This window comes from Coturnix japonica, chromosome 10, assembly GCF_001577835.2.
Source record: "Coturnix japonica isolate 7356 chromosome 10, Coturnix japonica 2.1, whole genome shotgun sequence".
Taxonomy (NCBI): domain Eukaryota; kingdom Metazoa; phylum Chordata; class Aves; order Galliformes; family Phasianidae; genus Coturnix; species Coturnix japonica.
The window spans coordinates 13,827,450-13,899,538 of NC_029525.1; the positions used below are offsets into that span (position 1 = coordinate 13,827,450).

At 39.1% G+C, this 72,089-nt stretch overlaps 2 long non-coding RNA genes across 2 annotated transcripts; both read right to left on the minus strand.

Moving 5' to 3' along the window:
* Positions 1-13,009: 13,009 nt before the first annotated feature.
* On the minus strand, positions 13,010-54,727 carry LOC107318832. The gene is made up of 7 exons (XR_001557516.2): positions 54,422-54,727; positions 51,443-51,503; positions 44,252-44,389; positions 38,075-38,114; positions 36,847-36,901; positions 33,706-33,875; positions 13,010-14,912 (listed from the first exon to the last, which is right to left on the minus strand). It is a non-coding gene; the product is annotated as an uncharacterized LOC107318832 (long non-coding RNA).
* On the minus strand, positions 46,122-50,780 carry LOC107318833. The gene is made up of 3 exons (XR_001557517.2): positions 50,658-50,780; positions 48,862-49,214; positions 46,122-48,718 (listed from the first exon to the last, which is right to left on the minus strand). It is a non-coding gene; the product is annotated as an uncharacterized LOC107318833 (long non-coding RNA).
* Positions 54,728-72,089: the final 17,362 nt, after the last annotated feature.

The window sequence follows — 72,089 nt, forward strand, 5'->3', positions numbered from 1 at the left end:
ACGCAACAAGAACCTCTCACTATAATTACTTTTTTTTTTTTTGCCATAAATAGATATCCAAAAAACAAAACGGCAAATAATTTGCATTTTCATGATGGTTAATGTAGCTTCTGAGATCTCAGATGAGTTTGGTGGCACAAAGTGAAGAAGGGGAAGAGAGGGAGGTTACATCCTAATTCACTGCACAGTGTCACACCTACAGATGTAACAGTGACTTTGCATCAAGTCTTATATTTTCCTTACAAAATGTTTGGAGACACATCATGAGTTGTTTTGGTTTTTAATATAATACCCATCAATTTGGTTCAAACTGTGAAGTTTAGATTCAATATAAACCTTGCACAGATTTTGAGGGATATAAGTTGTATTTTTTAGGTTAGATAAAAAGTGGAGCCCCTCTTCTAAAAACAGAGAGAAGCTTAGGAATCTGCAGCTGAACCTACTCAGCACATTAAGGTGCTTTTGAAATTATGATTTAGCTTCACACATGGGCCTTGAAAACATCAGGCTTTATCATGGGCTGGTTTTTGTGGCGGGATAAATTACAGCATCTGGCTCATAGATCAGAACTTCTGTGGCCCAGCTGTAGCTGTCTACATGCAAGGAATTTAGTTTGGAACAACCAGGACGACCAGATAACTCGTTCAATCATGCCAGTAGAGAAAGACAGGCCCCTTCTAGTACAAAATCTCTGCTTGGCATATAAGCCAGAGGTTTAACACAGATAGTTCAGATGACTAGCATGTACGTAGCATCATTTAGACAAGATGAAGTTCCTGTCACCTAATTTATGCTCAATCAAAAACTTAGGTATTACTCTGTAGGAAATCTGAGGTTCATTTTAGTCAGAGACCTGTTTATTCCCTGAATGAAACCATGACCCATCTTCCACCATGCCAGCAGACCTTGTTGCAGTAATTGAAAACCTTAATTTTGCCTGCAGAAGTTTTAACTGACACTGAACTTCATGTTCTTAAGGAGAGAAAATACCAAAATTAATGTGCAAACAGTCATGTCAACAGATTTGCTGTCTTCAGCAAGTTATCCAATGATGGTCCTCTCTTAAATCTCACTGTATTTAGGAGAAGCTGTTCTTCACTCAAACCCTGAATCTGAGTTCAGGTGGTCGTCTTATACAGAAAAGACAAAATAGATTTGGAGTCCTTACAGAAAAGGACTATTTTCTTTTTTCCTTTTTTTTCCCTTATATTTTATAAGCATCCAGGAAGCTTTGAACCACAACAGAACAAACAAAACCTGCTGTTCCCAGACAAATGGCCAACTTGCTGTGCCCTGTGGAATTTGGATCCAGTTTAAAACTCCAATGGCAAAGATGAAACTAAACTGAAAAGGTACACCTGGGCTTGGAAGAATATCTTCCAAAGCAATTAGACTTCTGAGTAAGACTATAATAACTGATGTGAAAATGAGAGTCTTTTTTCTTCCTATTTTAATTGTTCCTAAGTGATATTCATAAAAATATATTAGCTTATAAGGAAACTGCTGGAGAATATAGTAGGGATTAAACTGTTAACTTTCATAGGATTTTAAAGTACACTTCTGTAAGTGCACCTGAACAACGTCAGGGAATGAATGTTTTTCCTAGAGATCTGGTTTAAGTAACTTGCAGAATTCTCCACCTTGGATAAAATCATGTACACTACTTTGTAGAGTTGAAATTTACCTACTGAAATGGTATTTTCTCCCCCTGGAACCTACAGGAATCTTAAACGACTCAGAAAACACCCTAAAGGCTGAAATCTACTGTTTTATTGTTCAACTAATGTTCATGAATTACAAAACTTTCAGGTCTTATTATCTAATATTATTGTTGTTATTAGTATTGTATTTTATCTAATACCATAAAAATTCACTGACATCAATCAAATTCAGATTAGGCACTTGTAGGTGTTGAACGAACACACTTACAAAGGCTTTATAATGCAAAACCTGATTACTACTGGATGGGGAAAAAAAAAAATCACAGTGCTGTGATTTATTCACTTAAATGCTTAAACTTAAAAATAAGATAAGATACCCCAACCACATGCAGGTAGCCCACGTAGCCCTCTTGTTAAAATGCCTTTCCATTTAAACACAGATTTTAACCTTTTCACCTTCGCTGCTTACATTTTTCTTTCGTTTTGTTCAAAGCATTTAGGTAAATTAGGATGAGGTCCCTCCATAAAAATGCAAGGGGATCAGTGAAACTTTCATCTCTAATTTATTCATGAAGGAGAGAGGTCTTTCCTGGTCATGCTGTGCATCATCCTGTCAGAATGACTTTCCTTCTTCTCAAGAAGGGATAAAGGGAGATAGAAAAATCAGGGGTTTGGGCTTTCCTACTAATATTCACTGGAAGAAAGGAAACTGTGCTGTTTTATTCAGTGGTTATTATACTGCAGCTGAATTTAATATTACATATTACAAGGCCAAGTTTCAATATTAAAGGGACTGAAGTTACTAATGAGTGAAAGCATAAATTATTGATGTAAGGTAACTAGTAGTCTTTTTATACAAAGTTCATGCATAACTTTACAAATATCAGTTGGAAGACTCTCCCACCAATCATAACAGGTACAACAGACAACCTTCTGTCTGAAAAACAGCAGAGGCATGTAGGTGTTTGGGGGAGGATGCTGCAAGCACAGACAGCCCACACTACTCATCTCTAGCACAGATCCTGCTTACCCCAAGCCCAGAGACATTCGCCTTTGATTTCAGCTTCAGAAATTCACTACAACTGAAAAGTTTTGAAATCAATTATAATAAAAAATAGATTTAATATGAACAATAAACCTGTTTTGTGGCTATTATTCATCGCCCTTTCCAAAATCTTCAGTTTTCTGATTGATTTCTTTCACTTGTTGTTGTCATAATAACATCCCATTTTGCATCCTGATCTTTTGAAGGGGCAAAAAGGCTTCTAATACAAATGGCCTTTATCCCAGCTGATGAATGAACTCCTCTGTGTTGCCCCAGCTTACAAAAATTATCATCTTTTATGCATGCTTTAAAAAGAAAAGGGTGGGGACTGGGAAGCAGAGCAGGATCTGGTATTAGTGCTTTTAGTCGTCAGGAAATTACAAAATGTACACTTGCGGAGTAAGCAATTTTCGCAGTCTGCTGGCACATCCATCTTTTTAATGAGCCTTGCTTATATCCTGACGCCATGTTTCTAGTCACCTACCCTGTTTACATCTTTGGCCCCTTTAATTAAGAGAAGAACCAGTTAAAAGAAAGTAAGAAGAAATATTAATATGATCTGATTAATTCAGCTAGCGGGAGGTTATGGGGTACCAAGGTTATTATAACCTATAAAGGCAACATGAGCAAAGCTGCGTTCATTTGTAATTTTATTAGGCAGAGCAAATTAGTGAGCCCACATGGCAATGACAAAAGACCCCTTCCTATTCTCTCTTACCCCCCACTGAAAGGGCCAGGCGCCTAAAGTTAGGCTCCATATTAGGCAAATGAGAGCTGATAAATCTCAGCCAACAACTAATGAGAATCTCCAGAGTTGGAGCTGTACTAATTTGAAAACATTAGCTAGGATTTCTTTTCCCTTATTTTGGTGTATGTACAAAGTCTGACCAAACCTGCACCACACTTGTTGTGGGATCAGTGGGGTGAGTGCAATAGGGTGGGAGAGGGAGAGGAATCTGTAAGGGGTTAAAGATAAAACATGGCATAAACATATGAGGGGGCGAAGAGGAAACACTGCTAATGCATAGATCATTAAGAAGAGCATATATCATTAATAGTGCAAGGGGGGGGGATATAATTACACATAATTACCTGACACTTACGCAGGAGCTACTCTGAACCCCCCAGATAAGAAAATCCAGGCATTTTCCTTGCAAGGTTCTCTTGCAGAGTTCATGGAAGAACATTAAATTGTGGCAATGTCCAGACATTTTCAGGGCTTTCCAGTGCCACATCCCTCATGATGTGAATTCAACAAACTCAGGTAAACCTCCTGCTAAACATACAGGTGGATCCTAGCTCTGGTGCAGTCCACAGAAACAACTGATGGAAATCACAGCCAAGCTAAAACATCACTGCATCATCCTGAGGGTACTCAGGTACTATAACCATAAAAAATGAATAGCATTACCATCTCCAAATGCACATGTGAGGAAACTGAAGTACTTCCAGATCAGGGAAAAGAATAATGAGTTTTATAATTGTAGCTGAAATGCTAAGTCACGGCCTGAACCAGAGATTGAGCACTTGGTGGGAAGGCAGGGACAGCCCAGGGGAGCTCAGGTGCATGAAGCTTTTGTCCCTTGTTTCTACATTCATGGATGCTGCACTTGGGCTTGTCCTCACTTGCTGCAGCCTGGGACTCTGCTACCCCACTGTCATTGCTGCTTTTTCCATCACATTACAATAACAAACAAAGATTTTTGTTTGTTCAGTTACTTGTCTCCACCAACAGCTTTTTTAGTAGTCCTTCAAACTAAAGGATTAAAAAACCTTGAATTCTCTAGAAAATCTGGCTGAAAGAAAGTCTGAAATCAAACTGCTTCTGAGACTCAGCTATCGAAAGATATCCTGAACTATAATCTTATGCTTTGGACATTTACCACGGTTATTCATCTATTGCTGTATTGTTACTATATGTACCATTAATTCTACTGATAATTCAAGGTGTCACATTTTATCAAAGACACTCAGCTGCAAGCCAACTGAGTGAGCAGATGGGCCACAGACCATAGGAACTTTCTGTTTAGTGTAAAGTATTAAAAGCAGACAAAAAACAAATTTACTGACAGCACCAAGCTAAAATAGCCACATGAGAAAAGGCAAAAAAAAAAGAAAGTAAAAAGATGTTAAGATAATTTAAAAGATAATAAAAAGATATTCTAAATGTTTAAATTCCCAAACTCATAAAACTAAATTGTATGGATTCAAAAGAGAAGCAGAAGGAGGAATGAAATATGTAACAAGTATCAAAGAATTACCCCCCAAAAGGTGGGGACTTCTTTCTGAGGAAAATCAATTTTAAGAACATTTTAGTTCACATTTCATTGTTACTGCAGTTCATATAGCAAGCCTAATAATACTGAAAACTATTTTAATGTGTACCTAAATCATCCAGTCCTCATTATTGTTTCCCATCTAATCCCTAAGTTATTTTTATTAACAAACAAATTATTATAATACAGGTAAGTCAGCAGTTGTGGGGCACTGCCAGACTGAGAAGTCAAAACTGTCAGTAGAATTAAATGAGGAGTGGGAGAAGATAATGGAAAGGAATGGTTGAAAAGTTAATAGCTAGATATTGGAGCAGATGTGTAAAAGCTTGTTTTATTGTCCCAGCTCTAAGTACCATCTATATGTGAAGGACAAATCTAAGGCAGAGATCAGCTTGAGCAACACAGCATTGCCTGGGACAGTCCGCAGGCAGCTGCAAAGAATCTGGGATGGGTCAAGTTTTCCCTCGTTTACTTTATATCACATACAGATGATGCCAGGACCAGAAGAGGAAGCAGATCTCTCTCCCTGTGATTTTTTATGAGGAAAAAAATAACTATAAAAGTGTGTCAGGGAGATAGAGATGTGGCACAGGACATTTTTACCCGAGACTACAAGACATCAACTTTCATAATACTCCAAATGCAACCACAGGAATTTCATGGCCTATAGTCATTTTTTAATGTTTCCTGAGAAAGTCTGAATATTTAATAATATGTGAACTGATAGAATGAGATGCTGAATACACTGGATGCAGTCATTACCTGTTTACCGAATGTATAGCTAAGTTGTTCTCCTCACTCCTTATAGAAATTTCATCAACTCTGTTGGTACTATTCATATTGTAGTGCATTAAGTAAAAAATGTCATTACCAAACCCTGGCTACCAGCAGGGAATTTAAGGCATTTTGTTTTAGCTAGATCTCTTCATTTGTTCTTTCATACGTGACCTTGGATTTCAGAGTTTGTACCTCTGAGTCTTCTCCTAATCCGTGGTCAATGGCTGTAAGGTACTATTAAGGATAGGAAAGCACAGGGTGACTGGCAGGTTCAAATCTCTCCTTCACAGCAGTGCCTATAAAAGCCGAAAGGCTCCAAGAATTCAAAGATAAATTTATTGTTCAATTTATATACTCTTACAGAGTCTTTAGCAAATGTTATTAGGTGCTATGGATTTTCAATCACTTATTTTACTGGTGGGTTGAATTACCCCAGTGACTTCCTAGTGTAGACAAAAGAGCTGATTTGGCTTTTTCAAGACAGTATCAAAACCCTGTTGCCACCAACCAAATCCAGAACCCCTCTGTGGGAAAAGAGGACTATTGTGAATCTATCTATCTCAGCTTTCTGGAGACAGGGTTTGAAAACCATTGTGTTCATTTTTTATTTTGTCTTCTGGTTCTCCACACCATCAAATCTCTGGGTGAGACTAGAAAACATCAACATGCCAAAATGAAAGATATCATTTAAAACAATCTGACACTTCAGTGCTGGGCCCCATGCCATTTTAACACAAGCTGGGACATATACTTGAAAACTCAGGAGAAAATTTGTTCTTGGGATATCTTCAAGCCCAATTTTACACTTGGAAGATGAAAGACAAGACTTTTTAAAGGAGTCTAAACAATTTCAGGCTCCAGATTTTAACAGCTTTCAGTGGACCCAACCTTTCTGATAGGGATGCCAGCTGTCATCCTCAATGCAAAGCAATGCTCTGATAGCATAAACCTCTCATCCACTTACTCTCACTTGCTTCCCTTCTTTTTTCATTACCATAGGGTGGCTAGACAAAAAAAACACCTCCAGGCTGTCCTTTCAGTGCAGACTTGTGGTTGCTTTGTGTCATTATTATCCTATTTCTACCCAGCGTTAAGTCTTCAGGTTTTAGGAGGTCACCTTTTCTTCATGAGACAGTTTGTTTTCCCCAGAAAAGGACTTGGAAAACACGTTCCCCATACCCTGCTTGTCAGGGAGAAGGAGGGTCTCACAGTATTTCAAGGCTAGTCTGAAATTAAGGAATATAAACACAGGAGCAAACTCCAGGAACGCTGCTGAATGCCTCTCAAAAGGAAACCATTCCTTTCTCATTCTTCTCTGCTAAATCCTAGAGTGGGCTGGTAAAAAAATTATCTGAACTGCATGAAAATCCTTGCAACATGCGAACTTTCATATGGAAATAGGCTTGTGGCTATTCATTACCTGTTTATATTTGCAAGGTTAAAAAGTGTAATTGATCGTTCAATAAATTATCACTTTACAGATCAGGTTAGGCTCTTAAACAAACCACGAATCACCATGTTAACACGAGGATATAAATGAGACTTCCACAATAGGATAAACACTGTCCCCCATGTACGGTAGGTGTGGCAATTAGATTATTGATTTTAGGTAAATGTCTTGTTAATTATGCAGGAGGCTTCACTACTCGTGTTAATTAACTTACTGCTCCTTTGAATCAATACACTGGCCACAGGAGAAAAATCTTTCTCCCCCGGTCTTTGGGGCCAAAAAAGAGTTTTGTTCATCTCCTGTCTTTATATCTCAAATAGTTCCACAAATACCTAGTTCCACATATAAAAAAAAGCTGAACCAGAGGGTGATCAAAATGCCAAGTGATGATCAAATACTTCAGCCAACAAAAATGAAATTCAGACCTTGCTTGATGAAACACGAACCTAATTCTCATCCTGAACCAAACTCTAAACAGCGCAGAAATTATCAGCAGAAAAACCCACAGAGGTTTGATTTGTACAAGTCTTTACAACTCTTTTCACATTCTTAAGAGCCCGAGATCCCCCCCCATTTCATTCCTCAAGTTTGGAAGGTCTCTTTCCAGCTCTTTGCTTTTGTATCTCTTTATCAGAATCTTTTCTATCATGATCCTCCTTACCCTATTCTTTTATCTCAAACTCATCTATGGCTTCTATTTTCAATCTGATTGAAAACTTCACTTTCCACTGAGGCTGTGCATCACCCCTTTCTTCTTTTCCCTGCCTCTAGTTTCGCTTTCTAGGCATATGTTAAAACAATCAACACCCTCTTGTACACCAATATCCCTGAAGCTGGCAACATTTTCAAATAAATATGTGCTTAAACCCATTTTCAAGCTCAGACCTGAATATCATTTGTATATCTTAACTACTAATCGCAGCTTTAGATCAAATTTCAGACCACTCTTAAGAAGGTCCAATATTATAGACTTACATGAGCTGCTTTTTCCTTTTTGTTTTTTCAGTAAGCAACTTTGATCCTATGTTACCTAATAGAGAACTCAAGCCAGAAAATCCCATGCAGAACTTCCCCAAAATTTTAATGGTGTTATCGGAATTTCTGAGCTCAGAGGAATGCAGGTTTTCTCCACATTAACTCTCAGGGTCAGAACGGTGCCTATAAGCACGAACTTTCACATGATCACAGCCCAAATCCATATCAAAGCTCCCCGAAAGCAGGTGGATCTGGATGTCTGGTCAAAAGGTCTGTCATTTCCTTTTCAAGTGCAATAAATGAAATAAACCAAAACCAGTTTCCTACTTGGCCCTTGGTTGTTTTCCTATTTTCCCCGCTCTTTTGAATGACTTTGCAGTTCAAATCCTATTCACGGTTGTTTCTTTTTCCCCCTGTATATTCTGTTTGTGATTTCCTTGGTGAAGAGAGATGAATCATTGGTACCATATCCCTGAAGACACTTAAGCACAACTTTATTCATATCAGCAGACTTGATGCAGTCAATGGAGCTTTTACATGAGTAAAGTTACTCACATGTCTTAAGTGCTTGCAGGATCAGGACCTTAATCTCGTGTTTTATGCTATTCGTTGACCTTGGTCATGTACACATTTATTACCCGTATGAAAAAGTACAAGGTAGAGTGAGTGACATTCCTGACACAGGGAGAGGTTTAACAGTGGGAAAGAAATGTGAGCGCTTTTGTAGCTGTTCTAAAAATAACCTTTGAAAAAAAAAAAATCTTTGCAAAAGTTTGAGACTAGCTCGCATTGATGTTTACACGAAGCCTGTTATACATAATTTTCCAAAGCTGTTTTCAATCATGCAAATGATTTTTTCCTTTGCAATATGCTAATGCAATCTGATTTATTTCAGTTGTAAAAGTTAATTACAATGTGTTTGTGAGTCCCTAAAGATGATGTATTAAATGTTTATAACCAGGATTATTAAAATGTCCTGTCTCGATTACAGTGCTTCTCTTTCAAACACTAGAACTAATTGTAGCCTTAAATCACAACAACCTCACCGTTAAAATTAACACAAGGGCAACATTGCATAATTTTAATTAATTTTAATTTGACCAAAGCAAATTAATTTTTGTTTTCTAGAAGGACAGCTAAACTCCTTCCCAGTCTGCTTCTGTTAAACTCTGAGTTCATAAACTACTTTCCTTCCACATTTGTATCCTTTCTAATGATTCCACAGTTGCATATTTACACTTTAAAATGCTCTTTGATTTCACGTGTTCTATTTTCACTGGTACTACTGTATTTGCATCTGAAGTCCCTATTAGTGAGGGCCCCTTAAAAGAAAAGGAAATAACAGTGCAATATGCAGTATATCACTGATTTTACATGCCTGTACACAATTCTGAGTCACAGCATAAGTACATCAGAACCTGTTGGAGCTTCTGCTCTCCTCTCCTGACCATCTCTGAAAGAACTCTCAATATCTGATGACCAAAAAAAAAAAAAAGCAGTATTTTAATATTTTCCCCATATAATTATTATTATTGATTTGCACACCTACATTTGCTATTCCTCCTTGTTTTGGTGTTTGTTTTTTTTCTCTCCGAGAAAAGTGGGATTTTCTGCAATCTCCCTTGTGAATTCCCCACCTAAAGCCTGAAACCTCCATGCCATGTGACGCCACCTCCAGCTGCAGCAGCACCTCAGTGACACTGTACTGCTAATTGCTTTGAGCTGGGTTTAGAATTAAAAACATGAGAAAGGGGTTACTTTCATTTTCTAAACCTTTCCATTGTTACCATTTTTATAAGCATTGCCAAAAGTAGCAAAATTATACCTAGATGTCGTCCTGAAGCAGCTGCTAAAACCTTTTTTTTTTCCTTATGAAATACGAAATCCCTATAATGGTAAGTGTGGGATTTGGCTGTACACAAGTAATTTGTTGCCAGGGAAAGGAAGCAAGGTTTCAATTCAGGGAGTTTCCAGGGCTCTTTTCCAGAGGGAGCTGTGGTTTGCCTCTCCCACCCACAGAAGCAGCTGTGGGAGTGAGGGATGGGTAGGGAAGGGCTTGCCCTTCCTTGTGCGCTGAGAGCTGGAACAAGAACAAGCTCACCGCCTTGCATGAACAGAAAGAAACCACTTGTCCCTGTGTAGCACTTAGTAAAGAGCACATGTGCGTGTTTTTTCAAGACAGACAAGAACAGTATTATTATGGGGATGGCCACACCGAAGCCAGCCTAGAGCAGGATTCTATCTCAACCCATGGCAAGAGCAGCTGCTCAGGCACAAGTATAAAAATAGGTCAAGGAATGTCCACTACACACCATGATTTCTAGGTATTTAGTCAGATTCTTCCATAAATGTGATGTCTCCCTTTCAAGCTTTCTCTGCTGGAAAGAAGTCCCTCAGCTCAGCCACGTGCTGATTACCAAAATTCTGCATGGTTTAGTTTATTTCCTTTTGTGCACAGGTCTTTCGTACCTTCTGTAGTTGCTTCAAGATTTACTATCTTCTATATAGGGAGAAGCTGAGGCAGAGCAAGTCTGAGATCTCCCTCACTTTCTGCATGCAACCCCACCAGCCCAAGACTGTGAGTTAGTTGGTAGTTAGCCTATTAACAGCCCATAGGTCTTTCTAATGGCTGCTTTCCTGTTTCACACCATGCTGGGGAGAAACGGTACCTATGCCAACCCAGTATTTTGCATCCTGTGCTGCTTTAGTTTGGCTCTCTAGATAAAGAAACCAAATCCAAATGCACACAGATCACCAAACTGAAGCTGATGAGGTTATTTCTCACCTCTTTCTTTCCTTAATGACCTGATCAAGTGGCTGCTTAAAAGACAGAGAGGACGTGGTCACAGCAGGGACCTTCCCACCCACATAAACATCACTTACTCCACGCATTTCTGTGTCAAGTGATTCAGTCCTCCTCCCGGCACAAGAGTCAGGGCAGGGCAGCAGCTGCCCTGAGGTTGAGAAGCAACCAGAACCTCTACGTGTTTTAATATACTCCTCTGAGACTTCGTGTCTTTCTCTACCCTTTATGTGAAAAAAAGGGGAAAAAAAAACCAGCAACAGCTTTTTGGTTGCATCGGTCACACCTTGCCTGTTAGAAATGTGTTACTGGTATGGTCCTAATCATCTATTTTCATTTGAAGCCTGCGCCCATTTGCTCCCCTCACTCCTCTAATACTCCATACTTTACTGGAAAGGAAAATCAGCAAGAAGGATGCAGCTGCACTTAATTCAGATTCCCACTGACTGGAGATATAAATCTTACCTTGGCCAAACATGTCCAACAGTGAAACTGCTGTCTTTAAGAGCTGTCGGACTGCAGCCTGCCATCTTCATCCTTCTGGTGGACAAATGGCTGCTGCATAGAGTCTCACAATTCAGAGAGAATACAGGGCAAGGTGATCTATCTTCTCACTGGATCATCTCCTTACTAGAGAGGAGCAGCCGTGTTTGCTTTAGGCTTGATTTACATGCTATTGGCTATCTTTAGCATACTGGTGATTTCCAAGGAGATCCCTCAATATAGCCGTTAATTTCTCAACCAAAGCCAGACAGAATCTGGGCGGGGACTTGAGTTGAAAGGAGAAACATTGAGAAACTGGGCTGTAAGCACACTTCAAAGGAAAAACAGATGAGGTTTTTAAGAGGTCCTGGTCTGTGTGCTCAAATCCTAACTCAAACAGACTCTGTGTGTGAGCCTGAAGGTGATGATTTCCCTGTTATGGGGATTTTCCTACTGACTCAGTAGGACATAGTCTTTCAATTCCTTTCCCCCCACGCCTTCCCTTTCTAACTCACAGATGAAACATGGACAGAACGGCCCAAAGACCCAAAATAAAAAAAAATACAGTTCGCCTTTACTGGATAAAGATTAACCCAAGCAACTCAAGAACAACTTTTCAGAGTTGATGAACAACTACAGGTAGCACCAATGGGTGCTCAGCAGTTCTAAAAACAGTCCTTTGTTGTTTGGACACAGTTTTAGCCTTAGGGTCGTATTTCATAGCATAGCTGACAGATTTTATTTTTTTTTTTGCTGGAAATGCAAGAATTTGAAGGAAGTTGGTGACTAAATTTCCTACATTCATCATTCATAACTGAGGGTACACAGACATATACGTAGTCCTTTGCCTATAGCTCATGCTGTCCAAACATTTTACAGCGCCTGTAAAGTATGGTGAAAGTTTATATGGCTTTACCTAATCAGGCTTGAAACTGAGCTTTCTGGTTCCGGACTGTTCTAATTTATCCTACAAAAGTAGCTCTTCACCTTCTCCTTCAATGAAGACTACTGCAAAAGGCATTGAGACTACAGCAAATGTCACCCGCAGCGCTAATGACTGAAAGCCAGCATCAAAGTAAGAAGCATAAATAGGAATTCTTTAATTATAACGAATGGCACATTACCCTCAGCGTGAATCTGTCATGACTTTTCGAAATGGCACACGTGTGGTGCTGTGCTTCTGCTGATGCCCTAGGCCTTTCAGTTGTTCACTTAGAATCTGTGCCTGCTTTCCTGACCAGAATGGCTCCCATCCAGCTAAACTCAATCATGGTGTAACACGTTTGGGTCCAGCAATACGTAAGAAACTTGCTCATCTGCTGACTGTTGTCTTTCTTGTTCAGGGGATAAATAAACTTGTTAATTCCCAAGGAACAGGATTGGGCATTAATCACTAGTGTTGAATCGACATAAAGAGGCCAGATTCTCTGTAACTCATCAAAGCTCTGCTGAAGCCCATGAAACAATGCCAATCATTACCAGCTGAGACCCTGGCCAAAACACTGTGAGAAATTCACAAATGTGTGGAATAAATATATTGCTTTCCATGAAACAGAAAACACAAATGTTATGGTGGAAATGGTTTCATAAAGTATGTTGCTATTAATGGACCTTCGATACATTAAAAATATGGTTGCTTTTTAAAATACATAGTAAAGCCATCAGTTTATGGGTGAACCCTGACGGTACCTGCTGTGCTGCTTTTTCAGGTGCCAAAGGCAGAGCGATAAACACTGCCATCTGTGAGATCTGCAGACCTGTCCACAGAGTATAGAAGGCTGCATATACTTGAATAGGCTTCTAGGTTCAGGTATTCATTCTGCTCACTGTGACTATGAGGTTAGCACACCATCACAGGTCAGAGCCACGCAAAAAATGGGTTACAGCCAGACTGTGAGAGTTAAGCTAAGGGTCATACAACTTTTCACACCCACACAAAATGCTGACAAAGAGAGGTCAAGAAAGCCCCCATCTTGCCATCTGTGTCTTACTAAGTCCTTAATGCCTTTGGAAAGTCCCATAGTGTTGTTATGAACCTGACATCATAAAGATCAGAATGGCCCAGTTGTCTGTCAGGCCTTGACTATTTTGCCTGTGGTCACACATCAGAAGGAGATGGCAGGGTTCTGTGCTTGGCCTGCACTCACGAAAATTCCTCTCTTCACTCCTGTGAATTGTCTCTATGACTTCTGTATGTAAAACCCCTTCAAAGCACACTGCGGTGGGTCTTTGATTTAACTCAGCCTTCTCAAGAGCAGTTCACTCAGACCAGCATTTACTCTTTTGCTTTGTTGGCTGCTCCTCTGCTATTCTTGTTTACAGCATCATTAACCCATAGGGAAAGGGTGAGCTTACCAGTCATGGGAAATATGGAATATAATAAAAGTCCAAGTGATATAATGGTACTACTCTCCACCTACAGACACAGTTGATTCAGCCAAGTGGACTGCTCGAGCCCAAGACCTTGCAAATTCTGCTATTGTTTATTTTGCTGCATCCCTGTGCCTACATCTGATGCTGCCACATACTCGCAGGCCAATAATGAGCTGGGTGTGTATACCCCCATTTCTTCTCATTCATTCTGAGGTAAGCAAGACCTTAAAAAGTAATTTGTCTCCTTCCTGCTTTTATGTTGACGATTCTGCTCAGTGAGAAGCAGTATAGCTTTATTCAGTGTATCACTGCACCTCATACATCAGATTTATCACCACTATTTTAATGATGGGGAGACCGAGGACAAGTGAGTGAATTGGTTTACATAAAGTTAAGAACGGTTCTAAATTAAGCACAGGTTAGAGAGAACGACTAAATCTCAAGGGAAAAAGAAAAGAAAGAAAAAAGGGGTTAAAACATGCTTGTACTTTTTCCTAAGTCTCTTCTTGTTTTGTTGTTGGTTGTAAATTATTGCATGAATGTGCACTTCCTAATAGCAGCCAGTGACAGTAAGGGGAAATTCCATACAGGCAGGGGAAGAAAATACAATTAATTTCACTATATTTCTAGCACAAATTAATCAAAAGAAAGGCCTGCTGTTTATTCAGATCTCTCGCATCAGGTTTGTAGCTCCTTGTCACATATAGCCGTAGGCCAGAATGGAAAACTCAGCCTATAAAGCAATCCCAAAGCTGTAGATCTGTCTTGTAGAGCCACAAAACTCCAGGCCGACAACACTTATGAGTAAATCCACAGAAGCCTTCACTAAAAGTTTACAGTCCCTATGCGTTCCTGTGAGCCAAACCTCAGAGCTTTTTTTCCCAGCTGCTGTCTCAGTCTGGTGTTACTTCTGGCCAGAAAAGAGATCCAGAAATGTTATGTGTTGAGGTGTCATCAGCAGAGAAATCCCTGTTACCTATAGGGAACTTGAGTTAGCTTGCAGTTCTGGCCACATTTCTTGAGTGTGAAGGATTTCTCAGAAGAGTTTTGATTGCCTCTAAAAATAAAACTAAATTAAGAAGTTAAAAAAGTAGCCTCAAATAGGAATGCCTGAACCATTCTCACACTACCTCCTAGAGCCTTATCCATGTGTTCCAAGTTGGGTTTTACCACGAGTAGAGTTACATTTCATCCAACCTTTCTAATCCCTAGCCCTGATGGTGAACACATTGGCATGAGGTCTGTCTCAGATTTCTGTTGTGATCCTTCTGATCACAAAATACCTTTCTCCATTCAATGGACAATGAACTTTTCAACATTTACCCCCATGGCTGCAACAGCTTCATTTATCTTCATCTTTGAAAGCAACTCTATAATTATATCATGCATTGTTCTCCAGGAGCTGCTCGCCAGTTAAGAAAAATATGTAATCAGCAGCTTTCCTTTCTAGCCAAAGGTACGTGTGACCAGTGAGACCTTTCCAAACTAGGACTGTAAAGAAGTTAGATGTTAGATAAGGACCATTCTCAAAAAGAGATATATGCAAAAAGGAGAAGATAGACATCTTGCCAGAGTGTAGCATTTCTAGATAAACACTTCTGGTTATAGATGATTTCAGATCACATATCTGCTTTCCTGTGTTCCTTTGATTATTGCTGCTTGTCACAGACACTAAAATTGGAATTTGTGGCTGACCCCCATTCCCTATTGGCAAATGACCCTGACAGGGTTATCAAAGCCTAATACCTAGTTCTTTCCTCTTCCCGTGGCTTTAATTGTACTGGTAATCTCACATAGCTTGTGAATTGTGAGAAGAGAAGGAGGGGGGAAAACGCAGAAGAAATTGGGTTGAAAATGATGGAATTATGTCACGAATGCAAAGTTTCTCATAGGAAAATTTCTGTCTCAGCTACGCAGGATGGGGCAGGGAGTGGGAAGGAGAAGGGAATTCTTCCCAAATATCAGAAAGAAATGGACCTTCCCTCTTGTCTCACAGGTTTTGTGGAGTAAATGCTTGGCATTAAAAAAGCAATGGGCTCCCTTGTCAGGATGAATCATCCCCTTGGAATCCACACAGAGCATAGGCTGAAGAGGCGGTGTATTGCCAAATGCCAAATGCATGTGCTGGAATCACAGCCCGCCACTTCCAGCACAGCCCCACACACTCAGCCTTGCTCACTCCTGTTCCCATTTCTGGTTTGTGTCTTGTCACCTCGAACATAAACAAAGGCAAAGAGCTTGCAGAGAGAAAAGAGGGGGTGGAGGAATGGGGTGGAGGGAGGATGAGACGAATTTCCAACGAGACCCAGCTCTTCCTTTCACTGCCCAGAGAACATCCCTCTCACACAGCCTGGTGTGTGGATTTCAGTCACATCTCCTTCTTACAACAGAAACATACTTCTGGAAGACAGCATCCCCAGGATGCTCCTGGGTATTTTTCCCAGCATTGCACATTTGGTTTGTGTTTTATTGCTCTGGCAATATTAGACTCTCTCAGAACAAGATGACGCTGCAACAACACATGGATTAAAGGCAACAGCCTCACAAGGAGCACAGCCATATGGGTAACATTTAGCATAGGAGAACTTATTTCACTGCTACAAAAACATTTAAAGGAGATAAACTTTTCAGAATAATTCTATTTACTTCACATAATTCTTTTGACATAGAAAAGAACAGTAATGACAAGGAATTACAGGGGAAATAAAATAGATGTGAAATACTTTTAAACATTTTAACTCACAACAGTCTGCATGTACCCTTGAGTTCCTTAACATGGTATTTCTCAGCTGACCCAAATGTACCAAAGGTAACACCACAGCAGCATACAGTGGTACTGGAGGAGGCCATTTCCACAGCAGTCCCCACTATTCTAATAAATACAACTACTTTATTCCCACCACCTCCTCTTTCCCACATGCCTCTGACAGTTGGCTATAATAGAGTTGCTGAATTCATATGGAAAGAAGGAAATGAAATATTAAAATAACAAGGCAAAGATAAGATTTGCATTTGTACTTATACCATTGGCTTTTAAAAGAGTTTCCCCTATTAATATTAGATTTTGACAGGAGAAGAGGGAGGCCAAGTTTCTGCTCCTTTCAGAGGCTGACCGTCATCCTGCTGTCATTAGCAGTATGTTTCTGAGCTGGCTGATCATTCAGCAGTAACAACTTAATTCAGATTGGGCAGATACACACAGCCCGATCTCTGTCAGACTAACCAGGATGCACAACATGGAGTTTCTGCCAGATTTACACTGGCTGTGTCTAGACAGACAATATCTGATCTGGCTTAAAGTAAGAGTGGCATGAACAGACAATATCTGCACTGGCAAAAAGCCTGGCAGGACAGAGTTAAGCTGTGACACTTTTTTTTAAACAAACTCAAGTCAGTAGGGAAAAATTTATGTAAGGGCAGCATGTTTTATTATGTAGCCGCAGAGTTGTCTCTAGGTACTAGGGACCTTAGTGTCAGATTCTCTGTAAAAATCAAGTGAAGCTGTAGCTTGGTTTGCATCAGCATTGTGTGCTCTGCATCTTCCTCCTGTTAGGTTCAGCATCAGTGTAGCTCTTAAGCAAGGCTTGCGGCTTGTGGAGCTGTGCACAATGATTTTTTGCTAGTTGATGCTGACCCTAAAGAAGCACCCAAGCAGTTTGAATACCAAAGCATTAAAAATATTGAGCATATTCATCCTGAATTAAATGATCTAACTTGTTCTACCAGTCTTCTTCAAAAACCCCAAAACTTTTAACGCCTTCTCAACTCCAGTTTATAACCCCTTTAAAACTCCATTGGCTTTTTTTGGATTGCAGACAGACCTTTTTTCTTCCAAGGGCTGCCCCTAAGTGACCTAACCATCTCCATTACTCCACCATCTCAAAAGAACCAGTCACAAATCTATTATACGCTTGTGTAAATCTTCTGGCCATCCTGGCAGTACAGCCATATATAAAATAAGTAGTTCTGAAAGTAATGCATCCTATTTATTTCCATAGAAACCACAACAGATACAAAGAGCACAACAGCACTATATGATAGAGCAGATTCTCAGCTACAAAACACAGTCATCACCATTAACTGTGCATTTTTGCCAGTGATGAAGACAAGCCTGAGTGCCACACTCATTAAAACCCACATGGCCACTCAGAATATGGCTGTCATTCACATCACCATGTCTGAAACACATCGCCCACCATCTCACTGAGCTAACATCCATTGTTCAGTCTCTATAGACATTCAGAAAGCACTGATGAATGCCAGTGTACGCCATTTTCTCTGCATGGAGGAATTCAGTGACACAACTTTGCTTCATACACTCTTCCACATTAGATGCCACTTCATTAAACTGCTCTCCTTTGCTGCCAGCTGTTGCACAGAAACAATGTAATGCAATATTGACCGGAAGGTTCAGCCTCTACTGCCATACCAGCATCACCCACCTCTGACATCAGGGGCAAACATCATAAAGTAGGAGGCATTACTTTCAGAGCAACCCTCATAGAACGGTTCTGATTCTCATCTCAGCTGTGTGCAAGACATACACTGAAAGAGTCCAGCCACCGGATGGGAGGACTCAACTAATTGGTTGAATTGGCTCAAACACTTGGCCACCAGCTGGCTGATACAGCAGCCTCCAGCCCCAGGGAATCAAATGTTCCACCCAAAATACAACCTGGGTCTATTTAGCGGCAGAACAGAGCAATAACCTCTGGCACCACATGGCTCAGACCATCTCTTAATAATTAATAATAATTTTTGAAATATAAAAATAGCATGAAACCTTTTTCAAAAATTAATTTGCATTTTAAAAAAAGAAAAAAAGAAAATAATAGAATGAAAGCATATGGTATCAATCATATTTTACAATACTTGTAACTGCAGTTCGGAAACATGTGTTTCCTAACTGCTCATTCAGCAGTATCTGTATAATTTTTTTTTAAGCAAAAAACCTCTCTAAACAAAGCATTTAAACTAACCAGCACTGCATGATATTGTACTTAGCTGAAATGAACCATTTTATTTGGGTGTAAGCTGAATAGACGCAGCAGTTACTGTTGCTCTGTTACTATTCCAAAACCTTCTTTCAATGTTAAATTAGATTCAAGAAGAAAGGAAGAAAAATACTAATCCTTCAAGTATTACTAAAATTGCTACTCCTGTGATGGTAAACACTGAAAGTGCGGTATATCTTGTTCATGCTGTTGCCAAAGCATTTTATTTAACAACAGAGGATCTGCTTTAATGAAGGAAAGCACTGGCTCATCAAAACACTTTCCCTGTCTCGGCAGCATCCTTTAACTGATGCTTCCAAAAAAGCACAGTATCTACCTCATTCATTTATCCGATTGAAGCTGGGAAGGGGAGTACTTCATCTTGATCTTCTGTGATGATTAATTAATATTTGGGTCATCTTTCTTTCGTTTCTCATTAAACATGACTGAAAAAGTGGGATCATTTTCCCATGAGTGCGTTGGGATGCCCAACATATAAACTTCATGAATTCAGCTCATATATTTAATAACCCTTCAGAGATCCATCATACCTCAATGCAGAGGAATAACAAGAAGTGGTTCCAGTCACCTATGCTTCAAACCAAATGCAACACCTTTCCTCCCCCAACCCCCCATCATATCAGATCTGTTTCCAGTTTCTTCATATATATGTGTGCATTCCCACCCTCACCTCTCAGGTCACCACTCTATCAAAACCCATTCTTTTTTTTTTTTTTCCTGAAAGCCTCTGGGTGATTTTTAGCAGATAAATGCACCACCTTCAAAATTCAACTCCAGCACACTTTGTTTGTTTGTATGTCTCTCTGTTACGTTCTGCATACCTCCTTGCAACAGAGTGATAATATAGTTATAGCCAGAAAAAAGAAGGACGGACGTCCCTTATCCTCTCTCTGTCACACTGACATCCATTCATTTTACAATGAAATAACTCCATTGACTTTATTGTACTTGTTCTGACTTGGTATTGGTACAAGCAAGAGAAGAACAAGGTTCTATTTTTATTTTTCATTTCCTATGTGCATCTGAGACCCTGCAGCACACCAACCTCCACTAAAAAACCTGACAAAAAAACCCAACAAAACAGCCTTCTGTCTGAGGATAAAACAAGGTATTATCAGCAAGAAATTAGCACAGCAATCAACATGCAAGAGGATCCTCATTTAATAAGTGCTAACTTTTATTTTCCTAATAGGCATTAAAAACAATAACACCACGTCCATGACACAACTTGATTAAATTGGCTCCGATGGCTTTGGGAGCTGTAATATGATTAAATGTTTAATACAGTGCATGTTCTTGGTGGCGGATCGGCAGAGCATATAGCTTTTATTCTATACACACTGCAGTTCTTGGTGATGATGGCATTAACCATTTCCTATTCAAGCCTGCTGGATAGTGCAAAGCATTCTCCCATCAGGAAGGCCTGGGAGACACCTTGAGGCAACACCAGGGAGTGAAGAGCCAGCAATAATTTCCAAGCATTCTCTTCTCACTTCTCCTTTGTATCTTATATCCAACATCTTGGTCATTATTTGGTGTGTGCATAGAAATGTCTTTTCTTATCATCTCTTCCAAAACACAGCCACCAAAGCAAGGTTCTTAACCCAACCTTCCATGTAACCAGCACCACATCAGGGGTTCCTTGATGAGCACAGCACAAATGGAACTACTCATCCCACATTCCCATACCAAGACCTGGTAATTATTTCCTTCTGCTGATCTGTGGCTAAAATGACTAGTTTACTTTTAACCACTAAACATACATGGCATGTATGATTTCTGAGTGACTTAAATGCAATTCTTTGGTTAAGTGCTAATACATCTACTAACTATAAGATTTTTATTTTTATTTTTAAACTATAAGAAAATTTGAAGAAATCCTGTTGAAATCAGGCAGTTTATAGGAAGTTTACTCTTAGCATTCAGTTTTACAGGTACCTGATGCACCGAAGCCAATGACTTCTGCACAGATGGGGATCCACTGCAGTCCAGCCTGATTTCAAGGGAATTTGGTGAAAATCCAACAGCACTGCTTCCCAATATTACCCAAAATAAATTATCCAAGCCTGCCAGCATTATGACTTTTATGAGGAGAGCACTTCAGAAAGACACATACCTCATCATGTGCCCATCAGATACTATAACAAGTGTTTCTCTCAATGACCCATACTAAAGCCCCACAAAATCAGGACACCAAGAAGTAAAACCGGTTGAGCTCAAGAGGCAAAATATCTGAAAATATTCATGTTGTTTTGTTCCCTAGAAAATTCTGTGTGTTATATAAGCACTAAAAAAGCCCAGGCAGATTTGTCTATGTATTTATACCGGACAGCTTGGAACAAAGTATATCCAGTGATTCAGAACAGAGTATTTCCAGGTGTATAATTCAACAGCATTAGATGCTGCCTGCAATTCAGAGCTCAGCACTAAGACAAGATAAATAAATATTTCAAGTCCTTCTAACAGACCCCACATCTCGCGCTCATCCTCCCTGGCCAAGACAACTATCTAACAGGTAACTGAGACATTTAAGTTTCTTTGAATTTTCAATAATTCACAAAATGCAATAGGAGCACAAAACTTTTAAATTAAAAATGAAAAATTAAAATCTGAATTACCAATGATGATGTAATGATGTATCCTGAGAGAAAACAGTATGTTTTCCCTTCTTCCCTAAATCAATAATTACTAGCACAATGCTAAATAAGAAAAAAAATCTCGTCTCTACTCATGGAGCCTTTAACGTAGTGCACAGCTTTTTTGCTCTAATTCCATATGGATAAAATAGGGTACAAAGGAGTAATCTGTGGATAACAGCTTTCTCATCATGCCCTTCCACAGCCCAACTTCTTGTTCAGTCAGGCTGGCAATATCTGTAGTGACTTATACAGCTTTTTTTTTTTTTTTTTTTTTTTTTTTTCTTTTTTGGGGGAGGTTGTTTTCATGCCTGCAAAGGTTCACACAGCCAGAGGAAGGCTCATTTCTGAAGAGGAATAATGCATTGAGAAGCCTCCTGGACCTTGTTCGTGGTCCTTTCCAGGAGAACTAATTGCCAAAACTAATTAAGACTGAAACTGATGGGGTTCTCTCCCACATAGACTTTACAGGATTAGGAACAATGCTAGTTAGCTGTAAACACAGTGTCTTAAAAAAAACCCTACAGATTCTCTTTGCCAAAGGCTTAGAGTGGGCGGGGATCAGAAGCTTTTTGATATGTAAGTATACCCAGCAGTAATAAAAGTCTTACACCAGGTTAACTACACAATTTGCTAATAACATTTGCTGACACAATCCATGAAAATCACTCTGGCAGCCTGATTTTTGGCAAGTGTACAAACGTTTTATTGAACACATGCTGCCTATGAAACATGGTCTATGAAAACATGGCCCCCCTATTCGCAAACGAGCAGCTGAGTAACATGTGAATAAATACCTGCTTTCCATTCCTTCTGGCTTATAGCGGGCAGGAAACCTCCTAATTCTTTTGCATACATTTTGGAAAGAAAAGCAAGAAAAAGTTTCTCAACCAACTTTGGTGTTGGAGAGTAACAGTTCCATACGGTACGGCCCATAACTTTCCTCACCAATGAGTGTCAGTCAAGGGAGGCATCCCACGTCAAAGGAATCACTGTTTTCACACCGTTTTAAGTCGAAACACGGTCTGCTCGTGTTCTTCCACTCTAAGTGGGGCTTACAGAATTCAGTGATGCATACCATAAGCCAAATTTTTTCAGGGATGCAACTCTGCCTATCCTCAGGGAATTGCATGCAGGAATCACAAGGCAGTGTTCTGCCCTAAGCTTGGCTCCAGCTACACAGGAGAGAGTCCCGAGAAGTGTGTATGACTAGGCATATAAATTATGTATCCAAGCTGACCTACCCATTAATTTATAAAGCAGCATTTCCAAAGCCAGGCAGGGAGGCACTGCTGATGGCTGCCATGATGCTAAAATAGCATGATGCTATTCAGCAAAGACATAGCAAGTGTCAGTAAACCACGTGGACTCATGTTGATGTCCCAAGATGCAACTGATTACTTCAAAACCACTGTCTCTAGAATTCCTGGGACACAGAACAGGAAATACTGTTTTACTGACTGTTCATGGAAGGGGTCTGCAATACGTAAAGGAAGGGATTCTTTGCCCTGTGCCTTAGCAGCACTTCCGGGGCAACAATGAAGATTAATGAACAATGCTATCAATTTCACTTTCTATTCTGGCAAATGTTGTTTTATTACAGAAAAACATGTCAGTAGCATCTAATTATCTGTCATGCCTTCTGCAGTAGACCCCAGAAATATCCAGAAACTGACAAAGTCCTCAGAAAAACAAAACAAACAATAAAAAACCTAGAAAATTGATGTAAGCCTTCATGTTTTATAAAGAAAAAAAAATAGTTTATGGAATTACAGTCCAGAAGTAAATGCTATTGTTTTTTATATTTTAATGCTTATATTTTGATTTTTCTATTCATACCCTCAAACGTAAATAGGCAAATGCACCTATGAAAGAAAAACAGAAAATAACCTGATAGGAAGATAAAGAAGGAGGTATTGGATTCACCACAACATTCCTTAAAATCCCAATAATACAAGTTTCCTAGCATAGCTATTATGGATATATCGTACATGGTCATCACTTTATCAGGTATTGCAATACGTTCTAAGCACACATGCAGTTGAGAGAAGCATTCACAAAATACATTGTGTGAGCCTGCCCTCAAATCTGGGCTGCATTACAAGAGCGCTCTGCGTTATTTATGGCTATGAAGAGAAATTGTGCAAAAACTTGTGGCACTGCCAGAAAGCTGATCAAAACTGAAGCCTCTGCTCCACGAGAGCGTCTTACAGACTGACACAAAGCAAAATGTTCTTATAGGCGCCCTGAGTGCTCACCTCCGACACGCCGGGATTTGCTAAGAGGAAGAAATACTTCTGCATGTCCTTGCACAGCAGTCTACATGTTTGCAGAGGTGATACCAATAGCGCTGGGGTATTCTTATGCAAGGGAGGAGCCTGCTGCTCGGGGACTATTAGCATCGTATTAAATCATCGGCTTTAGAGGAGAGACCTGTCAAGTTTAACAATGAGAACTGCAAACTTCTCCTTCCGAGGAGATGCGCGATGTTCTAGCGGCATTGCCTGCATTGTTTCCCAACTACCCTCGAGCTGCTTCTTTATTTTACTGTGACTCAGACCCACATTCAGCGCTTTAGGAGCGGTTGGCCCTTGCCAATCTGGTAGTCTGAGTTAATGGTTTCATATTGTTACAATTGTCTCAGTGGCCCGAGTCCTCCGCAGCAGCTCGAGGAGGGTGGCTCCCGTTAGGCTGCAGACAATTAACTGCGTGACTATGATATGTGCAAAATGCACACAACGCAGGACGGAGTGTAGGATAGCCCAGTGGCTTCTAGTAATGAAACAGAAAACAAAGCACTGTAAAACTTCTCCAAAACTGCAGAAATAACGCCACAATAAATTAAACTTTCCAGTCATTACATCCACAAGCGTGGAACAGTCTGAAGGATGCCAGATCCTTCCTCTACAAGAAAGGCAGAATTCTGATAACCATAGAGTGATCCCTCATTTCTTCAATGTGCAAAGCTGTGAAACCCCAAGGGTTATTTTTTTGCCTTTCATTTCTCTGCTGACAAGTGGCATGGGAAGTGTAGAAAGAGTTTAAAAATTTAGCTCTGAGAAAACATATTCCCAGTGGGACCTACTTTATACACTGATTTCAATGGAAAACTATTTTCCTAAAGGGTTCTTTTTTTTTTTTATCCCCTTTTCCAGCTTCCTTCGTTAAACCAAATGTTTTACATACTATTGGAAATCAACTCCCACCCCTCGCTTATTCCCTCCATCTCTCTGTCGGTCTCTCTGTGGAATAGGCAAATCAATGGAGAAATGTTCAAGCCTTTGTTAAAATGAAAGAATGGAAAATTAAAGGAGGTTGTTCAGTGGTAACAGTCACATAAAAAATGTACAGCCTGTGGTTCTTGACTCTCTTTGACTGTAGGACTGTTGCTCATTTCTCTCCAGCTGCCTGTGATAAAGGTACATATGCGGTCTGTATATAATTATATGAGGGTATACAGGCAAACCCCTGCACAGCCAGGATGATGTGAGGTTTCTCTATACACTCATTATATTCCTGTACTTTCAGATTTTTGTAGACAAAATAAGATTTCATTAAAATGGGATTTATTTGTGGTTCAACAGCCCGAGGCTGCAGAAAAACAGGGCATTTCACCATTGTGTCATTGAACACTGAACTCTTGCCTTTTAATTATATAGGTTTCTGACACCCAACCAGACTTTCCCCCCCTCTTCCCTTGAAGGAAGATGACGCAATTGTGACATAGCCAGGCCCTGAATAAGACATTCCTAACCCATATGGACACAGTATAAACATTCAGATGCAGACAGCCTTTCTTTAGTATTGCGGCAGGAGCCACTTGATTTGAACCACACTTTGCACAGGGCTTTGCTGGTCCCCAAATGAGAAATGATTGATCCAAATGGAGTAACATAAGGACTCTCTCATGCAAGGAAGAGCCACGTGGAGGCTTCTCCCAAGCAGATGGACCAGCTGAATAGTCAGTGCCTTCCTTGGTGAGAAGTGAAACTAGAACAGGTTTTTCCCTTTTATTTTTTCACTGGTTCCTGTGAATTCTTACCCCCATCATTCATGAAAATGATGTATTTCTTACACTAAAGCGTTCTTAATCATGCGAAGGTAATTTCACCTGATGAACAGGTCAAAGAAAGAAACACAATCCAGATCAAGGAACCATTCAGTCTGATAGTGAGAGGTGTTGAACTGTTCTAAGTCCTATTAAAATTCATTTTGTGTTGCTGTTGTTCAACACCTCTGGAGCTCAGGCCATCTGGGTGCTTCCACATCTGTGATCCTGGCTTCCCAAAGGAAAAAATACCAAAAAAAAAAAAACCAAAACAAAACACAACCACTGATAGTATAAATCTAACACCTACGTCTGGAGGTCATAAAGTCAGATGCAGACCTAAAAATAAAGAAAAAAGAAAAAAAGCACCCACAAAACAAACCCAAAATCACTGATGTTTGCCCAGACCAGAGACTGATGCCTTCAGTCACTCATCTATTTCACATAGCAGTTAAAAAGCAGACTTTACAGTTAAGAAAAGAACTGTAAGATTCCAAAGTGAAAAATGTAGGAAACATAAGTATTTGTGTGTATATATATACATACACACACATATATATATATGTATATATGTCTTCTGTTTTTCTTCTGTGATGCAAGAAATCAATTTGAGAGAAACGCAGAACTAAAATGCCTTTCAAGGTTAATATCCCAGTACAATTCTATGATAAAAAATTCATTTCATTGGCTTTACACCTGCAATGAAGTTTATAAAATTATATGTAGTAGAACACCAACTTTTTTCAGGCACAATTTCATAACAATTTTCTGTTTGAAATAACCTCATGAAAACTATTAACTACTTGACTCTTCTTGCAATCATATCTTTAACATCAAGGATCACATCACTGTTGGAGAAAGAATGAACTGGCTATTTGTTGTTTCACTGTGCATATGTGGTAACTTATAAACATGGTTGTATTTCATGTTGGGTTGAGTTCTCCTTATGATCTACCCAAATACTTCAATAAAAAGACTTAATCTCTATAGGGAATATTTTAATCTAACTGAAAGTCAAGATGGGACACCTCATTCTCAGTTGCCAGGCTTTCATCACATGCTGTTGTCTCACTGACTGGATGAATGAAATTTTTGCAACTGAAAGAATGTCTCAGACCTCCCTTGGACCTGGTTCAATACTTCCCTTTAGATCAGGCAGGCTTTTTTTATAAGGGTTATGCTCCTCCAGAAATAGACCAGCAAACTCAGAATGCAATGAACAACAAAATGATATAGTCTTTATCTAAGTGGCTACAGACAAGACTTTTGGTACTTCCTAAGTGACAAACAAGAGCTTCTGCACTATCAGAAGGTCTCCAAACCATCTAGGTTTAGAGAAAAATAAAAAAGCATTATGCAGATAGGAGACGGACTGAAGGATCTGTATTATCTCCCACATGCAGTACGTTATGCGCTTTCAGAACAGCTTTCCCACCCAAATGGTGCTTGGTGCAGTCATGCATTCCAGTTGTACATTCAGGAACTTGCCACAGAATTTCCTGATGCATCATACACTGATCCTTACATCTCCCTACAAATTATTATCATCTTCCCAACACAACCAGACACAAAGAAGATCCTGCATGAAGCAGGTAGTATTTCAGTGGGGTGAAAGTGAAGTGCACCATGAAAACTCATACCAGCTCTCTGCTGTGCACTGAGTGTCTTGCATAAGTCATAGGGCAAAGAAAAGGTTTTCTGCATTTCAAGGTGACTATGTAGTGCCAAGAAAAGATAAGGAGCAGTAGGAATCTTGAGAAGCTTTACAGGGGGAGATGCTAAGAAACTATGTTGGCCTCAGAGTCCTTACCCTTTGTATTGTCTTCTTTTTTTTTCTAGCATCTTCTCCATAAAATATCATCAGCAGGAATTGAGTTAAAGCTTAGCTGAATTATTCCTTTCATAAGTCTGTGTCTTCATGCTTTTTTTTTTTTTTTAAAGTAAAGGTTTCGTTTATTAATTTTACCCAGCCAGCATTCACTTAGCATTTGCTTTGAAGTATAATTGACAGGTTGAGGTGACACTCGCCAGAATGAGAGACATAAATCAGAAATAATTTCCAAAATCAGCTGAGGGGTTGATATGTTGAATAGGCAAATACAGGTAAAAATCTCTCTATTAGGCCTGAAAGGAGCAGCAAATGTCAAGCAAGTGCTATCTAATGCACCAGCTTAGATTAATTTTGTGGTCCCTTCTTTGGGTGATTTTGTCTTAGGAATACTACTGTGCTCTGAAAACGCTACCAGGCCTATCTCCTGAATGGAAGGAGTTCCTGATTTTTTCTTAATTGAGGAGAACTTGAAATTTCTGTGGAAATTAAGGTGACTTTGGTTGTTTTTTGTTGGTTTTTTTTTTTAAACTCATCTTTAAGATACAGTCCAACCAGAAAGTTGATTTAAAAAAAAAAAAAATAGAAGACTTATGGGGAAGCTAGAACTGCTTGGTCATCTGGGGCAACTCAACAACCCCAACACCTACAGTCTGTAGACCATAGTTCTAATTCAGGTTTTGTGCTTTTCAATCCCCGGCAGCAAAACAATCAGATTTATGAAAACCAAAGTGCTTTAGGTCATTTTGCCAAAGTTTTTCATGACTTCCAGTTAAATAAGAGGTGCGTTTCCTCCAGGCCTGAAAGCAGGCACACATATAAAAAAAACACACTGCAAAAATGGCCAAAATTCAGTCCCAGAATAAAACTGTGAAAATTCACAGTTTCTTCCACTAAGCAATTATTTCAGTTTTCGCCAAAAGGAATGGTGAGATTTTAGCATCAGGTTTTTTTGTTTGCAACATAAATACTTGTAAAGCAAAAAAAAAAAACTGGTAGCTTTGCAAACTCTAGATGTATTTAAGGATCTTCTGTGAAATATGATGGATGAGGGGGGAAGAAAAAAATAAAACAGCTCTTGTCACGGAAACCCAGAAAGTTCTCCAAGCACCCCAAGTCTCAAAACCTTGAAAGATAACAAGGTTAGGGTCACGATACAAGATGGATTGCTGCTGGTAGTGATGGCTGAAATGCATAGAGAAGTGTGGGTTGGTAATCAGACTGACAGATTGCAATTTTTCCCACTACTTCAAATTTACTTCTTCCTTGAAGTCATAAACAGGTCAGCTCCTGCATTCCTCTGCCCTAAATCCTGCATTCGTGTATGACTTGTTCTGCCAGAATCCAAGGGTAAGTTCAGCATTGGGTTGCACCCAAGCTTGGGCACAAAGTGTAGTCTCATAAGACCACCTGTGTGTCTACTCTGTATTTTGCTGGATTAGAAAGAAGGAAGGCTGATTCCCCAAGACTTCACACTTACACCGTAAACAACTTTGGATGTATCTTAAGAAAAAGTTGTCCCCATGTATCCTATGTATTTGAAATCCTGCTGGATAAACAGTCTTACAAGTGGGCATGGCTTCATCTAGCAAAATCCTGCCTGAGAAAATGTATAATTGCTCTACTAAAACATCAGGAAGAAGCTGAAATGAAAGCAAAAAACTTTAGGCATTACACTGACAAGAAAAAATATTTTAGTCTAACTTTGTGAACCCTTAGGCTTGAAATTAGAGTAAAGTTTCTAATCATTAGAAATGAGATGTTCTTGGAACAATTTTCTTATAAGGAAATGGAGGAATAAACTGTTAAATCAGTTTAAAAATGATGTATCCATTAATTTTATTATTGTACATAGAAGTTGTCTCCAGTATCTGTGAACTGTACTCAGTCTAAGCGCTCCCTGCACAGACGTATTGTGTAACATATATGTTCAAAAGAGAGGAAACAAGCATATACCACAAAAGTTTACTTAGGTTAGTAAAGGAGACGTGATTCAACATATGACACTTGTTACACTAGTTTCTTTGGACTTATAAAAGGCATTTCAGCAGCTCAGCTTGAAGTCACAAGCATAAGGAAGAGAATAAGAATGGCTAAGAATGCAGAAGGCAGCTTGGTGGCACTAAGTTTTGAAAGTCTTGTGCTCACTAGACTTTTACTTGTATTTATATATACAGTAAACTTAGCTATGTAGTTACCCTGTACACAGATTCCATTCACTAACAGCTAACAACCCCTTCACGAAGAGCTCATCACACTGAGGATTGTAAGCAACTTCTCTATCAAATCTGGTACTAATAAAACTCCACTAAGTCTAGGATCAGAAGCAGACTCACCTAGGAGTACATTTCCTATCACAGGCACCTAGGGTTTGATGGGCCACATGCATTGCATGAAGCTCACAGTCAAAGCTTTGCAGACTTCAGATCTGACAGCCTACCAAAAAAAAAATCTCAGATAAGGGAAAGAACTTTTTTGGAAGATTTCTGAGGTTCACTCAATGGAGTTGTTTTTCCTTCCCTCTTCCCCTTTCAAAGGAGAGAAATATATAACAATACAGTAACCATAACCTATTTAAGTTTGCTCTGCTCCAGTCTGAACACCCACCGTGTCTATTTCTAAACCATTCGCCCTTCCCTAATTCTTACAAACCACTTTACAACTCAAATCTAATCAATAACAACTGTGTGAAACAGCACTCAGACAGTAAAGAACTTGGAATTTCCCTTAATAGCCCTTTAAAGGAGTTTTAATTAATTCCATGCGCTTCTGTAGGATTATCAACTTTACAGTACGACTGCATGTGAAAGCTTTAAGACATCTCACTTATGTCTACAGGATGTTATACTACAAAAACTGGTTTTCAGAGCTTGTCACCGCTTACCATTAGCTTCTTGATTAGTCCTAAAATCCCACTTCTCTCTCCACTTTACTGGCTGTCTCTGCAGTTTCTCCTACTGGCCACTTCCTTTCTCCTAAAGCTTTATCCAGCTCTTAGTAAAGGAAATTGAAGGGTTTCCACAGATGGCACCAGGAGCTTGGCAGGACCATTCCCTTCCTTCTGCTTACTCCTCAAGGAAAGCAATTTTGTGAGGATGTACAACAAATGTATTGTACAGCTCCAGTTAGAAGTCAGCAATTCTTTTTTCACATCCAGACACCCAGGTTCCCAATGCATCTTTTCACTTTCATCACCCTCAACACCTCTGAATTCCTGCCTCTCACCTTCAGCCCTTGTGTTCTCTCCATTCCCTCAATTACTTAACTTGGGTCCCCTTTCTAGGATCTACTGTACCTGACTTCCTGCACCTTTTCTCCCATGCCTTCTTCTAGCTCTTAGTATTTTGCTAAGCAGTTAATTTCATTTTCATTAATCACACAAGACGTGCGCTAATTATTGCTCAGATGAGAAGAACTGAAATAGCATCAGAGATGAAAAGGAGGGAAAAAAAAAAAAAAAAATCAAGAAAAAAGATTTGCCTCCCCCCCCCCCCCCCCTTCCTCATCATATTTACAGCCAGTGATTTTTCTTAATGAGCTTATGGAAGGAAAGCAAGTGATGTTAGTGCAGGAAGCCCGAGTGCAGTGTGTAGTTAGAGGCTAGAGTTCATGAGCTGTCCAGAGCATGTTTTATCAGGTCACCGAGTCAGCCGCACTACAGGGCAATTTCTCTTTCTCAGCATTAACCCTCAACTCTGAGTCCCTGCTGGAAAGGCCTCCCCCTTCACAAACACTCCAGGATAAGATGATAAGAAGATTACAAGTAAAGCCTCTCTTTAGCAATTCCACATCTCCTGTCAGACACAGCAAGTTAAATTACAGTGCAGGCTGCAAATGCATTGATCATCCACTCAGCTCCTACAACCCAGGGGTGAAAAGATCCATGCCGAGGATAAGTGAAGTAATTTCAGGAAAGTTTATTTTAGCTGGGAGGGGTTAAACAAGTTCAATGAGGCAAGGCTTAGGGAGGGCGCTGGAGCCAAGTTCAGCAATGTCTTGTTTGTGCAGGTACAGGCTGTGGGATATACATGCCACAGGTGTTTGGGTCTCCTCCGGCATGCTTGCATCATGCCATGCAAGCCACAAAACCTCAGTGATGATGGAAAGCTCTCCCATCATTCCAATAAAAGCCTCCACACCTTTGCCATAACCAGAGAACCTCTGATAAAGTAACCACCGCTTTATTACAGTAAACGCCTGCTGTTGAATCAGAAGAGGACTTTTTTATATTCACAAGAGCTCCCCTTTTTAAGTAGGTGGCAATAGTATTCATTTTACCTATAAAAACTATAGTGTTTTATGACAGAAGGAATAAACCTCCCTAAGCAGTTTTGATAGAGAAGGCAGGATTGACCATTTTAAAGATTAAAAGAAAAAGATTATAAATCATTAGGAGTGCTTATGAATTCTATTCATGACTGCCTTCTTTATTAAAAAGACCCATTGTAAAATGGAAAGTTCAGAAGGCTTGGTGGTGAGCGAAAATGAATTATAATGACATCACTAGGTCATGAACTAGGCCCACTGGCTACTTTCCAGAATAAAATTGACTGGAGAGATCAGATGAGCCCATTTGTACTGAGAGACATCTGGGTGGCAGCCAGAGAATCTGGGTTCAAGCTCCCTATTTACAGTACATGCTTCCCTTTCCCCTTTCACTACCAAGAGTAATCTGGATTTCCCAGGCACAATGTGTGGGCTAACAATGTCACTCCATTCAGATTCCAGGAGGATTTTCACCCAGAAAAGTTCATTATACTCCTCACTTGGTGAAAGGCCTTATGAAGAGGACTAACGTGCCAACATCTGAGGTGCACAGGGCATTCTCACTACACTGCTGATGGGAAGACTTTGCATTCAAATAAGCATAATTTCTCAAACTTCTCTATCAAATTTTCCTCCTAGTCCCCTCCTGAGATAATAAACAGCATCCAGAACCCAAGAGAAACTCATTTTTTCCAAGAAATAATTCATAAACCTTTAAGGGCTGCTGAAAACATCAGGGAACAGCATCTTCCACTTCTTATCATCTTAACTTTTTCAGTTGTCTTTCTAAATACAAAATAACACCTCATTCAAAGCTTTCTAGTGTCACCTTCACCTTCCAGTTCTACAATCTACACTTTTTTTGATATTGCTTCAGACTTGTAGGAAGCTTTTACCTAATACTGTAATACTCATTATCCAAAACATTTAGGTGCACATATAGTTGCCAAAGAGCAATTGGATGTGAGCAGTCCAATAAGGTGGAATGGTATATATTCAGGGGAAGAAAAGATGTCTGACCATCTGACCTTAGAAATAGCACCATCTCAATATTAATATATTTTATGCATGCATGTGATAATGTTTTACCTTCCTTATGATCCTGCAGGGAAGTTTCTCTTCTCCCCATTGAGGATTATTACCTATTCAGAGGCGGTTATGATTATAGATACTTACGAAGACAAGAATAATTGACCATAAAAAACCTTTTATATTCCCACAATTATTTTTGCATTGACTAAAAGCGTCAAGAAAATCTAGTTTTATTAGCAGGTCCTTAATTTTGCTTTCACTTTACTTACAACTATATTTCCTCTTCCACCCAAAGAACGCTTTCACTTAGTTGTGTTCAGTAACAATGCAGAAGATGCCAACTAGAAGTAGACAGACCAAATATCAAAGCAGCTACAATGCAAGGGAGGGAGGGGGCTTGAGGAAGGTATCAAGACCTCATACAAGAAGGAGCATCAAAAGGCATCTTTGAGAATGTTTCATAACAGTCATAAACACATATTCATAAAAACAGTAGTCCGAGAAGTACAAAACTAATAAAAAGTAAAATTCCATGACAGTTTTGCAACAGAGGAACTGCGAAAACAAGTTCTGCTTCCACAACAGTTTTCCACACCATTCTTCAGCAAAAGCAGAGCTCTAAAATCCAACAAGTCTACAGAAGTGCAACAACAGGAGGCAGCAGATACAGTTTCTTTAAGCCAGTTTTGAATCACCCAAGTAGCAAGAAGCCAACTAGAAGTAGATAGACCAAACATCAAAGCAGCTACAATACACCAGCAAGGGAGGGAGAGGGCCTGAGGAAGGTAGTTTGATAGAGACAAAACTACTAAAAAGTTAAATACCATGACAGTTTTGTAACAGAGGAACTGAGAAAACAAGTTCTGCTTACACAACAGACTTCCACACCATTCTTCAGCAAAAACAGAGCTCTAAAAACCAACAAATCTACAGGAGAAGCACAACAATAGGAGACAGCAGATACAGTTTCCTTAAGCCAGTTTTGAATCACCCAAGTAGCAGCAGCAATCTAGTAACAAAGAAAAGAAATCACCTACCTTTTTCCAGGGATCAGGGCTCACCAAACACTCCAAACGAGGTTCTCTCCAAGTGGAAAAGCTTCTCTTGTGGCTGCCATCCCTTAAATGGTGTAGATTGCTTCCACCTGCGCTCCCAGGGCTGGATACACCCCTTCACCAGGTGCTCAATCACTGGTTCAGGACGTGACCTAACAGTACCCATACAAGAAGACATTAACTAAACTAACATTAACAGGGTCTATATATGAGTGGTCAGTAATAAATTTGAGAAGTGTGATGGAAGAATGGCAGTTTCTCAAGCACAAGTCTTAGAATCATAGAATCACCAAGGTTGGAAAAGGCCTACAAGATCATCCAGTCCAACCATCTGCCTGTTACCAATAGTTCTTACTAAACCATGTCCTTCAATGCAGTGTCTAAATGTTGAACACCTGTGGGATCAGTGACTCCACCACCCCCCTGGGAAGCCCATTCCAGCACCTGACCACTCTTTTGGAAAAGCAGTATTTCCTAACATCCAACCTATATCTTCCCATAGGTGAATTAACAGTGCTCTTCTAACAGATCTTTATTTTTAAAAAATAATAATAATTAAAAGAAGAAGAAGAAGAAGAAACAAAACAAAAACAAACAAACAAATAAACAAAAAACACCTAAAACAAATCAAAGCAAAACATTCTATCTTTGCAGTAAGTTAGAGATGGTAACTGATAGCCAGACCCAGTGAGTCCTATCTTAGTTTGAGAGAACATTCTGGCAACTCATTAAAAGAGAAAGAAGTGTGTGCAGAATCTCCATACAGCATTTACTATGAGAAGCACTTTATACTTCAAGTCAGTCTGAATAGTTTCTGAAATCCATGTCTCAAAGAGCAAGATTTTTAAAGGCACTCTCAAGTCTCTGAAAAAAAAGTGCACCTTGTTTAGGTCCTTTTGAAAATCCAAACCATAGAGAAGACTCTTTCTGAAATACCCTCTCTACTGTGCAGTTGGCTGCAGCCTATAACTAGTTACATGGAGGCTCACAAAAATTTAGCAATAAGAAATCCTTATTTGCCAGGATCTTGATAAATGACTGGCCTAACCTCTGTAGAGCTTCATGGAGGCTCTGAAAGTTATCTACATAAGCATTTCCACACTAATGGCAGTACAGAAGTACCCAATCTAGCTCCAGTAAAAAGCAAGTGTGGCTTTCTCCTACTCCAGGCCTGAGACTTGGTACAAGTACATCTCTCTATCCGATATCTATTGAGCTTATTCTATACTATCATTCACTTTACTTGAATACAAGATTTTAGGACATGGCCTAGTGACTGGAAACACTTCAGTAAAATATGCTATTTCAAAGCCAAAATGATTTGTGGAATAACTTTATTTACTCTTCAGTCAAGCAACATAACATTCCATGCCTCGGAATTTGGTTCACTTTCTGCCTCTGCTATAGGTTTACTGTGCCAAACTCCTTTACTATCTCTATACTTTGTCTGCTCTTTCCTTTAAAATTTATGGCCCTCAAAGACAGACCATTCAAATTTCTTAAGCTTCTGTTATTTTATGAGTCACTGAAGAAACACTTGTAAGCTCAGGATATTCCATGGTCCAGCACAAGGCTGAAAACTGACTTCCAGCTGCTGTACTTGCTCGGTGCAACTGGGCACATACCCTTGACTCTTCCTGAGGTCAAACTTGAAAATTTGCCAATAGTCTGGAAAACGAGACTGGTCTTGAAGTTACCCTTGGACAGGTCCTTGAGATAAAGAGCAGGTGTACTCTGGGCCTTTGTAAAACAGAGATAAATATCCTTTTTCTAATTTCCAAGATATGTTGCTCCCAGCTAAGAAAATGCAGCTGCTGAAGTTGCAAAAAAAAAAAAAAAAAAAAGAATAAAAAAAAAGATTTTCTTTCTTTTTACCATGCAGGGACATAGTGTGAGTCATTTTTGAGAGCAACTGTCCTATAGGGTTTTCTTTTCCTAACACATTTATAAAGCTAATTTGGATATTTTCTTCATTAAGGGCATAAAACAATGTGACAGAAGAATTTCTTCCTATTAGATTATATCCATGAATGAAAGTTTAATTGTTTTGTTTAAAACTATTTAAGGAAACCTGCACATGAATAGGAAGTTGGGCTTTTAAGAAACTCAGTCATAAATATAAACAAAAACGTGATGCCAAATAGCAATTACTACTTTGTTTCTTTTTTGAATGACAGCATATCTAAAACTCATTCATTTCCAGTTCTGGCTTGTTGCAATGTGTAAAAATACTACTGCGAATCCACTAAATAAGCTTTGTCTTTCTCTCTTCAACTTCTTTGGTTTTTGCTGACTTTCCGTGCTCTGTTTTCCCTTTATCTTGCGAGGCACAAAGGTCTCCACCTCGTTTTTAACTTTGTTTGGAGCAGTAATTATTCATAACTGCCTTACCTGGAAATGTTTCACAGATAGAGAGAGAGATTGTGCTCACCAGTGGGTGTGCTAACAAACTGACTGACGGTGTTTTAAATGCTGTGGCATGTAGAGTCAATGCAGATCTAGATGGTTCTAATTGCTTGCAGTTGTTGAGTGACTGTCAAAATCATTTATTCTTACCGCTGATGGTAAATTTTCAGGGAAATGTCACTGCAGACAAGGAGGTAGATTTTTCAAACGCACAAATGGTAGTCAGGCATCTCACTGCCATTTGCTTCTTTGAAAATCTTGCCCAGCTCTTTAGACAAGTTGCCTGGCAAACAGATGTGCAAGGATGGATTGGACATTTAGGTATCAACACTATCTTTGAACTTCTTCGATGAAGAGTCTGCCAACAATTTTTTGGCCTTTCCTCTAACACTTAATGTCTTCTAAGATGAAACACCAGCAAGTTCTTTAAGCTCATGTTATTTTAAATACAGGCCAAGACCTTTAACGAATTTGCTTAGTGGTGGCAGAGGAGGAAGAAAGATTTGGTCCTAAGTGTTGTTCAATAGCATGTCTTGGTTTTCACTGGATGGTAGCCAGGACTGATATTTAAGAGGTGTTTTGCTGATGGACTATCCTACCTCAGTGACAATAACAGAGTAACACAGTCCCCGGCAGCCTATCCATCTTGCTAAATCTAAGAATAGATTCATAAAATCAGAGAAAAATCACAGAAGACACAGCAAGAATTTAACTCACCATTATTAAAAGCAAAAGGAACATAATCCTCTTCTAGAGCATAGGTTCTCACACTCTGGGGGCAAACAGAGCAGTGTCAGCACTCCAAATTCGTCATGAACCACCAAGCGTACTTAATCAAACTTTTAATTGAAAAAACACCACAAAGATAATAGAAGTTTGACCACAAAGATAACAGCACTTTGAAGGCCACCTGCCATAATCTCACAGACCACTCACTGCCCTTGAATTTGGAAGTATTTTTATGAAGTTTCTCAAATTAACTGAGCAGCACCATAAAATAAAATATGTCAAGAACTAGTGAAATATTTGTGAAAATTCATTGACTGTTTAGCTTCTAATGTTATTTTAAAGGCCTGTATAGACAAACGAGGGGTTTTTACTTTATCTGTTCTCAGCAGAAGCCCAGAATTGCTGTTGGAAACTTATGACAGAGTCTAGGAGGAAAATAAAGAAGCAGAGAAACTTTCAAAACAATTGTCAAATAATGTTGCAGTACTAGAAATGTGACACAGTGATCAGACTATTAGGAAATTGATCGAGAGAGCAAAATTCAATTCACTTATGATTTTGAAGCTCACTATATACATTGAATTTTCAAGATTAAAAAACCTAAGATCTTGCTAATGGTAAGATAGATGGAATATTTTAGTCTACATTTTCATTGGAATGAAATAACACATTCTTGCTAGAACAATAACATTTGAATTTTTCATGTTTTTCTCACAATATCTGACAAAAGCTTCACTGATCATTGATGGGCTTTTTGATGTCTTGAATAAAATCTCCCAATTTCACTGCAATTTAAAATGAACATCTATAAAGTAAGTCTCGATTTCAGCCAATATTTCTGGTTAATAAAAGGCTTAAAACAGAATCACAGAAATTTTAGTTGAAAACAAGTAGGACTCAGATAAAGGAAAATAAATAGAAACCAGAAGCAACTTTGAAGTATCAACAGTTCCTAAGAACTAGGGTTTTTTTTATTGCTTTTCCATCGTGTTTCTTTGGTGCTTTTGACAATGATACATGATTGATGCTCTAAGGAACACGATGAGAATTTGACATATTAGGAAAGAGGGCTTAACACACCTTCCTTCCATACCTGAAGACCTTGATGTAGACCCTAGTGCTGGAAACATACTGAATTGTATTGACTACAGTGAGCATTTTCATAGGCCTACAGCACCAAAGATTCAACATAAGACTTCAATTAAGCAAAACTCACCCTGTCATCTGTTGGTGGCCTCCGCAGCACTTTCTGTGTCCTGAAGACAAAGAAATAAAGAAAAAAAACATGAATGCTCCAGAAAGGTGAAAAATCAGCAAGAATATGATGGTAGCAATTAATAAAAATACTTAACTTTCTGGTGAGACTTTAAAAATCCACTTTAACTTTCCTGAACTCTGGAGGAGGTTTTAGCTTCTACCAACTCTCTGATGCTATATTGACTTTCAGCAATGAGACAAAAAACTGAGGAAAACTTACCCTCCAGTTACTCATCTAATAAAGTCCAGCTACTTATTCTTTGGAGGCTGAGATAGCCAAATTTTTATCTGGAATAAGCATCTGAACTTCTGGGACGACCTCCAAACCTTTTATGATACCTCTAAAATACACCCTTCTTTTAATAGTCTGTGTGCTCCTTGCCAGTCTTCTACCACCAAACACAGATACTACACAGCCAGCTCTTTAAGTGTATTAAATCCCCTGGGAGACACTCAGATTTGGAAATAAAGTGGCCTTGATCTACTGTAGCTTTTTCCTCCCAGACCACTTTAGTCTCTCAAATTTGAGAGTTCACCAGTGCTTATATAAAGACTGCATAAGTGTAACAGAGCAATAACTTATCTTCTGATTTCTGCACTTTTTCTCCATTTTCCTAACTCTCCCAAGTGTCCCTGTAAAGAAAAATCTCTGGGAAATTAATAAAAAATAAAAGAAAGAAAGAAAAAAAGAGAGAGACTTGAAATACCCTGAACTGTAAGAGCAGGGCTGCAAGGGACCTTTCGCCTCTGTCTCTGCCCTCGTATGTTTTAAAGGCAGCCTCATTCTCTTTCATGTAATTAATCCAACAAGTTTTTGAACAACTGTCTAACTTGTTCCCTGAGCCTCGGGTAGAAAATTTTTATCTCTGCTATGAACAGCATGGAAAACTTTTCCAAGTCAGTTAACAGTTTGTCTCGCTGTGGCTTTTCAAAGTCTGAGTACAGATTTACAGCATGTTTTATGTATATTTTTTTAGTCCCAAGGTCCCTTCTCTTCACAGATACATACACAATGTGTCATGTAGAAAATATAAATTGTTGATTGTACAGGCACTTTCCTCCTTTTTAAACCTTTCCAAAGGTCTTTTTGTTAAATACACCCAGACACCGTTTGACAGATGAGGGGCTAATTGCTCTGTGAATTACCTCTATCGATTCCTGTTTCATGTTGAGCCAAACAAACAAAAGATATTAATGCTTCGAAAAAAATGAATGATGACCTTTCTCTGCAAACACAGCTTGCGGCCTCTGATTATTGGTGATTCCAAAGAGCAGCGGTCAATCGCAATAGCTGTAACGCTATGATCACTATAATAAGCTTGCCTGACCTTCTCTGCCATGTTAAGTGGTTTAAATTTATTTGCCCAACAACAGTGGAGCTTTCATTTAAAGTCACAGAACATTCAATTCTATCTAAAGATCCAGGGTATTTTTTTAAAGCTTTACCTGCTTTAAAAATAAAATAAAATAAAAAATAGTGCCACTCTTGGAAGTGATAATAAAAGTGGATAGAAAGCACAGCCACAAAGTTATTTTAACCTGCATAATCAAGAGTCCTTGTTATGGCTCTAACAGTGAGGATTTTTCTTGATCATTTTGCCTTCCCACTGCTCCACTTGTCATAGAAGTGCAATCTGTTTTGCACTCTCCTCCCTTTGACAGAGTTGCAGTTGGCCACTATCTTTGCAGTTATCCCAGCTGGACTAAAAGAAAATCATTATCATTGAATGCAAATGCAGTGCTAAACTCCAGTCCCTGTAAACAAAATTTCCTGAGAAGCGGTTGATAGCAGAATTTAGCTACAAGGAAAACTCCTGCAAGTCCTTCATCAATGTTCTCTGCCTTTTCCTGGCTGAGGTTAATCTGTGAAATCAAGTGGAGGCAAACCACAGAAGATGGAGCGCTTATCTTTTTGCTGGAAGCAGTCTACAAATTTGCTGGAATATCCTTTATCTTTAGATTTCCACCTCTGTGTTTGGTTTCCTATGCACAAGAAATACGTGCAAGACATTCCTTCGTCTTGAGTCTGCAGTAACATTACACTGCATCCATAAAATGGGAATAATAATCCTTAGTCCCCTCTTCAAAATGCTTTTATAAGTGTTGGGTACAGCAACCTCAGTACAGTCCTTGGGAATTCAACATTCATTTTGATCACTGTTATAAGCCACTGTAGCCTGGTATTGAATGAAGGTTGAAATACAGCAACAGGAAAATATGATCTAAATTTGTTAGAAACAAAACCACAGGATCAGAAATGATTCCTGGGGGAATGAACACCAGCAGAATGTGACTTGCTTCTCTCAGCCTCATTTTTAAAATTCTATTTACCTGCCCTCTTTCTCTGCAAGGAATGCAAAACCACTATTTCTTCTGAAATTCTCTTTTTTTCCACTTAGGACAAGTATCAGCCTGGGATCAGGACTCAGCCCAAACTCACCCATGATTTGTCTTGAACCCTCCTTTCTCCCCACCCATGGCACTGAGTGAGAACCCGGATTCAGCCAGTGTCAGCCCTGTGTGTCTCACTATCCTATGCTATCTAATTCCTCTCTCTGCATCCCCCAAGTAAGAGAGATGCTGGGGAGAAGCAACAAAGTCATCAAGGTGATTTTACAGGTAGCACTCAGCACTGCCATGAAAAAGAGACTAAGATTAAGAGGTGAAAAGGAGGCTCAGATGTGTTGGCATCCTCCAAGGCAGATTTAAGGAGTGATGTAGACATGCTTAGCTTGAGGAAAACTTGGAAGTGCAATAAAGCTAAGTCAAGTGCGGGAAGGTATTACCTGCCAAAAGAAGTGGTGAATCAGGCAGGCAGACTATAGAACAGAATACAGGAAGAAGAAATGTGGGGAAAGTACCCTGAAATTTTCTGTGCAGATATACTGGCACACAGTATGGCTGCAGAGGATGTTTGTGTCTATGAAAGAAACTTCTTCCCTAAATGAATTTATTATCAAAATGCCCCTGAGGCTGGAATTTAATTTCAAATAGGGCTTAAGTAATCAGACATCTATGTCTTGGAGCTGTGAAAGTCTGAGGCCTGTTGTGTTGCGAGAGACAGCTCTATCTTTAACATCAAAAATTGTGAGAAAGAGCGTGTTTCAGACTTAACAAAATTCTGATGCATTTATGCATCCATATCAGAACTGCACCCGAGGAAGGAACAGTCCTTTTAAACTATTATGTTGTAGACAGCCCTGAGTCACAAGAATGGTGTAAAGGATCAAATATCATTGACCAGAACAAGAATGTGTTCCTTTCTCCCAGGTGAGTAGACAAATCTTCATAAATCTTCACTGCAGTTCCATTTCTCCTTGACCATCATGGAAAAGTTCTTGGAACCAGAACAAAAATATGTTCTAGGTTTTGAATTTCAACATACATGCTACTTGGCTTATGTTTCCCCAGCAGTACATAAATACATTGTGGTGTGTGGAAGATTCCAGAAACTTCCGAGAGCATAGAAGATTATTTGGAAACCTTGATTTCCCTTGATGAAGCATTATAGTGTAGCTGAATTAAGCTTGGCTATTTACAATAACAGCAATAAAAAAGAATAAATACATAAATCAGGGATGTTCTTTTTCAAAGTAAGAATATCCAGCACTTGTACAACCACATTGTAACAGCAGAGCACAGTGAAGATCAAGTCCTGAAAGAGAAGCACTTTCATTAGACAGGAAACAAGGATGGTGACTGAGAGAAGCAAGGAAGAAAGAAAGAAAAGGAAGCAACTTGCACATCTGATCTATGAAACTTCACTTTCTGAATTCATAACAGAGATTGGGATAAGGAATTTTCACAAACTCCAGTTGCATAATTTTGCTTTAAGCTCAGTATATCAAACACGCAGGTAAATGTTCCCAAAACTTGAAATAAAGAGGCATCTGGATAGTATTGAATGGGTGCTCAGATGATTGCCATGGCTTTTCATTATAGTGATACTTTGGAGACACTTTTTTTTGGGCCGGTTGCTTTTTCTTTTGATTTGTATGCATGTGTGTTTTGAAGGGGTCTTCATTTTTGAGGGGTTGGTTTTATGAAGATATCTTCAACATTTTTACATGTGCTATTGTGTTACTGTGTGACTGGAGTGAGAAAGAAGTGATGAGAAAAAGCATATTTTAACCTACAGTCATCCTATGGGCCAAAGCTATCTTGCTAATTCACTAACTTCATTTGCAAAAGAGGCTGAAGGGGTAAATTCAGACCAGAATTTGCATGCAGTCACTCTGTCCCTTTACAAGTTACTTTCTATTGCATTTTCCTCCAGAATAAACTGGGATTTAAGAAAAGGAGAAGGAAGTAAAAGCAATTCTCTAGTTCTATTTCTGACCCTAGAAATTACGTATTAAACACATTTTCCTCAGCCTAAAAGCCTCTTTGATTTCAAATAACATCACTGTTTCTGGGTAAAGTAAAAGATACTTTGGCCCAGAGACTTGTTTCTGAGCAGTGGGCTCCATCAGTGTGGCAGGCTTTAGGACTGGCTTCTCACAGGAGTAGCACTTCTGAAATGCCATTTCACACCAGCTGGGGATCTGCTCCTTAAGAACAAAGGAAGCAAGATACAGCTAGTCCCCGAAGGCAGATAGCTGGCATTTCCTCCCACGTGTGCCTCGACCAAGTCAAAAATAGCTTCTGTTCAGGAGACATCACACACAGGCACAGATTCAAACCATTCTCAAAAGGAGGATGGTGCTCTACCCAAAACTGCTTCCCTGAGAACACCGATGCACCACAGTTCTGACTTGAACAGGCCACATGAGACAAAATATGGATCTCCAAGTAGTTCAGATTTTATAGGACATCTCCCAGTGGAATGTCTGCAGTTGTTAGCTCATGGGATAAAAAGCTTGTGTAGCAGCCAGATGGGATATAGGACTTTCTTCCCTCAACTGAGTACCTTGCATTTCAAATCCTGTCTAGGTAAATTACCTTTCCAGGGCTGGATATTTCCTTTTTGGAGATTCCTTGGAAGTAACCTTCAGGGAACTGACTAACTTCTTAATGGCTTGGTCAGACAAGAAGGAAGGAAACTTGCACTGGTCCAGTGGGAGGCACCACTTCAGGCAGTCAGCATCCTGCAATTCTTCCAAGTCGGTGAATCACAGCAGTTTAGCTCTCTTTCAAGGGCAAACTTCTTCCTTTCAGATAGGGCCAAGGTAGCAAAGACAAGACCTAAAATAGTTTCAGTCAGCACTGGGCTTTGAAAACAATTTCAAAGAATCCCTATCTATGGCTAGGAAGCAGTCTAGCATTGGTCTAGAAGAACTGAACAAAGTATATCTCTTTGAGTGTAAAATCTGGAAAATAAGGACCACTTCATAAAAGAAAAATCAGCCACAAGACTTATTAAATATCTCCACGTGGAGTGAGAAGAAAACGCTCAAATAACAAGGCTTGCTTCTTCTTTTCGTTGCTGGAAAACAGAAATAGTCTTGATAACTGCCTAATTTCCTTTTATTATATTTAAATTAAAAGCACCTACAGACCTTGCTACAAAGAAAGTTCAGCTAGTGCCTTAATCAACAGGGCCATGGCTCCAGGGGCTGCTGCGTGCTTTTCTTTACAAAACAGTGCTTCACCTCTTCACTAAGATGAGTTCACATTTACATTTTGCTGTAGGTTCTCTCTGTTTCCAGTTCAGAGCTATGCTTTTCCAGGTTAACTATAGCTTCCAGACTTTTTGTGATGCAAATATCTAATGACCAGACATTCACAATGAGTTAGGGCATTCTATCCATCAGGATCTGGATCTGGTAGAATAAGGGAAGAAAATAGCTGTGTGTTCCAGCTTTTCTTCAAGTTCCTCAAAGGAGTTTTGAATATTGTAGTGGGCCAAGCAGATTTCTATAGAAAATAAGATATATGTAATGGGAAGAAATTCAAGTAAAGATCAAGTGATATGTGCTTAGAGTTGCTATTCAGATGCCAAAACTAGAAAAAGGGGTCTGTTTTGTCTGACCTCCACATAAGAGTTAATGGCTAAGATTACTCTAGAGACTCTGGTAATAATATTGGCGACCAGTAGCTGACAAATCTTGTTCTTAAACAGACTATTTCTTTTGTTGTTTGATTGGTTTTCTTAATCAGAATGTTTCTCCTAAGACAAAATCCAGATTCTTCTTACCTTGACTAGTTATATCCTGTGATAAAGTTCCATAAAAGCTTTTCCTTTCTTCACTAGGCTCCGGTGATAACTCCTGAGTAACTGACTCAGAAATGTTGGGCTTCATTCGTGGCAAAACGACTGAGAACCAGGAGCTTCCTATACAGAAAAACATTTGCAAAAGAATTATGAGAGAAGCACTGGAATAATAGAGCTGTCTATTGTGAGTAAGGAAAGAAGAATATTGGGTTAAAACTGAGATGACTGAATCAATTTCCTTGAATATATTACAGGTAATATCAATTAATAAAATCAAAAGATTATTAAGAGTCTAATATACTTCCCAACTTTTATGTGGTTTGTATAACCTTTTGCAGCTTAGCCCATCTCAGCAGTAAAATTAGAGAAGTTTCACTAAAAAACTGAACTGCCCAGTGTTCAAACACTACACCACTGTTTCACAGGGTGCAACAGAAAAGGCATGCTGTGCACTAAAAGAAAATACAGAAATGGTTGACATCAGAAACATTATTCTGTAGCAATGTTCATATGAAATTGAAATAACTATCCAAGATAAATGGCTAATCTTCATACATATGGCCCTTGCTAGAATTAAAATTTATTCTACATGAGCAGAATGAGATTTTTCATTCTTTTAAATAATTGTTTAAAAAACATTCAAGTCCAAATTATGGACGTCAAGCCTACGAAATGTTATTTTTAAGCATCAAGCTGTTTTCTTTTACTTAGAGAGAAGCCAAGGAATAAATTGCTAAATATAGTTTATATGTTGGAAACAGTGACACAACCTTCATTCTCTTCGTGCTGTAAAGTATGTAACTTTAAATATAAATTTTACAGAACGGTATTTTTCTCAACAGAGATTTCATTTCACTGAGTGAATCACATTAATAACACTTAGCTTATATAGTGCTTTTCATCTGTGGATCTACCAGCACTTTACAAAACGTAAATTCATTACCAATATTTTACAGGGATGCAATAAAGGGATTTGCTGAAGGTTACACGGTGAGTTAGTAACACAGCTGCTGAAGGAATAGTCCCAAAAACTTGCTCCTTACCTATTAGAACACAATGACCTAAATATTAAGTGCTTTTTTGCTCTTCTTTCAGCACATGTCGCTGGAAAAACGCCCTGACAATTTATTACGGTAAAGTAAACCGAGTCAATTCTCATGCAGCACATTGCGATCCAGTCACCTAATATTTGTTTGCCATATTTATCCTTGTGCTTTCTACACAGACAACTGAGAAAACTAGGTGTGAAACGTCCATACACAGAACAGTCCCTGCCAAAGGAACTTACACTCAAACAAGACCGGAAGAGAAAAAATAGAGATATGTGAGACACTGAGCATTTAACTGTCCTACTGAGTCTGGTTTACCTATTTACTTTTTTTTGAGTTATCTTGGTAATTAGTGGCTTGTTGGGAATGACAAGAGGAAGAAAAAGGGATGGAATGAAAAGATGGATGTAGGAATATAATGCAACAAGAAGAATTGCCCAGAATGGTCTAATTTTTTTTCTTAGGTAGGAAAATAAATAAATAAATAAAAATATCCACCATTTAAGTGCTTTTCTGAATTCCAAACTTTTCATGGTTAAAAGAGTTAGTGTGGCCTCTGCAAACTCAAATGACACTGGTGTAAATCTGAAGGAAGTATTTCATTTAGTAGAGTCACACTAGATTTATGTGGATGCAATTCAGACAGAATCTGTCTGAAGAACCACCAAGTCTAAGCACTTGCATCAGTTCCCAGAATTCTTGAAAAGTTTTCTGCTACATCATTTGAATTGTACTTGCTTTTGGCAATACAATAAAAGCCTACATATCATACCCCTCACATGCGTGGAGTGGTGTGTCTCTACTTAAATAGAATTAATTAGACTATTGATTCACAGCAGCTGAAAATCCAGCCCTCCATTCTACAGCACATGTCAATGTTATTGCACAAACAATAAGATTTGCTTAACAAAAATATAACTCTGGTCTTTTGAGGTATCACTGATACTTGATTGTTTCGAGTATTGGCTTTCTGACAGGGTTTGGAATGAAGCCATTTTTATTAATTTAGTTATTTTTGCTGATATAAAAGGTCGTCTATCATGTTAATGATGTATCGGTCTGTGGTACCACCGAACAATAATTACAGAATGTTCCTAATAGTAAATCATTTGTCACAATCAGAGCTCACTACAACAACCTTTTGTTGAGCAATAGAATACATTAGGTGAATAGCAATACACCTTTATGCTTACCAATTAAAGGATCCCACACACACAGAATTTACATGAACTTTAGAATGAAGTATCATGAATTATGACTGCTGCTTGCAAAATCTTGCTAGGTATAGAACTTGCTGCTAATTTTTAACTTGTCAAATCATTTGTATGTATCTTTTCAAGTATAATTGGAACTGCAGACAGATTTCCCAGTCTATCAAATCAGAAGTGTTTGGAAAATTTCAGAGGCTCGAGGACTTTGAAAATAGACACAAATAAATATTTAAAAGACCAGCTAATCTATTCAGAATGCAAATATGTCCTGTCACTCTATTACTCCATTTAGATAGCGATAAATCTTTTTTTTCTTTTCTTTTTTTTTATACATTTGGTAAAATCTGCAAAAAGATTTTGGTTTAAGAGGTTTTGGTAAGGAAGTCTGCAATCTGTAAAGACATGTAGCACCTGAAGATTAGCAGTGGAGGGTAATTTGGTCGCATCTCACAAGTGAGTCTCTTAATTTCCAGCTGCTGATTGTTATTAGCATGCAGCAATAAAACAGAGCAGAAACTTGAGCACTTTCTTATAATCATGGAGTTGCCACATGGAACTGGTTCATGAATTTATTCACCTAAAAATGGGTTTCAAACAAGAAACAAACGTAAGAATTTCTGGATTTGAATACTCCTTCCATGTGGTTTTTAGGGCCCAGATTTGGTAGGTTCAACAATTGAGTAATTTTCTTTACCCCCATCATACCTTATAGATGGGTAAGGCCATAACTGTCACCAGTGTTATGCCTATTAAGAGACAATAAATTCTAGACCAGTAGTGCCCAAACTGGATTGATTTAGCAAAGATGAAAACTGATCTTTTTGGTTCATTCTCACACTATTTCTTGTGGCCTCTAGCTTAAGACAGTGTAGATTTGCCAGAACACCAGGAGACACCTCACTTCCTCCACAATACTGTTCCAGTGTCAGGCACAAGTCATGTGAAAGTCTCATGAGAGCGTCCATCCTCTTCTGGAACTTGAACCCCATCCCACAGCTACAAGATCCTTACACAGTTTGAATCAGGATAAGTCATCAACTGATACTTTTCCACAATGAACTGTTGCACCTTCCATCCCATAGGAGAAGTGACACAGTCAGCGGCACATACACACACACACAAGAAAAAAATAAATGAGCTGCCAAAACAGTGCTGTACTCCACCCATATGCCTCAATTATCTCTCCCAGGCCTCTGCAACACCACACACCACATCAGGAGCAGCAGAGGGACTACCAATGAGTAATTAAACCTCTTATTGCTTTGCATGGCTGAGTAGTTTTCATAACAGCACTGCACAAAACTTGAGATTCACAGATTTTTATATAAGCTCCTCAACATTTCTACTTGCCTCTCTCTCCTTTTTTAATTTCAACTGTTAGAATAAACTTTACTGTGAACTGCTGGGAATAAGAGGATTTGAGCAGGCAAATGCTAAGATGATTGTTCATTAAACCCAATGACTTTGAAACTGCCTCTGTGTCAATTAAAATAAAAACTGTCAAATGCTTTAAAAGAGCAGCTTTGTATAATAGGAACTCTGTTGAGTTTATTCGCAAAGAGAGCCGTTCCAGGAGGTTATGCAGGGGAAATAATATGCTGTACTTAGGAATGTTATCCTGATTGCTCCTGATTCATCTTCAGAAAAGAAAGCTGCATGTAACGTATATATCAACATACATACACGTGCTTGGTGGACAACTAGAGAAAGAGATTTTGGGCCCTTTTACTTTTGTTTTTCCAGCTTTTTTTTTTTTCCCCCAAGCTAACAATTAGGATTGTCAACTTAGAAACCACCGAGTTTTGTTTTGTTATGTTTTTAACTGGATGCAGATTTAACACTTCGTATAACTTAAAAATGCCATTTTGTTACAGTAGCCAACCAATACGACAGGGGATCTTCACGCCTGCATGTCAAGTGTCAAACGTAAAACAGCTGTAAAATGGGACAATAAAAAGCGTGTTACTGTAGAATTCTGACAGCCCCTGCACTTGGCAATTAGAGAGCCTTCATAACAATTAACAAAATTGAAATCAGATTTAAGAAGGAAATGTGGGCGAGTAGAATGTTCGTGGTGGAAGCGCCTTCCTTCTGTAAACACCCTTCTTCTCTGTCTTGGGACAACACGTGTGTGCTGTGGCCATCTCTGGACAATGAGAAAACATGCAAAAGAAAGAAACCAAGTTTCTCTGCAAAAAAAAAAATTAAAAAATGATGTCAGGTCCTCAAGAGGGCAGTGACGAGAAGGGAGGGGGGAAAAGCTTGCAAAAAAAAGAATTAGAAAATTCAAATGTCTCTCCCCCCTTACTCACACACACTACCCACCCCTTACCGTGTTCTGTCCAGAAGAAAAATCCCTCAGCCACAATGGTTGTTTTTATTAAATTCTCCTCAATAAAAAGCTCAGGCAGGATTTATTAGGTACTCAGGGCGGACGTTTAGTATTTCGCCAGTTATTAAGTGAAAATCAATAGAAAGCAAAGAAAATGGAAGTCACTGCACTGTTAGCACGCTGTTGTCGCCCAGATATTATGTCGGCTGTCTTGTAGATTCATGACAGACGAAAGCGGCCGGGAGAGAACTCTTTCTGCTTACATTGCAGGAGCCAAAGTGGGGTTATTCATTAGATCAGGCAGCTGGCCAGATGGATTTCCAGTTCAGTTTTACCATTTATCTTAAAAACGCCTGTATCGAGTGAGAAAGAACACTGATATTATGTGATATCGATGGCAGCTTTATGTATCTAAATCAGGATTTATTGTTATTTTGTTCTGAAGACCTTTTTTTCTCAAGAAATACCATTTCACTGGAAGAAAATAATAGCTAAAACCTTGTCAAAGATAACCTTTCATGTTGTTCGTGCACCGCTGGCTGTAAAACAAATAGAACCCAGGGTATAAATAGGTTTAACCACATCCTTACAAATCATTCCCTTTAGGATATTCTCTCTCTTTTTTTTTTTTCTTTAAATGGTACAAATGTGGGTTTTGGTCATTAGTTGTTTTTCCTGCCAGTAATTTAGTTATAAATAACGTCAGCATTTGTTTTAATTGCATTAAAAACACTAGACATTGTACGTCTCAGGAATGCCAGAGCAGAAGGTTTTTTTTTCTCTTTTCAGTGGGTGGGTTTGGGGAGGAATTTTTCCTGAGTTTTTTTGCCTTTTGCTTTTTTTTAAGCTTCTCTCTCTGTTACCAAACTTTTCACCCAGATCATCACAACAGAAGCAACAACAGCTGTTCTACCATAAAAAAAAAAATGTGTTTTTAAGAGAGAAGACCAGATCTCTGAAAGAGATTAGCTCCTGCTTAGGCATCTATAGGAAAAGAAGTTCTCAGCATTCAGCAAGTTCCATTTTCTCCAGATCACATAATTCTTTTGCAGTCAGGATGGATTTATTCCTGCCCTAATCAGGAACATCGTGCTGCTCAGCCCGAAGGCCTGCGAGGCCTTGGGATGCAACCTCAAAGCACCATCTCTCTCACAGATGTGCGATCAAAAAGGCTGCAGCATGAAACATGTTTTACCTCCCCAAAACACCAGGGGCTTATTTTGAACCACACGTAAATAGACATAGGATTCAGTAATCTCCATCTCTGAAACAGTTGGTGGGGTTTCTCTGGAGGAACAGTGCAGACATGCCATAGTTAGATGGTGGCAATCCCAGCATACATCACCAAATGCTTTTTGTTCACAGATAAACCTCTGTGCTCAATAACTCAATACATCAAGAATAGAATAAATTCAAACACATGTTGTCAGTCTTTAAATGATACGGCAATTAGTCATGAGAGGTGAGGATGGGATGGATGTCCTATAAGGTGAGGACAATGAAGATGTGGTTTAGTGGGCACCTATGATTGCCCACAGATTCAACTGAAAACGGCCCAATGGGATGCAAAGAATCTTGAGAGCACAGTTACCACTGTGGCTCAGACTATTTTGGTATACAAATGCTTTTAATGACCTTTCCCTCCTCTGAGCACCCAGATCAATCTGTAGATGCCCATGTTCACTGCAGGTGAGTTGGACTAGATGGCCTTTAAGGGTCCTTTCCAACTCAAACCACCCTGTGCTCTTATGATCTTGATTCTGAGTGAGCCATAAGTTCAGTCTATCCAGGCCCACCTTCAGGATCATCCAGGCTGTCCTGACAAGCCTGTGCCCTTGCCAGGGTCTCTTTAAAAATGTGTTTGGTGTAACTCAAGCAGCAATCTCAAACCACAACTTTTGTCATCCTTCAAAGGTTGTGAAGCCTGTGGAGCACCGGAAAAAAAATCAAAAAAGCCCCCGAATCAAACACATACAAGAGGACTAACAAAGTTGTAAATAACATCACAGCCCTGGCAGGAAGAAGCAGAATGCATTGCTTTATGGTTTTATGTGTTTTTTTTCCTTCTGAGAGTGTCAGCTTGTCACCATTTCAGAGACATGCTGGAGAGTTTCCCCCAGCTGAAGTATTTTTCTAGGATCTTTCAGTTTTTAGATTCCCTTTGAATCCACTTTACCACAGGAAGAGGAAACCATTGTACCTAGGATGGAGTCACAAATGCATGCTCTTCCCATACCAATAGCTCCGCTATTGTTATCCTGCCAAATCCTTTGATTTAGCACCAAAACTTGGCCAACCCCACTGCAGTTTGCAGTAGCAAAAGCAAATGATTTTTCCCCGTGACAAAGTCTGCAGGGTGGAGAGAGCTTTTAATTTCTGTGCATGTTAATTTTTCAGCTTGCGAAGTTTCAGTCTTGCTGAAATACCCCTCTGAGTCACTTAGAGACAAACCGAATGTGGTGAAAATTAAGGGCTAGGGAAGGACCCTTAAACTCTCTGTACCGGTGAACATTCACCAACAGGTTATTTTTAAAATAATATTAATAATATTATATAAATACATAATAAAATAATATTTTACCTGACAAATCACATGCAGTTCTTCAGAAACACCTGGAGCCATTTACAAGATTCAGGATTACCTGAAGACAAACAAATAAGAATTTACTTCAATAGATACTTGCATATACTTTGCCAGAGACAAAAGACACAGAAGAGAACTGAACCTGGGGACCCCATATTTGATGTGGAAGTTGTGTAGCAGTTATGATAGCTTTAGGTTTTACACAGCTGTAGGTACTGTTCTGATGCAAATATGGAAAAAGTTTCTTAGTTTACTATTATTCATCATAATTCAAAATACATTTCTAATCAATGAACTTCCACATAAAATAAAAATAAGTCAACCAATTTATCTCAAGATAATGAAGAAAAATGAAGGTGTCTGTAGATCTGTGTTTTGCTTAATTTCTATCAGGGACTTGAATTTGTGTCCCAGCTGAGTTTAACATTGGTTACTTTGTGATAAAAGCACAGAGCTATGCTTCTGAGTGCAGTGGTCAAATAAATTCAGAGGTAATTTTTTGAATGCTCCATTCTTTTCTTTTTTGGTATCCATTTCCAGTGTCTTCTGGTAGTGGCTGTGTGTAATGAACTATTCTATTCTCTCTTTTTTCTTTTTTTTTAATTGACTTTTAACAAGCCACATTTACAATGAAGCTAAGGAAAACAGAACATATTCCATTTACACCAGGGTGGAAAAGTTGGCCTACTCTGGAAGGGTATTACATGTACATCTCTCCCTCCTCCAAAAAAATAATTTTTAGCAGTTAAAACTGCAAACCAGATTTTCTAGTATTCTGCAGCTTCTCAGCTTCTGATGTTAAGTCTGGTTCACTACCACGAGATGAGCAACCCCCAAGCTGTGCTTTATTTCTTCATTCTGATGCCGTCTTCTGTCCCACTTTCTCTTTGTCTGTCCTTCTCACACACACCTCTGCTGTCTGTGAAAACAGCCAGATTTACACTCAAAACTCCACCAGGAGACTCTTGTAGTCTGTACAGTGTTGGACAGAGTTTTCCACTTCAGTCCCAGAGCAGAGAAAAGAAATGGCTTTTCTCCAAGAACCCAAAACTTAGATTAAGTTTTCTTTCCTTCGCTCCACCTTCTCCAAGCCAGATCACAGCAGTTTTCTCAGTGAAAACATTACAAAAAATACTAACACCTGATTTGATTAAATCAAGATTTGCTTTCCTTTTTTTTTTTTTTTTTTTTTGAGAATTGTTAATAAAATCACACTTCTAAAAAACCAGGATGGAATGTAAATGCTGCACTAATTTAATTACACTTTGGCGCTGGGAGACACTAATGTAAATATTCTGGTGAGTAGGCCTAAGACACTTGAAGTAATTACTTAAAGGCTTCCTTTCAAAGAATCTCCCCCTTTTTATTAAATGCCTTTTAACATTAGCACTTTCTTCCTGACAAATTAAATGAAATTTCATTACTCTCCCTGACTTAATGGCATGACGCTGCCTACTGCAAGTGCAAGTTAACCCTCTCTGGACAGAAGACACAGTGTTGGTGTGTTCTGGTTGTTTCTAGGTGTCACCACACAGCCTGAACATCTTCCTGGCAGCCCATCATCATCCTCATTCTTGTCTACCAGTTTTGCTTTACACTCCATATTTCAGAGTGCCCCAGCTATTGGTTCACAGCTGCCTGCAGATCAGATCAATTGCTCAGAATGCAATACTATCCAGCTCTTCAGTTACTCCACGTTCAGGGAAGCTCAGTTTGTGGCTGGGCCCTTAAGTCTATAGGATCCTTAAGAGATATATCCATAAAATTCAAATACTTTATGAAGCCTTTTTGTAGAGTTAACAGAGATCTAATACCAGATTTGTACTAGTTTTGATTATTCAGCCTGGTAGCCCACATTTGCAATATTTCACAACACTAAAAAACTTTCTAAAATATCACAGTTCAGGCACCTTTAGCACCAGCAGCTTTTCATGTACTCACAAAGAGAACTGAGAGAGAAGTTATGTTACTAATCAATACTAGTGTGAGCAGATTTAATTTTTGATCAAAGTCCACTTGGCCAGTCCATTTTGTAACTTTTTTTTTTTTTTTTTTCCCCTCTTTTTCATTGATTTCTCTTTAAATTAAATAAAAGTTGGGTCAGGTATCTCCTCTTTTATTTACATACCAACATTGCACACAGAAGTCCTATTAGAACAGCTTCTGGGCAAGGAAAATAGTGACAAACTGTACCATGCTGTTTACAGATTGTCCCCACAGCAATAGAAGCTTTTAAAACATCCCTATGAGCCAACCTTCATAAGCTGGCAAAGAAAGTGAAGAAGCAGCAAAACAACAGCTCTCTGTGCATGACTGAAGGGAACTGTATCTTTCATACGTCTCCCAACATCGCTCCCAGTATCCTGGCAGGTCAGGGTTCTCTTGGTCCTCTGATGGAATCGCCACTGGAGGCTGTAACAGTTTTACCCCTCAGACAGCTTCCAACACTGCCAGGCTACCACTGCAATAGCTGTTATACATATCATTTTGCCTCTATCTTTCTTCTTCTATTTCCCTATAATTTTGAGATTACCAAAGGACTGTTGTAAAGTCAGCCAGCCACCAGATGTACTTCACGTTGACATTTCCTACACTGTGTTTTACTTCTAATTCCTTATCTCCTGAATTATTGTCACACTGGGGTATTGCTGTGTGAGGAGAGGTACAAAGAGAAAGATGGCCCTTCGCCATAGGGTTTAGATGTTTCCTCCAAATGGAGCTGATGGAGGGTAGATGGCTTCAGCTGAGCATCACTGCCACCTCCCCAGCTGACATTTCTTAGGCACAATTAATGCAAACCAGCAAGTTTGCACTGTTTCATCCCAGGTGAGAATCTGGCCTTACATATAAATAAGGAAAATAGTTCAGCTACCATCCTCAAATCAATCCCGTCCTGTCCACTGAAACTGCCAGCAGCAGAGGAAATGTATGCTAGTTTTAATAATGGCTTTAAAAAGTTCTTTGATGAAACATTACCTCTGGGTCTGCCTCTTCTGAGCATGCTTCACGCATAGAACATGAGTTACTGGTGCCAAGTTCCATCTTATCACAGATGTCCTTTTTCAGAACGCAGAGTTTTCAGGACTGAAAAAAGGGCCTTGCAAACTCAAGTTCACATGGAAAATTTTTTTTGGCAGGGTCCATAGGTCAACCTATAAAGAAAGAAAATATCTCTGTTTTCTTCTGCAGAGTTATCAGATTTTGAAAAGAGAGCTTTCTCCTCTTGTGAGGTCCAGGTAAAAGTTCACCCATTCCCTGGCTGCTTGCTTCTGACAAACAAAAATTAAGGACCTGAAAATAACTATTTTATCTGAAAAAATGCTAAACATCCCAAAACAAACATTCAGCTGTGCCGGTGCCAAATTCCACAAGTAAGAGAGCTGCAGGCTGAGACAGCTCATGCCTCACTGGGGAATAATGGGTAAAGTTTGGCCAGCTGCCCCTTCCAGGCCTTTGGGGACACACAATCCAATTGCAGTGTCTTAGCGGATGTGAATTTCAAGGTTACACCTGGGTGTTCAAGGGCAGGGCCAAGTGTAATCGGCACTTAGATCATAGATTAATCTTATTTGCCATCTATTAGGTTTGATTCTTGCTTCCCGCTCTCCCTCCCTAAAGCCAGGATTATTGTGATAGTTTAAGATAATGGATTCTAACGGAAGAAAGGTCACGCAGGCATTGAGATTTGGAACCTTAAGATAATATGATTAATCTAAAAGCTTCTTTCTAAAAGGGGAGGGGACACTCTCATACGTTTAATTGAGGGGAGAGAGTGAGAGAGAGGGAGGGAGAGAGGGATGGAATTAGCAACATGGAAGGAGGAGTGAAGGATCCTACTTTTTGTCAACTGCAATTAATTAACACAGTAAGGAAGTACTTTTCATTCATTTTCAAACTGATAAACCAGATCTGATATTTTTTTTTTCTCTTTAATTCCTAAAAGTGATTATTATTCATTTTTAAATATTTTTATGGAAAACCATAAATTGCTAATAAACATGCATATTGATTTTCTCAGCAGCATACATAACAAATGTAAGCCATCTGGTGCACACTCAGATATATACGTAAAAATTCATACACTGAGGAATGGAAATTGCTATATAAATGAGATATTCTACTATCAGGTGCTTGGCCTTTATAGGTACTGTAAGAAAATCCTACAGTAGAGGAATAGATTGTAATAAGTTTATAGTAGTAGCCAAAACGTTCTGGGGACTGTAGAAAGAGACTCTTTGTCCCAAAGAACCTGCAATGCTATATTGCTGTGCAGTGTTACATAATAAAACCTTTCCTTAGTTATTTATACTGCCTGAGATTATCAGATAAAGGAATTTGTGAACAAAGAAACGGTCTCTTTGTTATTTATGCTGTTTATTTGCTTGAGCATTTGGATAACCAAACAGAAAATAATCAAACCATATCCTTATGGTTTGCACATGTCGTTCCAATACCACAGGAATTATAAAAAACATTTTTGAGAAATGTCTGTCATATTTCTGTTTCATTTTTAAATCATAAAAATATCTCCCTTAAGATTTATAAACAACCACCAAACACCAATAAATATTTTACAGGCCCAAATCAAAATTGTTATTAACAGCCCTTTAAATATGATGAGCCTGGCCACCCACAGACTAAAAATAACAAAATACAAATAGTTTTAGCTGACTCCTGGCTTTGATGTCTTTTGAGTGTCCATGTTCAAATATCCCATCCTTTCTTTGCCGATGATGGGGATAAGAATATTTTTGCCAGTCAGAATAAATAAATAAATGACATAATGGCTTGCATATACGACAGTGATCCCACTATATTGGATTCTATGCAATTAAGTAAACATCATAGTTTTATGGAAATAAATCAATAGACTTGGAAATGTCGCAGTATTTTCTTCTTGCAGGGAACCAGAGCAGGTTTTTATATGGCCAGATGGATTTAGAAATTTCCAATTGTATCTTCCCTGAAGCTCTGTGGATCAGTCCCAGAACTCAAGCAGTCTAAAATGCACCCGCTTGCTATTAGACCAGGTTCATTTCCTCAGAACTCACTTCTCATGGGGTGCCTTTCTGGAGCAGAATCACACTGCAGCTCCTATCCCTGTGAGGATGTAGGGAGTTAGCATGCATCACATGGAGCCACTCATTTTAATCCTCTCTTTTTGTGACCAGTTTTGTCTCCTTTTACAATATATCCTCTCAGATCCTATGCAAAAAGAAGGGCAGAAGAATTTCCTTTCTCCCTGACCTTGCAGTCTAACTAAGAACTACTGGCGAGATTATTCCTAGAAACTCAAGAACCAAACCAAGTGTTACTGCTGCCGTGGCTGAAGGGTAATGTAATTAGAACTTGAGCTACGACTGCTTAATACAACCTGTAATAATAATATATGTCTATCATCATTCAGAGCTATTCTAAGACTCAGAGCAGTATTAAAAGCCATAGGAAATAATTAGTAGTGAAGAGGAATCATGAGTTGCTGGGTGCAGCATTCACACAAGGAACCAGCTGCAGATGGCTTTAAAAATGACTGTCTCCAACATATGCCATCACTGCAAGATCATCTATGGATAAGTTAATATAAGGAAAGATAAAATCTCAGGAATGGATTAAGCTATATATTAAGCTATATAATTCTGCGGATCATTGAGGTTAGGACATTAAGCTGAAGGAGCAGTGAGGGAGGATGGAGCACTTAAAAGCTAAAAGTAGGTACGCACAAGTCAGTTGGTTGCTGCAGTTTTTATACTCATTTTGTGAAAATGCGAGTATTTACCAGCTTATATTGCCCTGTAAAATGTTTTAGGATATCATGTAGAGCAGAAAATAGAGACAGATTCTCCAGAGAATTATTGCAGTGAGAGTGGCTGAAGCTGTTGGGAGAATGTGGATCTGCAGCTGCAGAGGGTTTCTATTTCTTTTGGAGATGTGCTGAACAGGAATAGGTGGATTGGTCACATCCAGTAACAGACAGACACACAGACCTGTTGGAAACTCAGTCCTTATGACATACTTTGCAAGGAGACATTAATTGTGCGTAAAATATTGAGCCTCTATGTTGTTCATTACAGTTCTAATTTCCCTCCACAGGAGCGTCATATTTTTGATGGTACTTTAGCTATGTTGTCATTACATCCCTCAGAGAATGTATTCAGAAGATAAATGCCAATTGTACAAAAATAAATACATGGGCTAAAGCATGTTTAAAGAAATAAACGATTGCTACATGTAAACGTAAAAAGGTATAACTAAAGGTGAGGTATAATTAAATAGCGTGAAATTCATCACTTTGGATGGAAGGGCACAATCCTATGAAGTCTTGGCCAGGGAAGCCAGACGTGTAAAAGCACGAGCTGAATGTCAAATCCACAGGTAATTCCACTTGCCTCTACATATAGGTAAAGGCTCAGGCCCACCCTGTTTTGGCCAGGTACAAACACTTCCCATGTGAAGTACTTACCCAGAAATGAATTAACACTAAATGAGTGTTAATATTGTGTTCTTTGTCATTCTCGCCTTCATGGTAAAACTATAACTTTTTCCCCCTAAAGTCCTAATGTGCATGCAGCTTCTAAATAGGTATCAAAACTAGAAAAGATTTCAAGAGGGAAATTATTGAAAAAAGTTATAGAACTTATTATTCACTCCTGAAAACAAACAAACCAACCAAAATACAAAAGAAAATATGTTTTCTGTTTGGAACTCCTTTAAAGTCACAGGGTGATCTGCAGACTGGGACACTGGGCACAGAACAGGCATGTACAGGCTCTCTATGGAAGATCTCTTTGCTACCCACCACAGACTAGAGTGTTGGTCCCCATTTCTTCTCCATTCCCATAGAACAGAGTCTTTAAGAACTGCTGTCATGAGAAAACTGCCTGGATACTTTCAATCAACACAGCAGATTACATTTTAGCAGGATATTTCTTCACTCTTCCCTCGTTCAGCTGCTGAGCCTTGTGTATGTTTTTCACCTTCTTGGAAGCAGTTGTCAGTTCTTTTGAGCTTCTCCAGAGAAAAAGCCTCTGCCTAATATATGATGTGCTTATTCATCCCAGACGTAGGGCATATCATTCTCAAATGACTGACAAGCGTTCTAAAATGAAGAGAGCTCCAAGTGTGCTCTAATAGTGATGGGAAGCATTTCTAGTCAAACATAAAGCAAATTAATGTGAGCCCCCACTGCACCTTTAATCTGGAAATGTCATAAAGTAATAAGCAGAGTGACCCTGGCAATGTCTAAGGTTGGATTTCAATAGATTTACATCTTAAAGGGCAACTACATATTTTTAAGTAGTCAGGGCCCAAATTCAGAGCCTCTCTTTCACCACTGCAAATCTGGAGGGACTCCACTGACTTCAGGTACAACAGACATCAGAGGATGATCTTATTTTATAAGCTTTCATGACAATAACGCTCATTCCTAAATCAGTCACCAGCTTCCCCACCAAAGAAATTATAATCCTTTCATTCTCTTTCATTATCTTAAGAAGGGGCTGACTCTGGCCCCGCATGTCTCATTTCAAACTAGTTTCATTAGAAGTATATTTAATTAACGCACTCTTTTGATTAGCATTCAGAATGAAAAGCTGTTTTGCACAGCTCCCAAATCAGAAGATTCAATAATACACATGGAAAGAAATAGGCCACAAGTCATATTCCAGCAAATAAGTAGCAGTTTTCATATAGAAAAAAAGAGTATGAACCCAGAGCTTCATATTACTGTAGTAATGCTGTATTTTCCAGGTAAGTAAATAATGAATATATATAGAAAATACTCAAAGCAATGACCTTTGAGAAAATTCTTAAACTTGTTTTACCCATGCACAAACACACACATGTTGAAGGGACTGGTCATCTATCTCTTTTCTCCATCAATCTTATTTAGAACCTTCTTTCTACCTCCTTAAGACCTAATTAAGATAGAGGAGAGCAAGAAACCCTGACTGGATTCAATATTCTTTGAGCTAATTAGGATGCCTAAAGGGGTGAACATTGATGATGAAGACCAAGTGGCAGTAAGTTTCTTCTCAGTGCTCTGTGGTACAGAGTACAGTAAAGCTCAGGTCCTCTGTCAATGTCTGCTCTCATCCTGGAGATCCTGCTGCACATTACATGGACCCATCCCTGACTGTAGGACATGACATCAGAAAAAATCTCTCTTGGTCATGCTTGGGTGTGTTTTCTTTTTCCTAATGGAAAGCCAGCATGAATTAATATGAATGCACCTGTGGCTCAAGTGACTGAAGCCTAGGAGCAAAACAAGGAGTCAAGCAAAATGACAGTGTTGCCTCTCAGTTCCATCTCTTGCAAAAGCAGAACTCGGCTGTAAGAGGCATCCCACGTTCAGAGAACATAAACTAAGGAAGTATTAAAAAGCTAATACAATTCAACAATTTACACCAAGATTTCACGTTGGAGACATCTTTGAAGACATCTATTTACTTCTATGCTAGGGAAAAAAAATAAATGCATTTTTTGCATTAATCCCCTACTCTACTTGCCATTTTCCCTAAAACATGCAAAATTATCAAGATTGAAAAAGGGAAGGAAGGCACTGAGTAGCAGGCATATCATTGTGTTTGTGTGCTTTCACTCAATATAGGATTACATTTCATTTTAAATCGTTCCAGGTTTTGGAAAAAGAGAAAAATAAAAGGAAGAAAAAAGGAAAAGACACCGGGGTAATAGGCTTTTCCCTAGGGGTTCCAAATAAAGATGATTTTACAATATTCAAATAGCTATGTCAACCAGGTATGGTTTTGCTTCTTGAAATTCCTGTCACTCCAGCAAGGACACTGAAAGATAAAGGTGTTCAAAAGCATCAGCAGGGGACAGTTAGAGCAGGGAAGGGAAGACGGATCCTTTGGATCATCGGCCACAGGCTGGCAATGTAGCCCTGAGGCTGTTGCGAAGCACCCAGTGTTTGGAAGCATCAGACACAGCTCCTGTTTAAGCCAGCAGGATTTGTAAGAGCCACACACCTCTGGAGGGATGGGGAAGTCAGGCTCTGAAATGTTATGGTTTCCCCCAATGTAAAATGGGGTTAATCATACATCCTTAACTCACAGGGGTGTTGTGAAGATTGATCAGTTAATGTTTGTACAGAGCTTTGGAAATGTAAAGTGCTATATAAATGCTAAGGATTATTATGTTCCACTCTTCCTCTGCAGCTGAACCCTTTGGGGAAAAGCAAGAAAAATCTATTAAAAAGTGCGACTTGCATTTTATATCTCTGCTTCTTTTTCTCTACCTTGATGCTTTTAGTAACTTGGGTGAAGGCGGGGGGGGTGGGGTGGAAATCTTCAAAATGGGTTTGAGGGCTCACATTCTGATTCCTCTGCCAGTCTCCCTCACCAGTAGTCAACCTCATTTTCATTCATACATATTTAAGGTGAGATCTGACATCCTTTTAAATACACACGTATACCTGCAGTTAGTATCTGGGCCCAAACTGGATTTTCTAATGCACAATTTGTCCCTAATCTGATCTCTTTCATGTCAGCAAGGTCATAGATCTCATCAGCTAGATCTGCCTTGGCTTTATCTTTCACCCTGGAATTGGCCACTGGATAATTAGCCTGGCATGTAAGCTAGTCCATCCCTAACATGAGGTTAAGGAACATGTTTCACCCTGTGAAAAGAGGTGTTTCATTCCTGTTGACTCACCTCTCTGGGGCCTGAGTGCAAGTTCCATGAGTAGAAGATACCATTGGAAGATATTCTTAAATTTTAAGTTATGGAAAGAAACAAAGTGCATGAAGGGAATTTCACACATCAAGACCAAGAGTATCTCCAGATACTGAGCCAAATACCTTCTGTCCTCTCATGCAAGATAATACAAATATATCCAAAGAAACTTTCTCGTAGAGCTAAAGCTCCTGCCCTTAAAGCTTTAAACCATACATACATAGGGTGGCAATAAATGTGCATGAGTTGTGCAATTACTCTGGACACACACTATAAGAGACATGACTCCTTCCTAGAGGTCACCCATGCAAAAGATTCAGATCTCACTTATTTTCATACCTAGAGAAACACCTCATCCTCTCCCAGCCATCCTGCCACTTTCAATTGGACTTTTAATACACTGAAACCAGTGGAAAGATGTCGGTTGGTCATCAGTGATGGTAACCCATTCAGATGCAAAGCTGATTAAGTTGCTTGTGATCATACAAGGATTCGATGCTAAACATGAGCAGCTGGCACTCACACGCACGCACCAGCCCAGGGCAATTCCACAAGTAAGCTGCATCTCCCGAAAAGAAAAGGAAGAAGAAAGCAAGACTCAGGATAAGCATTTCCAAATTAGAAAAGTATCAGGGTGAGGAATTAAACTTTCATTTGCAACAGTAATTAAAACAGAGGATTTACAAAAATAAAGAAATTTAAAGAAAGACCAAACTGCAATACAAATAGTCTCAATAATACACTTTGTCTCATACTGATGTCACTGCAACAAGGTTTTAATAAAGCAATGGACCTTTCTTTTAAGCTGTACACTCCTCTCAACTAAAATCCTCTGCAAGTAAAAGCTTTATTATCTCCAATTTCTTGGCATCCACTAGAGGAAAGGTCACTTAATAAAGTGCATTTATTCCTCATTGTAGAAAAACAATATGTCATCCCTGTGTTCATTATTTACCAAATTGTCGTCATTTTTTTCTTCACCTGCTAGGCTTTTGGCTATAAAAATAAATAATATTATAAAACCAAGCCAGATATTTTCAGGCAGCATCAGAATTTGTCAAACCAATTCAGTTCGCAGAGAGTAAAAGAGAATGAAAATCAGAGTGATGGTGCCAAATGATTCATCTTCAGGAGAAGATATAGTTAGAAATGCAGACAGGGAGAGGACTGACTTTAAATACACTGAGAGTCATAAACTGTGAGCGTAAGCACTGATAATAGCTCAAAATGCATAATAGATAAAGGCTAAAAAAAAAAAAAGTTTAAAGAAAGGAAAAGTAAAAAAAATATATATATACAAAGTATTGCATCACTCAAGTATTTTCTAATCCTGGGATTATGAGGCATTTGTCCAGAACAAAATTCTGATCAGAATTTTCTTAAGAACCAGAGTCTATATGATCAATTAACTGAACAATTCACTGAAAATAATAAAGTTTTAAATCTCCATGTTGATTACAGATTGCAGGATCTGTGAAGACGGTACGTGAGAGAACAAACATTCAACAGGTTTCAGGACATAAAGCTCCTGGGCACTTAAAATAAAAAACAACTTTCATATGTAACAGATTCATACATTCAACTCTGTAGTCCTTATCACAGTGTTTTTCAAGCCCAGCCCCTCTGTCTCAACCAGTCCTGAGAAGAATAAAGCGAGGATGATGTTTAAAATATTACATATTGCAACACTATTTCTTCTGTTAACATCTGAATTTTTATCCCCAGCATTTTTCAAGCAACTCTAGACAGAACTAATAGAATACGCACCTACCACATCTGTGACTTTTTAATTTGTGTATGTTGCATCCTACTTCTCTCCATCTGCTTGTTGTCTTTAAGCTATGATGGTGCAGCAAGACTTACATGAGCAGATGATGAAGGGTTGAAGTCTGTCTGCCTACATTCCCTTTCCAAATCAGTCCCCTGTAGAAGTATATGTCCCTCTGTCCTTCACAGTGTCAAGATGTGGGCACTAAGATCTGGGGCTGGGGTGAGATTTTGTGACAGGGCATAATATATAATACACCAGCATCCTTGCGTTGCAGATGTAAGTGCAATAAAAGGGCCTTACCTGGAGGCACCATGAATTTCTATTTTGCTTTTAAACAGTTGGGCTGGAAAAACCCTGCTTCTGCATATAACATATCTACCTTCAGGCTATGTGGTGTAGGTGGAAGTTTTGGTTGCATCTACAGTGTAAAACCAAGCCCTTAGGGGGTTAATATGCCATCTTGAATAACTCCTTTGGTTGAAGTTTATTAAATCCAGCCAGCAGACTGTCTGATTGCTAATAGGATTTCCAGTGTAATATCTTCTTGTAAACAAAATACTGCACTTATCTGCTGGACATCTACGTTGCATGCATGTGTGTGTGTATGTGTGCGTGCATAGCCCTTTGGATCTCTTCTCTGCATTTATTAAACATCAAGGAGTAATCCTCTCATGGTGCAGCCAAAAATAAAATGTGAAAACTCTTTAAAGCAGCCTGTAGGAGGCAAAGCAAATCCCCATAAAGAGCAGGTCCTTGGAGTAAAATGGAAGCTCTTCAGAAAGCACATAAATACTTCTCGCCTTTTATCCATACTGGGAGCAGTGTTATCTTTCTTTCCCCTCCATCCACCCTTTCCCCTTCTCTCTGCATCCCACAAAAGAGCATAGATTTGTTCTGCCATTTGATCTTCTGCCTTGTGCCCCATGCCCCTATCACATCACAGTGACCAGTGCCCCTCTGAAGTGTGCACACTCTGTCACCCTCACACAGTCAGCATCATCAAGCATCTTTATTCCCAAAAGGGCTCATCACAACAACCGTCACTTCTGACCACTACAGCATTTGCAGGGCGTCCTGTGTTAAGTTGTTGTATGCAGGATTTCTTTAAGCTGCCATGGAAACTAGCGCTAATGCTTTATTGTAACAGGGATAGAAGACAACTGGATTGCTTACTTTTTCCAATTTTCTTTCATTTCACTATGCATTTTCATGAGCCTGTTTTCTGTATTTAGATTCTCTCTGCCTCGAGTAGAACAAATTACCTGCATAAGTTGATCTGATCAAGGTATGTTGTATTATCAGATAATAATCTCTAATATGTCACTGCCGTCTTAAGTCTATGTATTTGAAACAGAAACCAGTAATGTGAAAATCCTCTGTTCCAGTCTTGCTGCAAGACTTACAACACCTAAATCCACAATTACAAAACCAGAACACCCATGTGATATTATCAACATTAGCTAGTGATACAACCATACATGTTACTTGTTCGTTCATAGGTAACTTCATATAGTTTTTCTCTGTCTCTTCCCAAATACTCTTACAGTAAGGGTGAGTCTACAACACAAACAAGCAGCAGCGGCATTAGCCATAGTCATGGTGATACCCTGGAAGGAGATAGTCAAGGGGGTTGTTGGTTCTTTTAATCAAGAAATTTTTCTCTCCACATCTCAAGGCTGTGTTGACAGCAGTTGTAGTAGAGAGAACTTTATTCCCATAACTTCCAATTAAAGCATTTGAGCCTCAAGCATGAAAACTCTCAGAGTTTTGCCCAAAACTCAAAGCCAGCCAGGATGGAAGAAACACCACTAAAAAGTTTTGCTTCTTTTTTTCTAGCCAACTGGAATTGTCTCTCAAAAACTATTTCAGTTTAAATTCACAGAGGTGAATATATAGAGATGCAAGTGCAATGAATTCCTCACATCCAAAACCAGACACATCATAGTTTTGCTGGAAACCACATAGACAATGCTGACATCACCTTTTCTTGCTCACAGGTAGCCATTTTGAGGTCTTTCTTGTGTACATGAGCAAGCGAACCCAAATTCTGACAGCAGAATTGAGGCATAGACTCAAAATCTAAATATTTAGTACATTTCTTGGTTGCCAACTCACAATGACAGCAATTATACAGAGAGACAGCAGGAGTTCCCAATCCTAGCCTAGAAGCTACAAGCATTATTATTTAAAAAAAAAAAAAAATTAAAATCAAATAAGACTACTAAATAATAGCAAACCTCACTTATCAAATGGCTAATATTATCTCATTCTGCAGTTTTAGCCAGCTCTCCCCAGCGATCTGCCAAATAAATACCATTCTTTGTTTCATCCAGATTGATCCTCAAATCAGTCTGCCCTCCACCCATTTTCTATCTTCTGAAGACACTAAATGTATCATTCCAGCACATTAGTGTAATTGCCTATAATAGAGATGTGCAGTTAGAGGTAATTTACATGCACATACGCCTAACAGTGCCCTCACATACTCATTGAGCGTAAGGGATGGCAGGTAGAACCTTGTGAATGAGTTAGATGAGCACTTCCTCATTATTATTCTCTATATATTTCTTAAAAGAGAGAGAGGGAAGGAAAAAAAAAAAAAAGGAACAAAAGGACAAAACTGACATCAACATCTCCATGCACTTCTGCAAGGCACCACATCTGTGCAATCACTTTCAGTATGGCAACCAGCTTTGCTGACAGAACACCACAGAAGAGCTTCAGTGGATTGTTCCACAGGTACAGGCCCTCATGAAAATGATCAGAGTAAAGGCAACCTGAAGACCTCAATAATTGCTGAACCTGATTGCCTGCCATGTACCTGTGCTCCACCATTCCTTATTCAGAAACACAAGATTCAGGATATAACTTCAATTATTTTCTGTACAAAAATATTCACGAATCTTCCCAAATAGTCTCCTCAAGGTCTATAGTTATAACAGAACCTACAATCTGTCAGACTGAAAATGTAGACAGGTAAAAACAGAAAATCTAGCATTTTAGGATGCAAATTTTATAGTTAGTTATTAGTGTCCACTATCTCAACACCCTGTACCACTTCTATATTTAAAACGTGTAGCCTACTTCCTCTTCCCAGTTCTCCATGCATTTTTCTTTGGCACGCTGAGCTCGCTCCAACACACACCAGATAACATGGCATTCTGAGGCAAAGTAAAAAGTTACTTCATGAGATGAAATCCCTGAATCCGATTTTAAACCTGACCAGATTTTACTTTCGATTTCGTATAGAGCATCTACTCCATTGAGTCACAAGGCTGAAAATAAACCAAACCAAATAAACCAAATTTAAGATACAGTTTTGAGCAGCTCAGGCTTCTCTTTCATACCTCACTGAGTAATCTGCAATGTAAAACTTCTATGACAGAAGTTCTTCATTCAGTGATTTTTTTATGGATCTTGCTATTCAGGAAGAAGGAACCAAGAGCCTATCCTAGAGGAGGCGTAAGGCAGGCTGCTCCTGTTGAGAGCCCACTCTGGATTGTCATGTGCTTTTCTAGACAACCTTCAGAAAATGCACACCCAACACGATTTTAAGTCTTCCTTTGCATTGCATTTTTAAACCTCATTCCCACCAGCAGTTCTCTTATGGCTCACACCATAGAATACCCCTTGAAGTGGGGAGGAAATCTTTGCAAGAATTCCTTCAGACTCTATGGTAGGCTTTAGGCTCAGTGTTGATGAATTCTGTGTCAGCACACATCCTAAGCTAATTTCTTCACTCTATTCCTAAAGGGGACACTCCATGGAGGAGGTATTTTGGGCAAGAGAGCTATGGCAGTGTTGCAGTCCCTAACTTGTCATCACAGGGAGATACATTGAGATACAGACCTAGTGGATACATGACAGAACAATAGATTTCTTTTTTTAATGGCACAGATTTAATTCCATAAACTGAAATGCTTGATAAGTGATCATGGACTATTAATCAGTATTAGTGGTATAAATGCATTGAACAGAGGCAAGCAAATTTACACACGCTTAAACAAGAAGCTTCCTCAGGGACTTCTTTCTTATTCTTTGCTCTCCAGCGACAGGTACATTTTCTCCTTCTCTTCTAACTTCATCTTTATTGATTTTATAATAAACCACATGTTCCAATGATCAGCAATTTTTTCAGATACAATGATAATACTTTCCTCTTATAGAATAATATTTGGCACACTTGGCTTCTTTCAGCCAAGTATCTCAAGCACTTTGCTAGCATCACTTAATGCAGATCAATTACAGGCAGCACCTCTTTTAATAACTCTGCTTTTCCTTCAAGGGAATTGCATTTGGCAAACTTGAATTGCAGCTCAGTGTTAACATAAACACACAAATAATCCAATGCAAACACAAACGACTTCCCTCGTTTACAAAAGGCAGCATGGCACATGGTATTAACCACTAATCCCAGCTTCTTTAGATTACTTTCCTTTTGGATTCCCCAGAAATGAAAATGTGCTGATTTTCCTTCCGTTATTTGTTGGGCTGGAGGAGCTGTCACTAGGAAGCCTGATTCTATTCCCACCTCTTCTCAAGTCAGCTGTCATCAAGGCCCTGACAAACTACACGGCTGAAGCAGGATACCTCAGCTGCTTCTTTCCCATAGTTGGGGTTTCTGGATAAAGAAGAACCACCACTGTTCTGCACATTATAAAACTTTTAGCAAGAGGCTAATGAAATGCAAAGCTTTCTATAAGACCAGCACTAGCCTTCCTATCAAATCATCTGAAATATTTATTTGCCCTCTTGAATAATTGATAGGGGCATCAGCTCTCCCGGTCAATTGATTTATTAAGGGACTGTTTGGAATTAAACAGCTTAAAGATATTAGATTTAGCAGCGACCTTGCTTGTTAGCATATTCATTTACCTACGGGAGCTCCCATTAGATATTGTTAATACATGACGTTCCCAGTCACGGCCTAGATCTCCTCAAATTGCATTAACACTGGGCTGTTTAGCCACAGAATAACAGGTTTGATTGAGTGCTTGGTCTTGGTGTAATTAGATTTCCCTAGAAAAGGGGGGGACTATTTTAATGCTGCGTGCGTTAAACTAGATATGTCATCAGCATTACTGTAATTGGCAAACAGGATCTTTGGAGACCTAGCTGTGTGTGAAGGTTTGTGTTTATGACTTGTCCTGCTATTGTTATAGATGCCATGTAGTAGCCCTTCTTGCTTACATACACATAACACTGATAGAAAGTACCCAGTCTCTTCAATAAGCACCTCTTTTGAAATCAGGAGAATATTCTATACTAAATAATGGGATCAATTTATTGTTAGTTAAATCTGTCAATTATTCCTCTGACTGAAAAGGTCACAAGACTGGTTAATCAATGATGAAAATGTAGTGTGTGTTTGCCCATGTGCTCATTCTATGGATCAGTGAGATGACTCCCCCTCCAGTACAACTCCGACTTGTCCACACTGAAAACATATTGGAGAATACCTTTACATTCCTTCTGCTGCAGTTTTACATCACTGCCACTAGGGCACATCTCCACTCATTTCAATCATTCCAACATGAAGTATAACAACATAGCAGCAAATTGAGCACTTCATTTTTAATTACATGCACCTTGCTATAATTAAAAATGCACACAGGTATCAAATGCATGCCATCCATGTCTAACCGTAGGCTTCCTTGGGGTCAAATTATTCCTTCAGAAGCATGTGCATGAAACCACCATTGGCTTCTGTGCCAAATCTCCCTTATAAGCATACCTGCAACACTGTGATGTGTGCTGGATATCACATTAGCAGTAACACATGGAAACACTGGATAGAGTTCAGAGAAGAGCAGCAAAGAACACAGGGCACAGGGAACTGTCATAAAACTGGAGAAAGCGAAGGAATTTGCTGTCACTTTGAAAGGCCAAAACAGAGGAGCACATTAGAAGATGTACTCATCTGGTCTGTAAAGTTCAGAGTTCTCAGCGTGGTCAATGGAAGCATTGTTTCCATCACCAGTTTGATTATAAAGATTTAGGATGGCTCATGAAAACACAGTTGTTCACAGTCATTCCAGGGAGCCAACAATGAGCTTGTGTTTCAGTAAGTTTGGAAACTACTGATGCAGTTACTAGGAACACAGAATTTACTTATTTATAGGAACACACACAAGTACATGACAACAGTTTGTTTGGTAGAACTTAGAAATAAAGTTACACATCAGGAGCCCAGATCCAGGACAGTGCCCTCACTGAAGGAACTTTTATCAATATAGAAAAACAAAAGGCAAAAAGAAGTCACCCCCTTTCATCAGAAAGGACTAGGAAAGCTCCTGAACAACATACCCAAAACCGAGATAAGTCCACTGAAAATAAACCCTCAACACTGTCATCAAATTTTCCCTAATTTTGTGCTCTTAAATAAATAGATTTATTCTGCCACTTCTTCAACAAGCGAGGAAAAAAAAATAAAAAGGCTGGATTCCCTTCCCTTTCAGTGGGACAGAAATACTGGAAACGTTGTGGGAATGGTCCCTCCCCCTCCCCCCCCCTTTTTTTTTTCTTTCTGTAAAGCCAGATTATTTCACATGCCAAAGTACCATTCTTGGGAAAGAAGAGATTTCCAAGAAGGGTTCTGTGCTCAGCCAAAGCAGTAAACAAAAAGAACAACAAAAGTCATTTACTCCTGAATGAGGGGATAAGAAGAGCTGTAGTTGGAGGAGAGGACTTGAGGCAATAAACTGGCAGGTGACTGGCAGAGACAGCTGCCCGAATATTTGAAACTGAGTTTTGTAAAATATATTTATTTTATTCGCGCTCAAACATGCACTTATTAGTAACATGATCCTGCTGCTAAACGCCAGGTCAGGACAAGGGTGCTTTGCAGCCAGGGCTGTGGAGCTGAACTCCAGGCACCGTCACTCCATCCTGCCCCAGCACAGGCAAACCAAAGCTGGGGAATGACAACTCTCTGTTGCACAAACAAAAAACTGAAACAACTTGTATTTTCTCTGAAAGAAAGGCACCAAACTGCAGTAGAACAACCCACCCCCAGATTTCTACTTGAGCTCAGAGATGTCAGTTTGCACATTTGCATGACCTGTGATGCTGCATTTCCCTGCTCCAGATGACCCTGGAGCTGAAGCAAAACATAACAATTAATATTATTTATCTATTTTTTCGACCTCTGACAAATATTTTGATTATTGCATTTGGGATTTTTAAAGGAGCACTTAGGAAAAAAAACCATCAAACAACCCTCACATTTCAGTGCAATAAATCCCAGGAGAACCAGAGAGGGAATCTAATATTAAATGCAAAGTGAAACTGGCAACCTGACTCCCCCCTCAGCGAAAGAAAAATAAAGTAAAAATGCTATTGCAAGCAATAAATAACACGTTAGATTTTTTTTCCATGTAACTAATCCTACTGATTTAATTTTTTTTAACTGGACCTCAGTTTTTTCTGCTTCACAATAAAAACATTAATGGAAAGGAAGAGGTAAAATACGTTCCTGAATCTCAAGTTATCTGCAGAATAACCTTTAGGAGGCATCAGGAGTTCCCACGCCACTGATCAAGCCTTCACATAACCACCCTGCACCCAAAGCCACCTTCGCTCACAAAGCACAGCAGTGCACAAGTAGCCCCACGTTAATAATCAAATAGTCCCATGCCAGCAATCAATTCAGTTCAGCAGTGAAGAATTTTGTGCTGTAAATAAAAAGTAGAATAAACTGGAACTAATGATTTATCCCATGTTTTCTGTGAATAGCTATTTCAGTAAGCACAACATTGAATGAGTAAAAAAAGAGACAGAATGGAAGTTGAAAATAAACAGTACAATTTGCATTCCTGTCCTGGTGTTTTATTTAAAAAGGCAATTTTGCTGGCTTTTTTTTTTTTTTTTTTAATAAGGAAGAAAATGAATATCTTCTAAGTATTACATTACTCATTGGTTTATCTCATCTACAAGAAATTATTTAAAATAAGCAGGGCTTTTGTTTTGTTGTTTTTTTTTTAAATGTCTGCAAGAAAAGCAAGTATTTGAGTAGCACCAGCAGAAAGCACTGACCAATCTTTAATCACTGCTTACTGATTTAGATCTGCTTTATTAGCAAGAAGCCCTTTTCCAGAAAGCTGCTTTCTTGGCAGGAAGTACAGACTATTTGTGGGGACAGAGGGCTGTGTCTTGAAGCCATGCCTCACCACAGCACCTCCTCTGGGGCAGGTCAGCCCAGGAAGGCAGAGGGATTTCAGCGCCAGAATTTGATCCAACAATGTGCATCTCTGCTAAGCGTGAATGAGTGCTAGATAGAAAGTACAGCTCTGGATACAAAGGACTCAACAGGGCATAAAAACAATACATATTGCACACTGTGAGACTCCTCTCATGGGCAAGATGAGAATTTCACTCTTTGCATTGAGAGATTTCCTTCGTTCTTCATTTGTTTACAATTGTTTAAGTGTCAACATAAAAATAATGGAATTTGGGGAAAAGAGCTGCTAAAAACATTCCTTGGTTTAAAACAGTTTTTCACTCCCTCCCTTCTCTAGTCACTATTTGTCACAGTCAACTACTGAAATCCTCTATTAATCGCTAAATCCAGATAATAGCGGAGGTGGGTTGGCTGACCTGTGAAATTAGGTCTGCATGTAAAAAGGAATTGAGCTGTGCGAGCTTTGGAAATAACTCTGTCGGTATTTACATTAGCATTTGAACATCAAAGATCTCCCCTGGGCTCCTCTAGGTGCCTCTAATCCAAGTACCAATCAAGCAACTCAGCTTTCCAAGCCAGCCAGACAGCCCAGCTGGGAGACCCTTGGAGATATCCCAGCCAAGGGCAGGTGGAAAGCTCCTCTCTGGATGCCAGCCCCCAGGTTTTTGTAAGAGCAGGGCCCCAGGAAACAAACTAGCTCCAAGAGAAGAGGGGAGAATCAGCATTTTTATTTCACATGAGAAACAGCCTATCCACCTGGTGGGCAAACATGCACACAAATTGTAATCACTATCTTAAAAAGAAGCCTTAAAATTCACAGGCTCAGCAGACTCCGTGGAAGTTGAAATTAAAAGGGGGACTCAAACTGATTTTTGTCTGTTATTACTGGTAACCTTCATTTGTTCATATATGCACAACTACTGCCATTACAGCTGTGCCTACAGAACTCAAAGCACTGCTGCTGCTTTGGCAAAAGTCCCACGGTGACCTGTCCACATGGAGGA